This window comes from Dipodomys spectabilis, unplaced genomic scaffold, assembly GCF_019054845.1.
Source record: "Dipodomys spectabilis isolate Male_0828 unplaced genomic scaffold, ASM1905484v1 ptg000030l, whole genome shotgun sequence".
Taxonomy (NCBI): Eukaryota; Metazoa; Chordata; class Mammalia; order Rodentia; family Heteromyidae; genus Dipodomys; species Dipodomys spectabilis.
This window is the reverse complement of record NW_024870707.1, coordinates 7,600,834-7,668,594: the sequence shown is the minus strand read 5'-3', so window position 1 is coordinate 7,668,594 and position 67,761 is coordinate 7,600,834. Positions and strand designations below refer to the sequence as shown.

Genomic DNA, 67,761 nt, shown 5'->3' with positions numbered 1-67,761 from the left:
TACCCTGGCTAGCTTAGAACCATGATCCTCAGATCTCAGCCTCCTGAGTAGCCAGGATTACATACAGTCATGAGTCACTGGCACCCAGCCGTGTTCACTTTCAATTAATTTAATTAAATAGCCACATGTGGCTACAGTATTGGCCAGTGCAGATCTGAGAATTCAAGGTCAACAGGGTTCAGGACCAAATCCTGGTAGACCCAGGAGTCAGGGCTCTCATTCCTTGCTACCCTTGCCAGGTAAAGTGAGACATGGTTTTACCCACAAGTGTAGCCCAATAAAGCCTCGGCCCTCAGTGCCCCCCATCCCCATCAGGCCTGGCTATAGCCCCTGTTCACTGACCTGTCTACAGTCTTCCCATTTGCAAAGCCTAGGTCAGATCAGATCCTTCCTTTGCTAAAAACCACTGATTTCCATTTGCCCTCAAATACCTAAACCTCTTACCCTGACATTTGAAGTTTTGAATGCTCTGCCCCTGCCTGGATCACTAACTCCATCTCCTACTTCCATTTCTTCACTAAAATCATGACCACTGATGATTCCTAGTCATCATCCAAACATACCAAGTCCTCAACCTGCCCCAGGGCCTTGGCACGTGCTATTCTAGCTACAATACTTGTCCTTACATGGCTGGGTTTCTTTGTAAACCCAGGTCTCAGTTCACGTGTGAACAATCTACCTGAAACACCACTCCCAGGCCCCTCTTCCCACCTGGGCCTTTCTCCCCAGACAGATTTTTCTTTAGTAGTTCTTCTTATCCTTTTCAGTCCAGAATGGAAGGTCAGTGAGGGGAAGGGATTCTTCTGTAGGGTCACTGCTGTAGCATCACCACCAAGGAAACACTACGGGACACACAGTTCATGCTCCATTAAACATGTGCTCAAGGAATGGACAATGGTGTCAGCAAACTACAAGAATCCTAGAGTGGGAAAAGTCTGGCGACAGAGACCAGACCCAGCAAATTAACCTATAGCTTCCCAGGACCTTTACACACAGCACATTTCAGGGGCAAAGACTCACTCACGCTACCCCACCGCTGCTAGGAAGATGATAAAATTGAGACCCCAGGGGCTGGGAAGGTGGTTCAGTGGTAGAGCGCTTGCCTTGCATGCCAGAGGCCCTGGGTTCCATTCCTCAGCACCACATAAGCAAAAAAGAAAAAAAAGCCGGAAGTGGCGCTGTGGCTCAAGTGGTAGAGCGCTAGCCTTGAGCTGAAGAGCTGAGGGACAGCGCCCAGGCCCAGAGTTCAGGCCCCACGACCGGACCCCCCAAAAAAATTGAGACCCCAGACAAGTGGGGTGTCCTGGGGATGGATCAAGATGCCAAACTAGCCAGCTTAGAGCTCTCTACTCTGCAGAGGGGAGGTGGGCTGGCTGTACAAGGGGGCTGGGGGGGGCTGCTGCTCCCTCTTCTCCTCTTCCTTTCTCCTCCGTGGTCAGCAGTGGGGGAGGGGCGGCCAGTGCCTGAGCTCCAGATGTGGTCTGGTCAGCAGGCCGGTGGTGGCCCGCTGAGGAGGGTCAATGCCACGACAGTTCTGGGCTTGGGGGAGGGGGCAGCCAGGCCTCCGGGTGCCTCACAATGAGGTTTTGTCCTTCTGGGGGCGTCTCTCGGAGCTGTGGCTCTTAGGTATATAGAATGGGATTTTGCTGGAGGTCCAGCTGTGTGTTGCTGATGGCCGCTCCCCTCCCCCGCATGGGGCAGGGCTGAGGGGGGAACTGGGCCACACTGAGGCGCTCATTCTTTTCCAGCCCAGGCATCCAGAGGTTTGCCCCCTCTGCAGACTTCCCTAAGACAATTGTTATTCTCCACGCTGGCCTCTCCTTCCTCCCTTCCCCCCCCCCCCCCCAGCCTTGCCGCATGGACACTCGCCCACACTCTACAGTTTGGGAAGATACATTTATGTATTTTGCTTTTCATACCAGTACTGAGACTTAAATTCAGGGCCTCCTGTGCTTGCTTGACTTTTTCTGTTCCAGATGGATTTCCACCATTGAACCATGCCTCTGCTTTTGCCTTTTTGGCTCGTTTGATTGGAAATAAGAGTCTCATGGACTTTCCTTCCCCGGGCTGGCTTTGAACAGTGATCTTCAGATCTCAGCCTCCTGAGTAGCTAGGATGACAGGCGTGAGCCACCAGCACCTACCTGGGTAATGAATTTATTTTGAGTTGTCTAGGACAAAAAACCAGCCTCCCTGTGAGACTCCATTTGTTCTTCTTCTTTTTTTTTTTGTCGGTTATGGGGCCTGAACTCAGCCTGGGCGCTGTCCCTGAGCTCTTCAGCTCAAGGCTAGTGCTCTACCACTTGAGCCACAGCACCACTTCCAGCTTTTTCTGCTTATGTGGTGCTGAGGAATCAAACCCAGGGCCTCATGCATGCAAAGCAAGCGCTCTACAACTGAGCTACCGTCCCAGCCCCTGTTCTTCATTTTTATTGGACACCCGGCCTTAAAGTCCCTCATCTGAGGGCTCATGGAGTCAAGCAATGATCAGGGTTGGGGATGAGCAGGAAACATGATTATCTGCCTCATTATTAGGAAAATAATTATTCCATCTGTGGGGGGATGAGGCCCATGGGAGTGGATCTGGTGAGGGGGGTCAGGCCCTGCTGCCCATTCTACCAGGTTACAGGGCAAAGGCTCAGCTGTTCCTAAGCTTCCTGGGCTGAGACTAAAGTGGAGAGGCTAAAATATCTCAAGAAACAGGGCTCAGCCCAGCTGGGCACCATGGCTCACACCTGTAATCCTAGCTACTCAGGAGACTGAGATCTGAAGATGAAGGTTTGAAACCAGCTCGAACAGGAAAGTCCATGAGACTTTGATCTCCAATTAACCAGCAAAAAGTCAGAAGTGGAGGTGTGGCTCAAATGGTAGAATACCAGCCAGCCAACCTTGAGCAAAAAAAGCTAAAGAAGAGGGGGTGGGGTGGGGGGTGTAGCTGTGGAGATGGGAGGGAAGGGATGGGAGAGAAAAACAAAGGAGGAGGCAACAATGCTTGATAAGAAATGTACTCATTACCTTGCCCATGTAACTAACCCCTCTGTACACAATAAAAAACTTATTTTTTAAAAAAAGCTAAGGAACAGCTCTTAGACCCTGAGATCACACCCCAATACTGTGTATACACACTTGTGTGCGCACATACACACACACACCACCACCAACAAATCACCAGAGCCCCAAGTGCAGCTAGACCTAAGGATTCAGCCGCCATTTAGACAGAGACTGGCAGGGTGGCACTGGGGCTGGTTAATGAGCTCCGGGAAGGCTTATATACCAGAACCTTGAGGTAAGGTTCTGGAGATGGGTACCTATCAGTGCTGGGTGACACTGGGCAGGCCACCAAATCTCTGATTCTTTGCTCTGTCTCTGCTCACTAGGGCCAGGGTGGTTTGAAGACCCATGAGATCAATGATGAGAAGCTCAGAAAGCTTTAAGTAAGAGTAGAGCCAGAGTCCTAGACAGGGAAGTCAAGATCCTGACCCATCTCCAGGGTGACTCAGAGCTAGCACCTTTCCCGTTCCAGAGGCTGTGGGAAAGGCATGCTTCAAGGCCAGGAACACTGTGCAATCATTCTACCGGGGTTCACCAAGTGTGGAGGGGTCTTGGGGGACTTGGGAGAGCCCGGCTTGGTGGAGAATGGGGGTGGGCCGGTGTCACAGTCTGCTGAGGTTGGAGGAACAGCGCCCTCTGCTGTACAGAGGAGGCAGCACTGGGCCTGAGGGCTGGCAGGAGGCCCAGCCTGGGTCCCGAGCCACTCAGTCCCCTGCCTCACTGCCTGGGAGCCAGAATGTACTGGGGAGCCAGAATGTACATTCCCCAGGGATGGCCAGGTGTTTTGTGGCTTTTGAGGGACGCTCTCAGCAAAACTTTTAGTAGCCCTGGAATTTCAGTTCTCCAAGCACTGGTTCTGTAGTCTGGGTGGGAGGGGATGGCTTACTTCTCTGAACCCCAGAACCCTCAAGGAAGGAAAAGAGACAAAGCAGGTACATCGTTCAGTGCCGTGATGGGTAGATATCAAGGCTCTGGCATAGCTCACACTAGCAGGACTTAAGGCACACAGGGTTCCCAGAGTTTCTGGCTCCCCCCACCCCTGTGCTCCCAACCCTCTAAACTCACTATGTGGGTACTCTGTGTGTGTGTGTGTGTGTGTGTGTGCACACATGAGCATGCGCCAGTACTGGGACTTAAACTCAGCCAGGGTGCTGTCCTTTCACTTTTCCACTCGAGGCTGGAGCTCTACCCCTTCAGCCAGAGCTCTACTTCCAGCTTTTTTTGCTGAAGAATTGGAGATAAGAGTCTTTATGGATTTTTCTGCCCTGGCTAGCTTCAAACTGCGACCCACACATCACAGCCTCCTGAGTAGCTAGGATTACAGGCGTGAACGACCCACTGGTGCCAGAGGAGTCCCACAATTGTAACTCAACTCTCAGTTCTGGATTGTACATAGCCCAGCCATGCACACGGGTATTAGGGTGGGGGGAGGAGAGGCTGGGTCTCTCCCCCCCCCCTCTGGTGTATCTAGGGAGCAGCTACAGAGGTGTAGTCTCCATCCTGTGACTCTCCTAGAGTGTCCCACCCTGTCATTGTCCCCTGATGAGAGATCACTCAAGAGGGCTGCTATGCTTCTACATCCAGTTTATACACAGTTCTATACAATATACAGAAACCTTTATATACAGATATATTTATAGAATAAGCTATATTAATTTGTCTCTCCTTTGTACAGCAATATTAGTGTGGATCTTTCATACATTAAGTACAAAAAAAAAGGTCATGGGAGAATGGCACGTAGAGAGATCGGGAGGGTATGTGGGGCCTAGCTGCTTGCTACTGATTGCATATGGAGGTCACCCAGGTCCCAGGGAGGACAGGCCAGCGTGTGGCTGCAAGAGCTTGTGCTGTGGGTCTGGGGGACAGTGTGTGTGTGTGTGTGTATGGAGGGGGTCTTAGCTGAGCTGGGCCCAGGGGGGTGGCTCAGACCCCCCCAAAATGCAGCCTGGGCTACAGGGGAGAGACGTGCAGCAGACCCATCCTTCAGGGGCAGGAAGGAGGCAGGTAAGGGAGGGTGGGCTGACCCTGGGGGGTCCAGGGCTGAGTCCAAGCCTGCCCCAACCCCAAGCCTGTCACTGGGTGTGGCTGCAGTCTTGGGGGTGGGAGGTCTGTCCCTGATGGCTCAGTCCCGGGCATGAGGGAGGGAGGGGTAAACCCACCCTAGAGGTCCCCAGAGCTACCCTGGCAGAGGGAAAAGTCAAAGGCCAGACCCAACTCTCGCCCTGCTTACTGGCCCTGAACTTTTCTTTAAGAGTTTTGTCTTGATGTTTGAATCTTTTTCTTTTTTGTCTTGCTCTGTGCTGGGTGGAGGCTCTGCCTCCATAGCACATGTCCAGGCACAGGAAAGCCTGGAGTCCAGGGAGGGTGGGAGAGAGTGAGGGAAGGTCCAGCTTCCAGGTCTCTGTCCCTCCTCTGTTGGAGAGGGCAGCTGTCTAGGCCAGCCTCAGCTATGTGTAGGGTTGGCGTTCAGGCCTAAGACCAGTGATCATTGGATGGGAGGGGGAGTTGTGGCTGGGAAAGCCCCAGCAGCCCATGGAGGCCTGGGGGTGGGGGCGGGGGTGGGACCAGAGTGGGCGGGGCCATGCCTCTGAGTAGACAAAGGCACAAGCAGGCCTTCTGCACACCTCCTGGGCCCACATCCAGCTCCAGGGCTGCTTTCTTGGCAGGCTGGGAGGGGCAGCAGGCAGGAAAGTGGGCAGGCAGGCAGCCCCCAGGAGCCCCTTCCTCAGGAATGGTGCACATTCATGCGCATGCACACACACGCCTGACATTAGCATGCACAACCTCCCCGACCCCTGCCTGGCTGAGAGGGGAGGGGAAGGCCGGTTCCCACAGCCCCATCTCTGCTCCTAGACCCATAGGGAACCCCAGTGGGGGAGGGGGAGGGGGAGGGCTAACTTAGGAACCGCCCCTGAGCCCCTGACCCTCCTGATCCTTCTCCTGGGCACTGGGCAGAGTCTCCAGCCCGGCTGGCCCCATGGGATAACACATGGGGGGCGAGGGGTGGGGCCCAGGTCCCAGGAAGGCACCAGGCCAGTGGGGAGAGGGAAAGGCCGCAGAGTCTTCTTGACCATGGTCAGGTGACACAGAGGGGTCAAGTGGGGCCCTTAGAGGAGGGGGACTGTGGCTGCCTTCTTTCCTCCCGGGGCCGTGACTCTGCAGCCAGGGATGGTCACTCCAGTGCCCACCACCCTTTGAGTGGCCAGGGTCCCTAGGTTCAGAAGGGGAGCCAGGAAGTCAGGGAGCAGTAGGTAGGCAGGGCAAACTGCATGGCCCAGGCTCTGTGAATGGGAGGGACCAACACAAGGGGCACCAGGCAGAGAAGGGATCATCCTCACCCTGACCTCCTCTGGGCCTCTCCCAGCTCCTTGACAGCCTCAGGCCCTGCTCAGATATATAGATAAGCCCAGCATATAACCTGAGCCAAGCCTGACAGTTTCTGTAAACAAATACAACACTGTGGGCCACCTAGGTGTGTGTGTATGTGTGTGTGTGTGTGTGTGTGTGTATGAGGGGTGTCCCCCCCAGGGGGCCGGCCAGCAGGCACCAGATCTGGGGAGGGTGGTCAGGGCATAGAATCATGGGAGAGTTCTGCTCTGTGCTGGGCCCTGGGAGAGCAGCCAGAGAGCAGTGAGGGGGAGCTAGCTTGCTCAGCGCCTGTCCCAGAACAGAGTGCCCGGATGTCCTGTGGGGAAGTCAGGCTGGGGATGGGCTGAGGAGGCTGAGTGTGGGCCTGCCTGCCCTGCCAGCTGCCCTGACCCCTTCCTGATCCTTGCCCTCTCTGTACTTTTGCCCCAGCCACCTTGGCTCTGGGGGTCCTAAGCTGAGGTAGGGATGTGGACCCCCAGCTCAGCAGCGATGCCTCAGGCCTGCGGCTACCTTGGTCCCCAGGGGCCTCTCCTCAAAGCTACCTGGCCTGGGATGGCCATCAGGTGCCCATGGGGCCCTGTGCTTTGGGCCAGGGCCTGGCTAGCGGCGGCTATGGAGTGCTAGCGTGCTGAGATGACCAGGTCATCCTGCTTGGTGGGGCTGGCCCTGTGGCCAGTGGGGGTTGAAGTCCGGATCTTGTCTACCGCCAGGCACTCCTGGCTGCTGAGGCCTGTGGGTGTCAGGTCCATGAGTTCCCCGGAGGAGCTGAGCGGGAAGGAGGGAGAGAGAGAAATGCCAGAGGAGGGATCGGCCGAGCCCGCGAAGAGCCTCGGGGGCTTGGGCACCAGGTTGGGCTCGAACTGGGCCCGGAGCAAGATCTCTTGCTGGCTGGGGGACTTGGGACCCTCGGCATAGTCGCTGGTGGGGCTCTCGGGCACCACCATGCAGTAGAGGTCCTGGAAGGAGCTGCTCTTGCTGTCCAGGTTGAAGAGGCTGTCGATGAACTCGGCGAACTCCAGCACCTGGGGGCTGGGCGAGTCCCCCAGGCGCCCGTTGTGCAGGGTCAGCTCCGCGCCGGCAGGGGGGCGCCGTCCCGACGCCCTCCGCGCCCGCCTCCTCTTGGTCCTCATTGGCCGCGCTCGGGGCCCGCTCGGGAGTGACGGCGCCGCTGCCGCTGCCCGGCGCCGCCTCCAGGGGCTGCGTGTCCTGCGAGTGCTTGGACAGGCTGTCGGCGGCCAGCAGCTCGGTGCGGGAGCTCAGGGACGGGTTCTCCTCGGGGATGGCGGGGTCGATGTAGAAGAGGTGGCCCTCGTCGCGCTCCAGCACGGCGTGCAGGCTGGGCGACCCCCGGATGCTGCGGAAGCCCGAGGAGCGGCGCGAGTCGAAGCTGTACAGGGACTCGGTGTCCGAGAGGCTCTCCATGGTGGCCAGCGGCGCGCGGCGGGCCTGCAGCTCGGCCGCCAGCCGCTCCTGCGTGGACAGCAGCAGCAGCTCCACGGGGTCCGCGCGCGCCGCCGCCGCCGCGCCCGCCGGCGACAGCAGCCGCCCCTCGGAGAAGCCCTCCAGGCTCATCTCGGACTGCGACTTGCTCCTGAGTGGGGGGGTGCAGAGTCAGAGTCAGCCCCCCCCCCGATCCCTCCCCCCCATCCCTCCCCCCGGGACGAGGAAGGGCACCAGCCCCTCAGGGCAGTGTGTGCGCATGCGTGCCCGCCATGGGCCTTCAACTGTGTGTCATGGCTGGTGCTCTACCACTTGACCCACACCTCCACTTCCAACTTTTTGGTGGTTCATTGGAGATATGAATCGTACTGTCTGACCCGCCCGGGCTGTCTCTGAAACACAAGCCTCAGATCTCCGCCTCCTGAGTAGCTAGGATTACAGGTGTGATTTTTTTTTTTTTTTAATTTAACTCCCAAGTATCCAAGATAAAAGACAAAGGTTGGGTGCTGGGTGAACTGGAGTGGGGACCTCAAGAGGCTAAGGCTCCAGAGGGGGCTTTAAGACTCTAAGAAGACCACTTGGGGGCCCAGTCACTGTATTGAGGAGAGAGACTGAAGCCACAGTGAAACATAGAGGGACCCAAGAAAAGTCAGAGGGACAGAGACAGACAGACAGACAGACAGACAGAGAGGGAGGAAGGAAGGCAGGGACAAGAGGTAGCTCCACCCCAGCTCCACTTTCAGACCAGCGCCACTCTGCTGTGTATAAAGCTCCTATTACCAGGTACCGGTGGCTCACATCTGTAATCCTAGCTACTCCAGAAGCTGAGATCTGAGGATCATGGTTCAAAGCCAGCCTAGGCAGAAATGTCCATGACACTCTATTGCCAATTAACCACCAAAAAGCCAGAAGTGGAGGTGTGGCTCAAGTGATAGAGTGTTAGCCTTGAGCAAAAAAGCTCAGGGACAGTGCTAAGACCCTGATTTTAAGTCCCAGTAATAACTCCCACCCTAGAGACTCCTTTCATTTGCTTCTTCATCCTGGGGGGCCCCCCAACTTTCCCAGGGGTGCAGCCCTATGCAGGATGGGGAGCCCTGGGGCACTGGCTCTGCAGACCAGCCTGCAGGGGATAGAGGAGTGGGTGGTAGTGCTTACTGGGGTCAAGCACAGAGCTGCCACAAGAAATGTCTGCATGCAGGAAGAGCTGTTCAAGGGTCCCTACCAAGGACCAGGAAGCAGCGGCCCCTCCCCTCAGCAATCTCTTGGAAGGACCTGTGACCACAGCGCCTCCTGGGGGGTTGGGAGAGGATCCCAGAGGCAGGACAATTCTCCAAACAGTATGTGTGAGCATGAGCAGTGTGTGGGTGATGCCTGCATGCCTGTGTGTCTAGCACAGGTAATTCATGCATTCGCACCCATAATCTGCCTGTCCAAGAGTGTCCTGTAGATCTGTACGTGCATTAGTAATAATCTATACACTCATGGCTAAAAATGGTACATACACATATGTTATGACTGCGCAGGCTCCAATGCAAGTCCATACATACACACACATGTGTGAGTGCAGATGTCCGTCTGTTTGAGTCTAACTGAGATTGGATGAATCTGTATGTCTGCAGTCTGCAGGTCTGCGTGGTTCCTCGAAATCCCCCAGCCCACATGGGGGAAACCTGAGACCCCCTCTGTGATGGCAGGTTGCAGGCTGATTGGAGCAGAGAGGGAAATTCAGCCCAGGACTCACACTGGATGGGCATGCGCACCAATGTGCATTACCCCCCCCCCACACACACACACACCACAGCCCCTGGGGGAGGGAGGGACTGGGTGGTCCTGGGCCCAGGACTTACCGGACACTGCTGTTGCGGTGGTCCGTGGCCGGCAGCTCCAGGGCCAGGCCGGTAGGCAGGGGCGGTCCTGTGGGCAGCGGCTGCTGCTGGAAGATGAGCTCAGGAGTCAGGTCCACCTCGGTGGGGCTCACCATGACCTTGGCAGCAGACAGCAGCGCTGTTTTTCCCTTGTTGTAGTTCTCTAGCACCTGGGGGGCAGGATGAGGGGGGGCTGGCATGGAGGCGCCACAGACATGAAGCTCCCAGAGCGGTGTGGTGGGGGGGGGGGCTCGCTCTTCCTCCTGAGGGGCTCTGCTCCTCAAGGCAAGCCTGGGACTTGGCACAGGATGCCCCGCCCACAAATGGAACAGGTTGGCCTATGGCTGCCCTCAGAGGAGCTGAGGAGGCGGAGCCATCCCTTGGCCTGGTAAATGTCAGGCTTCCTGTTAGCCTGGGCTTCCTGTTAGCCTGGGCCATGGACAGGCCCTGGGTGGGGGAAGGGGTGTCTCCTGGCCTCCCCATCCCTGGGGGAGCAGTCTGCCGCTCACCTTGTTGAGCCCCTCCATGACCACATAGGGCAGGTGCTCATGCAGCATGGCCGGAGAGATGATCACCTCATTGAAGGCCTTGTTGTCTCCCCAGATGGCGAAGTATGTGGGCTCCTCCTGTTCACAGCAGCTGAGGGGGACATAGGGGCCAGAGGGAAGAATGTGTGGGGGTGTCAGGTGTCTCTGCCGCATTTCCTTGCTTCGCAGGGGTTGGAGGATGGTCTGCCCCCCCTACACACACTTTGCCCCCTGCCCCATTTGGCCAGCAGGGCTACAGGCCTCCTGACTCAGGCACTGTTCTGAGCCTGGAAAGTGCTGACCTGGAGCTGCAGCGCCCCTCCTTCCCCTGTCCCCTCCAGCTGCTACAGACCTGCTCCAGCCCCATCAGGGCCTAGTGCCCAGCTCTTGGTCAAGAGAGATAGTGAATACTGCGAAGCAGGCCCAAGCTTTAAGAACATGAAGTTGAGAAAGTCTGTGTCTGGGTCCTGCTCTTCTCTTGCTCTTCACTGAGTGTTGGGCCCACACCTGCCCACAGCTGTCTGCCGACTAATTCTGGGAACACTGAAGTGAGCTGGCCAAGGCCTGACAGATAAGCAGCTGCCAAGATGCCACCCTCCCCTCCCCCGCCAACCTGGGGTTTGAACTCTGGGCCTGATCTCTGTCCCTGAGCTTTTGTGCTCAAGGCTAGCCCTCTCCCACTTGAGCCACAGCTCCACTTCCAGCTTTTTCTATGATTAATTGGAGATAAGAGTCTCATGGATTTTCCTGCCCAAGCTGGATTTGAATGCAAGTCTCAGATCTCAGCCTCCTGAGTAACTAGGATTACAGGCATGAGCCACTGGCACCCAGCTTCCTTTCTTTTCCCCCTTGCATATGTTAGGCAAGTCCTGTAACACTGAGCTACATCCTCAGGCCAACATCCACACTGTGTGTGTGTGGGGTGGTGGTGGTGTGTGTTTGGTGTGTTCATATGCCCCTGTGCTGGGGATTGAACTCCACCTTGCCTACTTATGGCTGGCATTCTACCACTTGAGCCACACCACCACTTGCAGCTTTTTGCTAGTTAATTAGATACTAGTCTCACCAACTTTCCTGCCTAGGTTGGTTTTGACCTGTGATTCTCAGATCTCCTGAACAGCTAGGATTACAGGCGTGAGCCACCACCACCCGGCCCAGTATCCACTCTTCATGGTGGAAGGGCCAGGCGGGCACCACTGGGGAGCAGCAGGGAAGGACTGACACTGAGGCTGAAGCATAGCACTGTGGACTGAGGTGCCCAGATGCTGCCCCCGTCCACACCCTGGGTGGCCATGGATCTGGAGCCCTGGGTGTCACCTACCAGCACTGCTCCGCGGGGTGGTTGTGGACCACGTGGATGATGCGGCCGGGCGGGTAGAGCGGGGTACTGGCCGAGAGGGCGATGGTCAGGTCGCTGGGATGGGTCCAGAGCCGCGTGCTGGCTAGCGTGGTCACCTCCATCTCCTCGGGCAGCTCTGACTTAGGGATGCACTTGGTGGCCCCCACGATGATCCGCCACTGTGGGGGGGGGGCAGGGAGAGGCAGTGGGGGCTGAGCAAGGCTGGCTGGCTGGGCAGGGCTGGGGTGCTCAGGAAGGCTCAACAGGTGGGGGGGGGGGGATGTGAAGGGGCAGAAGGGATTGTGGCCAGGGCATTAAAGGTCGGTGCCCACCTGAAGAGGCAGTGGCTGAAGTGTACGGTGGCCAGATGGCCAATAAGATGCCAAGGACAGATGACATGGAATTGTTGAATTTCATGGCTGGCAAGGGGCTGGGGGACCAGCCAAGCCCTCATCTAGTGGATGGGAGACAGGCCCAGTGAGGGAAGGGACTTGTTCTAGATCATTCCGCAAGTTGGAGGCAGAATTGACCTCAGTTTGATCAGGTTGTACCTGCTAGGCCTGGCCAGGTCTGGGTCAGGTCCCAGATACTTGACTCCAGGTACCATGAATGCCCAGGTCAAGCCCTGGTAGAGACAATGCCTCTTGCCCAGAGCTGGGTCCTCTAGACAGACACAGACCGGTGAAGCTAGGCTCTCCTGCCCACCACCTGGCACCTGGCACTGGACCCCGGGCTCTGCTGCCAGAAGGTCACAGACACCAGGGCTGGGAACAGCACTGACAGGCTGAGGTACTGAGTGGGGCTGAGGGCACTCCTGAAGGGGCCAATGAAGATGGACATTCTGAGTGGGCTCCTGCTTCTGCTGGCCTATGCCAGGGCCACAGCACCCAGCCTCGCTCCACACTCCTGGTGCCAATGGCCTGCTAGGTACAGACTGGGGAGAGCTGGCCCTCTCCTCTTGACTCCAGCAGAAGACGGGAGCAGACTGCATCCTCCCCATAGAGCACCCAGCCTTCTTGGGGCCTAGGCTTTACCTTGCAGGCTTTGAAGAAAGGCTCTTTTTTTTTCTTTTGTGCCAATCCTGGGGCTTGAACTCAGGGCCTGGGTTCTGTCCCTGAGCCTCTCTTGAGCCACAGCACCACTTCCACCTTTTTCTGTGTATGTGGTACTGAGGAATCAAACCAGGGCTTCATGCATGCTAGGCAAGCACTCTACCACTAAGCCACATTCCCAGCCCAGAATAAACGGCTTTTCTTGCCCACTCCAAATATGGCCGCTCAAGGATCAGATGAGTTCAGACAGCTCAGTGTAGTCCATCCTTGCTCTTCCAAGTCTGACACAGTTGAGGCAGGGCCCTCCCACACTGGGCCCGGGCCTCAGTTTCCCCACCTGTCCAAGGACAGGGGCTGGATGGACTGAGCTTAGAGACTGAGGGTTTGAGGTTTCCAGATCCACAGTGGGGCCCTTTGTGCTTTGTCCTGGGGGATCAGCGGGGAACTCCAGGACAGGGACAGCTAGGGCTGCCCCAAGGCCAGAATGCCAGGCAGGAGCTCACTTTGGGCTTGGTGCTGCGTTGTAGGACATCCAGGAGCTGGCGACGAAAACCTTCCAGCTGGGACAGGCCGATCCTGGGGCAGGGGCAGACAGAGAGAGAGAGAGAGAAACAGAGAGAGAGAGAGAGAGGTGTCAGTCTGGCCTGGCCAGGGCTGGGAGGGGAGTGGAGGGAAACAAGGGAGGGGGTGAGGGGGTAGAGTGGGCTGGCCTGTGCCTGGCTACCACTGACAAGGCCAGTCTACCAGGTTGGAGGTAGCATGGAGTCTGTAGCTCGGCGGAGGGGAGCGGAAGAGAGGTGGAGCCAAGCAAGGTACGGGTGCCTGCGATGACATACGTGTGTGTGTGTGTGTGTGTGTGTGTGTGTGTGTGTGTGTGTGCATACAGGTACTAGGGCTTGAACTCACAGTCTAAGTGCTGTCTGTTAGCTTTTTCATTCCAGACTGATGCTCTACCACTTGGCCTAATCCATTTCCAACTTTTTTTTTCTTCTGCTGGTTCATGGGAGATAAAAGTTTCACAGATAAGAGACCTCTGCCTGGGCTGGCTTTGAACTGCAATTTTCAGATCTCAGTCTTTTTTATTGTTGTTGTCGGTCGTGGGGCTTGAACTCTGGGCCTGGGCGCTGTCCCTGAGCTCTTCAGCTCAAGGCCTGCGCTCTACCACTTAAGCCACAGCGCTACTTCTGGTTTTCTGGTGGTTCATTGGAGGTAAGAGTCTCATGGACTTTCCTGCCCCGGCTGGCTTTGAACCGTGATCCTCAGATCTCAGCCTCCTGAATAGTTAGGATTACAGGTGTGAGCCACCAGCGCCTGGCCTGAGTAGCTAGGATGACTGGTGTGAGCCGGTGGTGCTGGGGGTAGGAGGATCCGCAGGGAGATGAAGAGTGGGGTGGGGGGCTTGGGGCTGGGGACGGGGTTGGGGTTCACCTGGGGACGAGGTCTTTGCCCAGTACCACGGCAGTCACAAACTCCTTAGAGTACTCCATGGCGTCCTCGCTGTGGGAGAAGGGGGAGGGAGGGAGGAAGGAAGGTGTTCAGGCATGGATCAGGGGCATGGCGGGAGCCCCAGCATCCCCGGGGTGGGCGGCGACGCCACTGAGCTCCATGTCTTCTGGGGGGCCCACCACACTCCATGCACGGGGCCATTCCCAGCCCCTCCCTGTGACCGGAAGTTGGGCGGCCCCAGTCTAGCCCCACCAGCCCTCGATGGCTCCAGTCATACCAGCCTACTCCAGGGCTGCTCACCTCAGCAGGCCCCCGGGGGGTGAATAGGCGAAGCACTTGAGGGTTGGGTACTGCGGGCGCAGGAGGAAGGAGAGGATGGCGGCTGTGCCCGCGCCCAAGGAGTGGCCCACCACAATCAGGCCGTAGTGTTTGGTTCCGCGGCCCTGGGCACCAAGAGAAGCCTGAGAGCCATGCCCTGCTGCCTGCCAAGCTCAGTGCCCCAGCTGACACCAGGGAGGCAGAGGACTTTCTGCAGAGTCCTGGGATCAAGTCTGTCCTGCATGGATGCTGGTCCCCACAGACTGCTTGCTTAGGGAGACTGTATTCACGAACTCCTACTCATCCTTCAAAACCTTGCTCAGAGGTTCTTCCTTGGGGAAGCCCTCCCTGATTTTCCACACCCTCCTCGGCATTGCATCTCTGAGTGTCTATTACTATAATGATTATCGTCTATGCTAACCATTAGGCTACCCCTCCCCCTCCCTCTTCCTTAAGTTACTAGTGGAGTCTGCAGGGTCAGGGAAGGGGCAGCTGGCAGTGCCTCAGTTGCTGCCTGTGCGGGGTGGGGGGAATGGGGTGGGGGTCCGGGTTCAGATTGCCAAGCAGAGCTGCTGCGTGTCGCTGTCATTCTGCTCTCCATTTTGAGTGCTCCACTAAACTTTCTTTTGGAACAAATGGCTCAGCGCTGAGCAGGCAGGGAGCAGGTACTGGGTACCTGGGTGGGGTGCACGGGACATCTCCAGGAGCTGTCTGCGGGACAGAGCTGGGGGAGGGGCAGCAGGGGCCTCAGGCTGGAGGGGTGGGGGGCACGGAAGACGCCTCACCAGGTCCCGCCCGAAGGCCTGGGACAGGACCATCTCCTGCTCCAGCTTCTTTTTGATGTACTCGGCGGACAGCACCATGCCCTGGCGAGAGGAACAGGTGACCACAGTGACTGAGGCCCATGGACCCTGCCCTACGCCATGCTCCCCTGGGGTCAATCCCAGAGAGGAGGAGACAGAGGCTCAGAGGGCAGCATGCCCAGGACACACTGGTGTGATCTGGGCACCACAGCCTCCCCAGGCCCCCTTGCCCTCCTGGGAAAGGGCACTCCTGTTCTGGGCTGTGTGTTTGTGTGTGTGTGTGTGTGGGCATCCCATGGAGATGGGCCACAGGAACCTTCCAGACTAATGCACAGCTCTCTGACCAGTCTCTCCCAGTGGCCCAGCAAGCAGTAAAGTCCCCTGGTGTGCGCATGCGCAAGTACGCATGTACACACACGCAGGCCAAGGGGCTGGGGAAGAGAAGGTCAGGGGCCCTGAAGGCACACAGAGTGGGTACCTTATGTCCTAGCCAGGTGCCTCGGTGCCCCTCCACGGGGAGACGCTCAGCATCGCCGGTCAGGTCGGTCAGGGCATCCTGGGGGGTGGGGGTGGGGGGGAAGGGGCAGGTGAGAGGAGGCTGAGGAGGATGGGAATGGGGAGGCTCTGAGGGCCCCTGGGGGGAGCCATGGGCAGCATACCTTTGGGGACAGGGTTCCCCTGATACTGATCACCACTTTCTTCTTGTCATGGTCCACTGCCACGTAGAAGGGGGTTTCGTAGACCTAGGAGGTGGCAGCCCATGAGCCCCAGAACCCCGGCATGGGGCTAGACTTAGACGGCATGACACTAGCTGTCTGTCTTCCTGGCTAAGAAATCCTCCGGCTCCTGTGACCTGGGAACCCCTTCAGGTCTGCCAAGACCGGGGTTCCTGGGACCTCTGGGCACCCCAGTTCACGGCCTCCCCGCTTTGTGTTTTTCTTTTCTCATTTCCTTAAGGCTGGGCAGGAAGAGCCCGATGCTACACACAGGGTAGGTAACCCCCTTCCGCAGCCCGGGATGTGGAAGAAGAGGGGCTGCCCCGGCCCAGCCCACGGTGGGCAGGCTGCAGTGCCCCCCCCCAGGCCCCTCACCCCACCCCACCGCACCGCACGGCCCCCGCCTGGCCCTCACCGCGTCGTGGCAGGAGGTGTAGACAATGTCCACCGCTGTCATGTTCTCGTCCAGAAAGTGGCGGCGGATGGCGATGGCATTGCAGCCACAGCAGTTGTCTTCCTCGATGGTGACTCCGGGGGCGAATCGGGGCCGTGCTGGGCACAGGCAGCATCTGGGGAGCGGCGGCCATGAGCTCAGGGCCGGGGACCCCTGATAGGGCTTTTTTTTTCTTTTCTTTCAGTCATAGGGCTTGAACTCTGGGCCTGAGCGTTGTCCCTCAGCGCTTCATCTACCACTTGAGCCACAGCACCACTTCTGGTTTTCTGAGTGGTTAATTGGAGATAAGAGTCTCACAGATTTTCCCACCTGAGCTGGCTTTGAACCGAGATCCTCAGATCTCAGCCTCCTGAGTAGCGAGCATTACAGGAGTGAGCCACCAGCACCTGGCTTGATGGGGCATTTTTCTCCTCCATCTTCTCTGGATGGGGCTCTAGTTTCTCTCTCTCTCTCTCTTTCTCTCTCTCTCTCTCTCTCTCTCTCTCTCTCTGTGCTGATCCTGGGGTCTTGAATTCAGGACCTGGGTGTTGTCCCTGGGCTTTTTGGTGCAAGGTTGGAGCTCTGCCACTTGAGCCACAATTCCACTTTCAGCTTTTTTGGTGCTTAATTGGAAATAATAGTCTCATGGACTTTCCTTCCCCAAGCTGGCTTTGAATTGCAATCCTCAGATCTCTCAGCTTCCTGAGTAGCTAGGATCATAGACGTGAACCACCGGCGCACAGTTTCCAGTTGGATTTCCAGTCCCATCTGGTCTCCAGAGTCATCTTTGCCTTGTCCCCGGTGACCATCATGCTCTCATACTCACCAGTCACCTCTGGCTCCCAGCACATGATCTCTGAGAAGGCCCTGGCCCACAGGTCCATCTCCAGTTGGCTGAAAACGCCTCCTCTTCCAGTCCCTTCCTGGACTGGCCCTCCTCCCTGGCTTGTTCTCTGTCACCAAGGGTTCCAAGTCTAGCTTGAGCCTCCTCTTCTCTCTAGCTATGCATCCTGTCTGCAACGGTTCCAAGTCCAGGCCCTGGGACCAGCTTTCCCACTCCTCCCCCTCAGATCCCCCATATCCTCAGGAGCTGGGCTTTGTCTCCAGGTACAGCACCAGCTCCTGCCTGTGCTTTCTCCCCTCTCTCTTTGCCTGGGTGTCCCTCCCTGTCTGGCCTCCCTCATCCACAGCTGCCCAGGGTTCTCCACTCAGCAGCACCGTGACCCTTTATAAAGAAGGTCAAACCAGACCCCATAATGGTGCCCTCCTTACCTAGCTTAAGAACCTTGGTCCTACTGAGGCCTGAGGCTCTGCCTACCTGGCTATGTTCTGATGGGGCTTCCCCATCTCCCCCATCTACTCTGACACACAATAGACTTTCTTTCTGCATATTGCCTCAGCTGGGGCTCCGCGGGGCAGGGGCTCTCCCCTGTGCTCATCACAGCTGTGTCCCCAGTACAAATCTGCCAGGCACAGGGGAGGCTGGCTGGCTGAGCCAGCTCTGAGCCCCTAGTTTGGACTGCAGTTCCAACACAGGCCACCAGAGGGAGCCTGTATCCAACGGATCAGCCCAGCCCGGGAGTGACCCGGGTTGTCAGTTGACTTAAGCTGCCAGCGGAGTGAGATTTTATCAACACCACCAGGATTTTGGTGAGACTGAGACATTTTTCTTCTCTCAAGGGTCATGGAACTGTTGCTTCTCAATGGAGAAACTCTGGAGTTAATCCAAAGTCTGGAAGCCAACCAGAATGCTCACCAGAGAGCGGGGCCAGTCACCCACTAGCAGCTTCCACACCACCAGGGCAAGTGCTGGTGGTGGTGGGCCCCGAACTCCTGCCCTCTGTCCCCTGCGTGGAGCCTGGCTCTGTAGTGATACGGCCTTGCACTTAGGACTGTACTTGAAACTCTTCCTGACAACGTCACTTCTTGATTTTATAGGCCTGGAGGGCACTGCCCCACCAGCCCCTTGGCCTCCCCTGCTGTATGAGTGGAGGGCTGGCAGCTGCTTCCCAGGGGGATGCTGGGAAACCAAAGGTCCAGCACATGCAGGTGCTTCGTAAGGGTGAAGCCCTGCCCTAACTGAACCCTCTCAGGGCCAAGGACTCTGTTCTCTCTCTCCCATTCAGTATGGAGAAGGCTGATAGAGCCAGGTGCTAGTGATCGCCCTGTAATCCTAGCTACTCAGGAGGTGAGATCTGAGAATCCTAGTTCAAAGCCAGCCTGAGCAGGAAAGTCTGTGATGTGAAAAAAAAGCCAAGGGAGAGTGTGAAGCTCTGAGTTCAAGCCTCAGTACCAGCACAAGAAAAGAAAAAGAAGCCCGTTGCTGGCTGGTGGCTCACACCTGTCATCCTAGCTACTCAGGTCTGAGGATTGCAGTTCAAAGCACAGCCTCATCTGCAGGACTCTTGTCTCCAATTAAACGCCAGAAAACCGGAAGTGGAGCTGTGGCTCAAAGTGGTAGAGTGCTAGCCATGAGCAAAAGCGCTGAGAGAGCCCAGGTCCTGAGTTCAAGCCCCACAACTGACCACACAAAGCAAAAGAAAAAGGGGAAAAAAAGAAAAAGAACCAAGTCCCAAGAGCCAGTAGCTTTCCCAGGAAAGAGCAGGCGTGACTCTGGTGGTCCCTGGGGTGGGGTGAGGGGAAGCAGCTGACCTAGAGGCCAGCCTTTCTGGAACACGAGTCCAGGGAGCTGTCCTGCTTCTCCCTGGCATGGACTGAGGGCGGAGCCGTCATGAGAGAGGGTCCTTCCTGGAGCCCTTCTCTGGCCCACTTAGGAATGCAGAGCCCTCCCCCCTAGCCCCCACGCCCTGAGCCAGGCTGCAGCCAGATCTGTGGCTGAGGCCTTCCCCAGGAGGGGAAAAGAAATTGGGGCTTCTTGCTAAAGGGCCTTCTGGATGCCTTTCTAGAACCTTCCATAGAGTAGGCCTCCCTTCCAGGACAATTTAATTCTAGAAAAGCAGTGCCCAGGAGAAGAGCCAGAGATGGAGAGAGGTGAATAGAAGGGAAATGGATGGCGTGTGTGTGTGTGTGTGTGTGTGTGTGTACAGAGAGAGCCAGAGGGGCAGGGAATGAACAAAACCAGCAGGGTCTCAATCACCCATTTCACAGGTCCCTGTGAGGTGTACCGACTTCCCCCAGGCTGCAAGGGATGGTCTGGATTCCAAGCCAGGCCCCAGTGGGGTACTCACGAGCAGGAGCGAGCCAGCTGGCACAGGCCGCAGGCGGGCTTCCGCATCAGGTACATGGGCCAGCCGTAGGCCGCCAGGGCGAACAGCATGTAGTAACAGACTTCCTTGTAGCGCAGCATCTCGTGCTGGAAGACAGGACGCAGGGGAAGGTGGCCCCCAGACCTTCTGTCTGTGGCCTCTGCTCAGCTGGTCCCGGAGGTGGGACAGCAGGGAAGGGGCGTGGAGGAGGCAGGGTACCTCCACATACACATGTGCCCAGGGCATGTATTCTCCTGAGTCCCGTCCTGGTAGCTCCAATCTCTGAATTAATGATTGGGAGACAGAAAATTCACTTGGAGCATGAGATCGATTACCTGGCTTTTTTTCCCCCCTCCAGGAAAGGCGGGGGGGGGGGTGAGGGGAAGGGAGCATGCGTAGCTCACAACCCCATTCTAGCAATGGAGTCCCAGGAAAGGGCTTTGCTGTCAGGGAATTAACTTCTCTCTGTTCTGACTCATGAAGTCTCAGCCTCGAGGCTGGGGTGTGGGGGTGTGGAAGGGAGGGGTCAGGGAGATTGGGGTCATTCTAGAGAAAAAGGCACAGGTTGGAAACTTGGAGAGCCTAAAGTGTGGTGGCTGGAAAACCTGTGTTATCAGCATCCTGGGCTGGAGAGAAAGAGAGAGAGAGGAGAGAGAGAGAGAGAGAGCATAGAACTGGGAACCACAGGGTCCTGGCCAGTCAGTTCCACGTGCCCCTGGGCACCGGAGGACGGTGGCACTTACAGGGAATTAGTCACCTTGTCAGAGTGAACGAGGACGATTAGTCATCTCGAGAAGTCAGGCCGGCAGGCCTTCCTCAGTGCCCCAGGGGTAATTATGCCATGCCTGAGCTCCCTGGTGGGCGGGGCTCTGGCAGCCTCTGCCCTGCCCCGCCCCTCCCCTAGCGGGGCACGCCAGGCCCCTGGCCTGGAGACTGGCAGGAACACCTGTTACACCGGCTTTGGTGAATGGAGCAGAAGGAAACCTAGGCTTTTCTGAAGGACAGATGGAGATCACCCAAGGGTGGCGCTGGGCCCGGTGCTCCTGGGGCTGGGCTTAGGACTCCCTCACGCCCTCACTGTCCCCTGGAGCTCTGGGTGGGGTGTGTGCTCAGGGCAGGGACCGGCTCAGAAGGACGAGGACTTGCTCTGTGGTTCGGCCACAAGGCCATTCTTCCTGTTGCCAGCTATGGTTTGAGGCTGCACCACAGTGCCCTGGGCTGGGCACGGTGCCATGGGCCCAGCTCTTCTTTAAGCCCTGGGATTTCAACCCAAGGCACTTGAGAGAAGGTTCTAGAAAGTCCGCTTTGCCCCAGTGCACTTCTCGCTAGCAGTGGTTTTCCCAGCTCACGGTGCAATAGCTTGGTGCCCAGTGTCGGGTGGGGTGGGGGGGCACTTGGGGGTGATGTGAGGAGGGGCTTCTGGGAGGGCTGATGGCAGTGGGGGAAGAGGATGGAGGAGCTGGGGCCTTGTGACTCACCGAGTTCTTGAGGTCCAGGTACTTGGTGTTTCTGGTCACTGGCATCCCGGATAGGAAGGCCAAGATATCATTGTTTGCCTGACAAATCCAGACACAGGGCTAAGAAAGAGGTTGCAGCCCTGGGCACCGCCTGTTTCCCAAAGATCCCAGGGCCCCAGAGAGTGAGTGGGTGGTATGCAACAGGCAGCAATTCCCTTGTATTTCTAGTTGTTCCCTGTCAACCCAAAGCCCCAGGCCCCAAGGGGACTCCTGGCCCACACCCAGGGGAAAGGGATTTGGGACAGACTGGCAGAGCCGGAACTGGTGTGCTGGCAGAGATAGAGCAGTAAAGCCAGAGGTCAAAAGCACCAGGCTGGCAATGGTCACCAGGGGTCCCTGTGATTAGAAATCCTTGGAAGGTGGGGCATGGTGGTACATGCCTGAAATGCCCGCTGCTTGGAAAGCAGAAATTAGGAGGATCGTGGTTTAATAGCCAGCTGAGACAAAAAAATAAAAAACGACTCCATCTCAAAGAACAAGCTGCATATCATAACATAAACCTATAGTAATTCCAGCCACGTGGAAGGCATTGTTAGGAGGATCCCAGATTGAGGCTGGCTACAGGCAAAGAACTGGAGAAAATAAAGAAAAAAGTAGGTCAGGCACCAGTGGCTGGTACCTGTAATCCTGCTACTCAGGAGGCTGAGCTCTGAAGATCAAAGAGTTCAAAGCCAGCCCAGGCGGGAAAGTCCGTGAGACTCTAATCTCCCAAGAAGGCGGGAAGGGAGCTCTGGCTCCAGTGGTAGAGCACTGGTTTTAAGCAAATGAGATAAAGGACAGTGCCCTGGCCCCAAGTTCAAGCCCCAGAAGGGCTTGGCCCCAAAGGGACAGTCCAGACGGGGAGTCACTCAAACAGGAGGCACCCGGGCGTTTCTTTAGCAGTGATGGAGGGCAGCCAGTGGAGAGACTTGATCCCAGGAGGCTGGAGGCGGGCGGAGCGACCACAGGGAGGGGCCGGGGGCGGGGCGACCACAGGGAGGGGCAGGAGGCGGGGCGGCCACAGGGAGGGGCAGGAGGCGGGGCGGCCACAGGGAGGGGCAGGAGGCGGGGCGGCCACAGGGAGGGGCCGGGGGGCGGGGCGGCCACAGGGAGGGGCCGGGGGGCGGGGCGGCCACAGGGAGGGGCAGGAGGCGGGCGGCCACAGGGAGGGGCGGGAGGCGGGCGGGGCTACGTGAAGGGGCAGAGGCGGGGCCGGGGGCGGGGCCACAGGGAGGGGCGGAGGCGGGGCCGGAGGCGGGGCGGCCACAGGGAGGGGCGGAGGCGGGGCCGGAGGCGGGGCGGGGCCACAGGGAGGGGCGGGAGGCGGGGCAGGGGCCATAGGGGGCGGGGGCGGGGCTGGAAGCGGGGCGGGGCCACAGGGCGGGGCGGGGCCACAGGGAGGGGCGGAGGCGGCCCCAGCGCCCTCACCTCGTCCAGCACCGCGTTGCGCTTGGCTCGCTGCCGCTGCCGGAGCAGCACCAGGCCAGCAATGATGTCAGACGGCACAATGTCCAGGTCCCGGAAAAACTCAGCGAAGAGGTAGGCGATTTCCGAGTAGGCATCCTGTGAGATTCAGGAAGGCAGGGGGCAGGGGCAGAGGGACAGAAGAGGCCGAGAGACCAGGAGTGAATCCCCCAGGGCAGGTGTCCTGTGGCACCTGCGCAGCCCGGCCCAGGCGCGCCCAGCTGGCTCTGGGCAGCTGTGACCTTGAGCGCCCCGGTTCTGCAGGCCTGGCGGGAGTCAGCCACACTGAGCCTCTTCCACGGCCCAGGCCTCTGCTCTAGATGCCAGCACGCGGCTCAAGCATCCACCCAGCCTGGGAGCCAGCCGGAGCCACTGCCCCTTAAACAAACTAGGAACCAAGGTGCCATGGCTCAGCTTGTTCTACGGGCTGTGTCGAGCAGAGAAGCCATAGGAAGCATTCAGCAATCACCCCACCATCTAGGATCCTGGAAGCCCCCCCTCCCCAGCCCCTGCCAAGGACTCTGGAGCCCCACACACAATGTTCAGTGGTGCCCATGATGTGGTTGAGAAGGGGTGTGATTGCTGGACCAGTAGCCTCTCTGCTTCCTCCAGGCCCTGTCCTCAGCAGGGACATAGGTAAAGACGAGTCCCACTGGTCAGTGGCTCTAAGACTCCCTGCCTCTCACTACCCTGGGGCCTGAAGCCCCGGAAGATGCCAAAGGGGAACAAACTCAGCAACTGGCCATGCTTCTCTGGTCTCCTGCTGGGATGTCTAGCATGTGGAAGAGAGAGAAAGAGAGAGAGAGAAAAAAAAGAAATCTAAAGTTGAAGACTCAAAGGCCCAAGAAGGCCACACACAGTGTGGGCCACTGCCCACAGCTCCAGCTGGCGGCCCAGAGGGACTGAGGCGCTAGACTTGGAAGTATGGTTTATGTAAATGACAGATTTTTAAATCGATGGGACAGCTCTCAGAAGCTGGGAGCCGGTGGCTCACACCTGTAACCCTAGCTACTTAAAAGGCTGAAACCCCTGGGGGTCCCAGTTTGGAGCCAGCCCAGGCAGGAAAGTCCATGAGACTCTTATCTCCAATTAAGCACCAAAAAGCCAGAGGTAGAGTGTGGCTTGAGAAACAGAGTACCAGACTTGAACAGAAAAAGCCAAGAGACAATGCTCAGGCCTTGAGTTCAAGCCCTAGTATCTAAAACCAATATGATCCCCCTCCCCAAAATAAACCAAAAAACAAATCCCCAAACTAACAACAAACAAAAATTACTCAGAGCCAAGCGTGGTAGTATATCCCTATAATCCCAGCTGCTTGAGAGGAAGAAGTAAGTCTACTGTTGAAGGCCTGCCTAGGCAAAAGCTTATAGATCCTATTAAAAAAAAAACAAACAAAAAACAAAGGAAAAGCAAAGGGACTGGTCAATGTTCAAATGGTAGAGTGCTTGCTTAGCAAGCATGAGTTCAGTCCCTAGCCCTGCCATCCCCAAAGTTTGTTGTTGTTGTTGTTTATTTTTTAAAAACACTTGGACTGGACCTGTTCCTAGGGCAGTCCCTGGCTATAGTCCATTTCTACCTGGATTGATACTCAGAAACTCCCCTGAGACATGTGTCCTTGGTTTCAAGCTCTAACAACAACCCCATCTCTACACGTGGGTCCAGGAGGGGCATGAGTGCCTTCCATCAGCCTTGACAAACCTAGCCTCCATCTATCAGGGGACCACTCCTTGCATGACTGCCTGTGACCCCTCAGACCTCTCCGGACAGACCCCAGACATGCTCCCCACCTGCCCAGCGTGCCTCGGGTCTTCCTCTATGGCCTCCCTGACCACGTGGCTCACCAGGAGTTGCTGGCGGCAAGGTTTCCAGTGGCTTCTGAGGAGCGCACTTTGCTCTCTGCCTCGGGCACAAGGGGGTCTTCTGACCTCACTAGCTCTGTTACTCACTTGCTGGGGGGAAACTGAGCAAATCACACCCCTATCTGGGCCCCCAGCTGCCTAATCTGCAAAACTGAATGATAGGCTAAGTCATCTCTAAGGTTCCTGTCTCTTTTTCTATCCTCGGGGCCGTCTGTGGCTGACTGTGCTTTCCTTCCACAGTACTCATGTGTCTGGATCTCCGTTTGCATCAACCGAACTGATGTCCAGCCCCATGCAGAGCACTTGACAGTGAGTCCAGACTTTCCAGATCATTTGCTGCTGACAAATGGACCCACTGTTCTTGTCTGGAGGTTGCCTGACCCGTGAGCATTTGTCCGAAACTAAAGGCATTGTGTCTTTCTGTTCCTCTGACAAAGCAAGTGGACAGCTGCTTTCCCGGCTGGGGGAGCTGGTCAATGGAGAACAGACCGTCGTACAAGCAGGCTGTCACCTGCTCACACGCAAAGCCCAGTACCTCTTGCCCAATCCTGTCCACCCTGCTTTGCCAAAGGGGCAAAAGGGTCTGCATCGCCGGGCATGGGCCTGCAGGGAGCCACCTCCCAGTACTTACTGACTGGGAGTCCTTGGTCCGGGTGCAACAGAGGAACACTTTGAGCCGCCGGGACCAGCTGGTGGCCTGACCCTCCTCCAAGCGGTGCCTGTGGAGACAGAGAGAGACCGGATATGCCAGGTCAAAGGCTGGAGCACACGAGCTGGGCCCAGATGCAGCCTGTTCCTAAAGGGCTGCCGCAGAGAAGCTTGGGGAGGGAACAGGGTCCAGGCCTAGCCAAGGCTGGGTGGTCAGTGACCCAGGTTTCAGCCATCCAAGGCACTCCTGGAGGGGGCTCCTGTTGGCTTAAAATCATGAGCTGGCCAGGCACTGGTTACGCCTGTAATCCTAGCTACTAAGGAGGCCGAGATCTGAGAGTTTTGGTTTGAAGCCAGTGCAGGCAGGAAAGTCCATGAGACTCTTATCTCCAGTGAACCACCAGAAAACCGGAAGTGGAGCTGTGGCTCAAGTAGTAGAATGCTAGCCTCATGCAGAGAAATAAAAAATAAAATAAATAAAGTTCAGGGACAGTGCCAAGGCCCAGAGTTCAAGTCCTAGGACCAGAAAAAGTAAAAAGAAAATTCATGGGCCATTGGTTTGGGGGTACGGGAGGGGGGGGCTCCCTGACTTTTGGAAGACTGACTCAAAGCTGTGCCTGGGGAGGGGCTTCAGAATTATGATGCCAAAGTAAAAGATGGCTCTGCTGTCCCAAGGCTCCAACCAGGAGCTCTGGGAGAGGTGACCAGGCTTGGGTCTCTCTGTCCTTCTGTTCCAAGGGCTGGGACAGACCTGTCACACAGATCTGCGTTTCCCCCCTTCTCCCCCCACAAACGAATGCAGAAGCTCATTATATTCCACTTAGAAGAACTTAACAATGGCAGCAACATCAAATATACATAGCAGTCTCCAACTGAACAAGGGGCTGGCTGGCTTCCCTGCTGCCCTGCTGCTGGGGCTGTCAAGGGGGCCGGAGAGGTTGGCCCTCCAGTGCATTCACGGCACTTAGCAGTGATCAGGAGTGACGGGTCTGGCTGTCCTGGAGCAGCCAGGGTCTGCTCAGCACTCTTTAACCCTGGCTCCACAAGGCAGCTTTCCAGAAGGAGGAGAAAACGGGGTCGTCCAGAGCTACAGGAGGTGCTTAGGAACTGGTCCTAGGACCAGCTGCCCCTGGGGACTCAGGCAGCCTTGTATCCTGAGCCAATGTCTTCTCTTCCAGGGGCTTGATGAGGCGACAGTATACTGGCCAAACTAGGGTCCCAGTGCATTCAGATCTTTAACGTTTTCTAACCCAACGGGACTTGCAAATGTAATAACAAGGAGGATTTGCTGCCTGGCTTGTGGCCAGATGGAAGCACTCTACCGTCACAGCAGTACCCTTGATAGACACCAGGGGCAGCTGATCTTAGCGTGTGAGGCCGGTGACAGGTTTAGTTAAGCAGGGGGCCACATACCAAGTCTGGACAGATAGTCATGGTTTCCAACAGTCCACTAAAGAGGAAGGACAGACATTCCTTCTGCAAAAACCCAAAGCTGGGGCTCTGGGAGCAGTGCTGGGGAAAGTTCCCCTTCTCCCCAGCCTCCACCAATTTGCTGGAAAGAGTCAGGGCCAAGGCCTCTAACAATACACCCAACATCCAACCCAAACCAAAATAGGTGTGGGGTGAGCATGTCTCTACACTGGGAAGTTGCTGGATTGAAAATGTCCTGGCTTGGAATAAAACGACACAAAACGTGGTAGCTTCATAGCCAGTGGGGGAGACCCCAGGGAGAATCTGAAGGAGCTCCCACAGGTAGAGGGGCCTGGAGGCTCTGGCCTCTTACCCACCTTCACACGGTTTAGAAACCATGGAAAGCTTTCTTTCTTTCTTTCTTTTTTTGGAGGTGGGGGGGTGGTACCTGGGCTTGAACTCGGGGCCCAGGTGCTGTCACTTATATAGCTTTTTTGTTGTTGTTGCACAAGGTTAGCACCCTACTCTTTGAGCCACAGCTCCATGTCTGGCATTTATTTTGCTAATTAGCTAAGACTCACAGATTTTCCTGCCTCCTGACTTTGCGCCATGAACCTCAGATCTCAGCCTCCTGAGTAGCTGGGAGTCAACAGGCCAGGTGGGCGCCATAGAAAGTTTTCTACTTAAAGTTATAGCAACTGTTAATGCCACTAGCAGGGGGCTGTGTGCCCTGGGCTTTAAAGGCAGCATCTTAAGAGCCAGAAACCAGGTCGGGTGGGGGCAGGCCCAAGCAGAGTGGCATCCGGGTGGGGGAGGGGGAGGGTGTTGGCCAGTTCAGCTGGGAGGGGAAATGGGCTGTAGGGCCTTGGCTTTGAGACTTGACATTTGGGACTGGGTGGTGACAAGCCCAGGCCTGGGTGTGTCTCTGATGAGCTGACGTGGAAGAAAGTCCATGGGGAGCCCAGTATGGAGGCGTGGGGGTGGGGAGAAGGCCTGAGGGGCGGGGCCTGGGCTGCTGGGCCTGATGCTGAGCGGGCTGCACTGAGCTGGGGATCCGGACCCACTTCAACCACCCCGGTACCACTGCGACCTTTCTTGGTGGATCACGACTGTCCTGGGGCTGGCAGAAGGGATTAACGGGTCCCCCTCTGCCGAGCTCAGTGCTGGGGGCCTGTGCCACAGTAGGAGTTTAATTCTCAGGGGTTATGGTGACCACCCCACCCTCTTCTTTAAGTAACAGGAGTCAAACCCTCCCTCTCCAAGTCGGCCCAGGCACAGCCTTCCCCTTCCTAAAAAACACCACACAAGGGCTGGGAAGGTGGCTCAGTGGTAGAGTGCTTGCCTTGCATGCATGAGGCCCTGGGTTCGATTCCTCAGCACCACATATACAGAAAAAGCCGCAAGTGGCGCTGTGGCTCAAGTGGTAGAGTGCTAGCCTTGAGCTGAAGAGCTGAGGGACAGCGCCCAGGCCCAGAGTTCAGGCCCCACAACCGGCAAAAAAACAAACAAACAACAAAAAAAAAACACCACACAAAACTCACCCCCTCCAGGAAGTCCTCCTGGATTAACTTCCTCCAAGTCTCTGAAACCCAGGCAGTCCACAAGCCTACTGGACAAGGGAGGGCCCTGAAGGCTTAGTTCCCAGTCTCATCACAGATGTGCTGCATAGCTTCAAAAAGGTCACATGACCCATCTGTGCCTCGGTTTCTCCATCCTTGTTATGAACAAGCCAGTGACAACTACCTCATGGGCAGCCGTCACTTACCCTGTCCGTGTTTGGTTAGATTTCTAATGTCTCCTACTATAATGACAGTGCTGGGGCTTGAACTCAGGGCCTTCCATTCTTGCTTAGCTTTTTTTTTTTTGATCCAAGCCCTCTTCCACTTGACCCACAGCTCTACTTCTGGCTTTTTTTTGGTTGTCATTGGTTACTTAGAGATAAAGAGTGTCATGGACTATCCTGCCTGGGCTGGCTTCGAATCGAGCTCCTCAGATCTCAGCCCTCTGAGTAGCCAGGATTACAGGCGTGAGCTACAGACTCCTGATGATGCCACTGTTGCCATTTCCTAAGCTGTTCCAGGCATGCGCCTCTTACGATGTTGACCACACTGCTTTGTATGTGTTATCTCATATAAGTCTCCAGACAACCCCGTGGGGGCAGGAACTGCGATTCACAGACAAAGAAACGGAGGCAGGCAGAGGGGAAGTCTCTCACACACCCACAGCCTGGCTAGGCCTCAGCTCTGCCTGCTGATCAGCAGAGGGAATTGCCCATGACTCCGCAGTCAGCTGACTGACCGCAGGTTGTAGGTCCTCAGGTTCCGCTGCCTCCTCTTGGTGGCCCTCAGCTTGACGAAGGTGCGGCCCGTGGGGTCGAAGACGCAGAGGACGGTGATGCAGACGCTGAGGATGACCACCCAGTTGCAGACAACCATCCCTGCGGGGCGACAGGAAGTGACAAGAGGTGGAGATATTGGGGACATGTCCCTGGGCCATCAGCCGTGTTTACGAAAGGGGCCCTACGGGCTGGGAGGGTGGCTCAGTGGTAGAGTGCATGTCTTGCATGCATGAGGCCCTGGGTTCGATTCCTCAGCACCACATAAACAGAAAAAGCCAGAAGTGGCGCCGTGGTTCAAGTGGTAGAGCGCTAGCCTTGAGCTGAAGAGCTGAGGGACAGTGCTCAGGCCCAGAGTTCAGGCCCCACGACCCATGAAAAAAGAAAAAGAAAAAAAAAAAAAAAAAAGAAAGGGGCCCTGGTGACTTCTGGCCTCCAAATAGCTTCCAGCTCAGAAGCCTCGGGCCCAACTTTCCTCAAACATAGACCCCAAGACACACCTTGATACGGGGAGCAGGCAGCTCTGTGGGCGATGAAGAAAACGCTGAGCTCAAGTACTGCCCACTTAAGGCCAGGGTCCCCAAGGGGATGGTGGAGCACAGTCCCATCACGGCCACTGGAGGCCCCACCCCCAGAGGCCCCGCCCCAGAGGCCCCACCCCCAGAGCTGGCTGGGAAACAGAATGACACACACATACCCAGGGTGACGTTCTTGGCAGTGAGGTCATTGCAGGAGGTGTAGTACTGGGTGAGCCACACGATGCCCACGATGGCGTAGATGAACTCGATCACCAGGATGGCTGCGGGGAGAGCAGGCCCTGGCTGAAGTGTGGCCACCAGGGAAGCACCCAGAGACCTTGGCCTGAGCCCTCTGGCCAGCTCTGCTGCTGGGGTGGGAAGTGGGGGGGGGTCCCCTGTGGGCCCCAAGGACATTCCTCCTCTATTCTGTGCTAGGCCCCCGGCCTTGTGCCCTCAGGTCCCCCTGTCTGCTCTGTGAAGGTGACTACAAAGGTGGATGAGGAAGATGCACAGCTCTATTTAATTTAATTGATTAATTTGATGTGTTTATGTGCCCTTACTGGGGCTTTAACTCAGGGCTTAGGTGCTATCCCTGAGTTTTTTCACTCAAGGCTGATGCTCTACCACTTGAGCCACAGATCCACTTCTGGATTTTTCTGTGATTTTCATTGGAGATAAGAGTCTATGAGACTTTCCTTCCTGGGCTGGCTTTGAACGTGATCCTTAGATCTCAGCCTCTGGAGTAGCTAGGATGACAGGTGTGAGCCACCGGTGCCCAGTGTTTCTCTTGTCTTGTCAGGATTTTGGGACCTGTGTGGGATGCGCGTGCATCTCAGGCTAAGCTTCCTCGTCTACAGGACGGGAGTAACAACCCTGTCCCAGGACCACCTGAGATTAAATCAGTGTCTATCCCATGAAAAGGGCAAGAAACCTTGGAACTGAAAGGGGATGCATAAGGAGCAACCAGGCTGCTTATGTCTGCACCACCAAGCCCAGGGCCTGGACCAGGGATTGGGAAGAAAATGTGGAAACATTTCCATCCTTCCCTAGCTGGGTGACCTTGAGAGAGCTCATGAATACCCAGGAACCCAGTGACCTCATCTACCAAATGATGCTGCCACTACTTGCTCCTGGGTTTAACACACAGAGTGGGAGAGGCAACTGGGACTGGGCAGGGGTAGAGGGTAGGAGGGGGAGCTTCCCAAGAAAGGGCGGGGCTGTTTGGAAAGGATCATAAAACCAGTGAGCTTCGCAGAGATGCTCTGGTTTTAAGATAGAAGGGAGGCTGGCCCGGGTGGCTCACGCCTGTGATCCTAGCTATTTAGGAGACTGAGATCTGAGGATCGTGGTTTGAAGCCAGCTAGCTGGGTGGAGCATAGATTCTTATCTCTAATTAACCAACAAAAAGCCAGAAATGGAGCTGTGGCTCAAGTGGTAGAGCATTAGCCTTAAGAGAGAGAGAGAGAAAAAAAAAAAGCTCAGGGATAACACCCAGGCCCGGAATTGAAGCCCCCCCAAAAGCAAATATTTTAGACTTTGAGGTGCTACAGTCTTAGAAGCAAATGCTCAGTTCTGCCACAGGAGAATCAGAGCAGCCTGAGAGGATACATGTATGCAAGGGTGTGTTTCAATAAAACTTTATTTACAAAACATACAGTGGGAGGGTTTCTACCTGCCCCCAGGTCTAACCTGCCCCTGTGCTAGCTCAGGGTCTGCACTTGAACCCACGCCCAGTGACTCTGGGCTGAAGGGATGAATGAGCACGGGAGGACCTGGACGTAGAGGGAGGTCTGGAGCAGCCCTTACCCAGGCGCACGTAGAGCACGTACTGCATGGAGTCGCGGGGCTCCGTGTACAGGATGCCCCCGCGCATGCTCAGCCAGATGATGGCCATCTCGGCGATCATGCAGCTCAGCAGGATGCCCAGGTAGCCGCGGCCGTGGTCCACCAGGTTCAGGGAGCAGGCCTCGTGCGGGTTGTAGACCAGGCCAAAGAGCACCACGGACAGGATCACAAACCTGCGGAGGGCCCAGGTCAGCGAGGCCCGAAGCCTGGGCACTTGCCTTATGCCAGCCCTGGCTGGCAGGACAGCCCTGCCCAGCCTAGGCTTGGCAGAAGGATGGGGCAACAGGCATCTTCCCCCCGCACAAGACCAGGAGAAATAAGAACAGGGAGCTCCATGGCAGCATGGGGACACAGCTGTGGTGGTCATGTTCAGTACAGGGGTGGCAACAGCCAGGAAAGGGGTGTCTCCATGTGGGTACTGCCCCCCAAGGGTCCAGGGAACCCCAAGGGTTTCTCCAGGGAGTGGGACAGGATCAGGCAGGGAGGAGCAGATGGTCAAAAAGTTTCCCTCCAGGCCTGTGGCCCCAGCCAGGGACTCACCAGGTAGTATGCAGGAGGAAGAGGAAGATGGCTGGCAGGACAAGGTCATCGCTGCCCACAGACCAGCGCCGCCGGAACACCACGATCCCGGGCATGGCTGGCAGCTCGGGGAGGCTCAGCGGGCCTGGCGCTCACCTCCTGAAAACAAGCACACACACACACACACACATACACACACGCAAAGACTCTGAAAGCTGGACACTGGGGTCTCATGCCTGTAATCTTAGCTACTCAGGAGGCTGAGATCTGAGGATGGAGGTTTGAAGCTAGCCAGAGCAGGAAAGTCCATGAGACTCTGATCACCAATGAACCAGTAAAAAGCCAGAAGTGGAGCTGTGGTTCAAGGCTAGCCTTGAATGAAAAAGTTAAGGGATAGTACCCAGGCACTGAGTTCAAGCCCCAGTAGCAGCATACACGCACACACACACACACACATACACACACACACACACACACACACACACGCACACGCACACGCACACGCACACGCTCACACGCACATGTGCATGCATGCATGCACACATGCACACAAGACCCTGTAGCTGCCTCGGAGGGCCGGGGCAAGCAACACCACTAGTCAGGAGCCCCTGTACCAGTTCCAGCTATGGTCCAGGACTCAGGCCCCCAAGTCCCCACCCACCACCAGGGGACTTCTAGGCACTGGCCATCTCCAGGGAGGAGCTGCCTCCGGCCCTGTCAACACCCAAAGCCAACACCCAGGCCCTTAGCAGCGGGACACACAAACTTCAGCTGTGTTAGCGTCTCTCCTGTCCCCCACCCTGGCCATGCCTGAAGACATCCCCACGGAAGCCGAGCACACCTCCTCCTTCTGCATGGCATCGGTGGGACCCTCAGCCCTCCCACCCCTTATTTCCTTTCTACATCTAGCCCAGGCTAGGGTCAGGCTTCTAAGGCCAAGAACAAACACCATGGGGCCTGAGAGGGTGGGAAAGGGGCCCAAGGCCTTGGGGACGGACAGTAGGATGTGATGGTTATGGCTGGGGCTTGGCACACAGTAGGTGCTCAGTAAGTCTTGGCTCAATGAGGTCTTTGTTTTATGTTTTTTGTTTTGTTTTCTTTTTTGTCAGTCATGGGGCTTGAACTCTGGGCCTGGATGCTGTCCCTCACCTCTTCAGCTCAAGGCAAGCGCTCTGCCACTTGAGCCACAGCGCCACTTACGGTTTTCTGCTGGTTTATTAGAGATAAGAGTTTCACAGACTTTCCTGACCAGGCTGGCTTTGAACCGTGATCCTCAGATCTCAGCCTCCTGAGTAGCTAGGATTACAGGTGTGAGCCACCGGTGCCCGGCGCCCTGTAAACTGTTCTCTGACTTGGACACGCGACACAGCATCCTCAGCCACAGTTGCCACTTCTCTGGGGCAGGAAGGACCGGATGGCAACTTGGTCAGGAGTGCTTGGGGGCATCTTCTGCCCCTTCATTGAGGAAAAGCAATCCATCTGCACGCTCACCCAGAACCCAGAATCTTTCACTGCCCCGTGCCCAACTCTCTGAAGTAGTTGGATCCAAAGTAGCTAGGAGCCAGCTTAGTGCCCAAGACCCCAGGGCCCCCCTTGAGAGCCCTCAGATGGACAGCATCATGGAGGAGAGTCGGGGTCACCTGTACTGAGTGCTCTAGAGGGGCCCCTGGTGTGGACAGCTGCATGCCCCCCAAGCTGCCAGAGCCTTACATACATGACACCCAGTCCAGGGGTGGCGGGTGGCCGATCCTTCTCTCCCAGCTGATGGCTCCGGGGAAAACGTGTGTCCTCGGAGGCGGGCATCACTAGGGAAGGATGTAGGCAAGTCTTCCCTGGGCTGGGAGCGCAGCCTCGGGGTGGGCGAGGGGGCATGGGGTGGGGTGGTAGGCCGGTATGCCCTGCCCGGCCGGCCGCCCTCTCCCAGGTGCGGCCGCTGCATGCAGCCGCTCCCAGCCGCTCCCGGGCTGCTCGGGGAGCTGGCGGCCTGGCGGGCTGGCCCGCTGGGGTCGTGCGTGCCTACTCCTCCCCCCTCAGGAAGTGACATCATCCCACTCTCGAGGAGGAGTCGAGTGATTCTGGGAAAGCCGGGAGAAGGATGCAGGGCGATGGGAGCCGCGGTGCTGGGGTGGTCAGGGGTGGGTGTGTGTCGGGGGGGATGGGATCTGGGGTCTGCAGGGGGCTTCAGGGCTGCTGCCGGCTGCAGCTTGTGACTTCATGGCGTGGGGCTGGACGTGATGGGCCAGGAAGGGGCTGGGGTCCCCGTGGGTGGCAGTAAGGTTGGGGCAGGACAATGCTGCCAACAGCTGGCGTTCCCGCCTGCACCCAGCCTGCAGGTGGCTCTCCGAGGCTGAGTGGGGGGGGGGGGGGGTTGGGCTGCGGGGAGGGGCCGGGAGCCCCCACCCCCTACACAAGTGAAACGTGTTCAGAGAGGGCAGGCCGAGCTCTGCGCTGTGCCCAATGCAGACACCAAAGAGGGGGGACCCCAGGACTGCTGCCTCAAGGGGCTGGGAGGGGAGGGTCCCGCCCACCCCGGCTGCCACCTACCCTGTCTCTGCTAGCAGCCCAGGGCACTTCCTGTCAAGAAGACCCCAAGGATGGCCCGCGTGCTTGCTCTTTCTCTTTCTTTTACTTCCTTCCTTCCTTTCCTTCTTTCTTCTTCTTTTTTCTTTCTGCCTCTCTCCCTCTTTCTCTCTCTCCTCTATCTCTCTCTCTCCCTCTTTCCCTCTCTCTGTCTCTATCTGTCTCCCTCCCTCTCTTTTTTCTTTCTTTCTCTTTCTTTCTTTCCTTCTTTCTCTCTCCCTCTCTCTCTCTCCTCTCTCTATCTGTCTGTCTGTCTCTTTCTCCCCCCCCTCTCTCTGTCATGGGTCTTGAACTCAGGGTCTGGGTGTTGTCCCTGAGCTCTTTTGCTCAAGGCTAGTAACTCTACCACTTTGAGCCACAGCTCCACTTCCAGTTTTCTGGTGGTTCATTGGAACTGAGAGTGGCCTAGACCTTCCTGCCCAGGTTGGCTTTGAGCCTTGATCCTCGGATCTCAGCCTCCTGAGTAGCTAGGGTGACAGTGTGAGCCACCGGTGCCCTGCAAGGATGGGCCTTTCTAGTCACTCTGGGGGCCCTCCTCTAGTCTCCCTTCCCTTCGCAAAGTCTAGAAGGGCTACCTACTCCTTCAGCTCACAGACACCCTGGGAATGCCCACTCTTGAGCCCCCCTGCCCTTCCCTGCAGTGGCCTCCTGGCTCTCAAGGCTGGGAAAGCAAGGCACAGCTCTACAGGAGTAAGACACCGGAGTGATCTGGTCAAGAGCAGCAGTCATCAGCCTGGGACTGACAGGCATGGTCAGTGGTGGGACTGACCCACTACGACCCCGTTGCTGGCACCCGGCCCCGCCCCTTTCAGCCCACACCAGGCCTCGGCAGAAGGGAGGGACCCCCGAGGGCTGCATGGTTTGTAATCCAGGCTGTATCACCTGCACGATGGTGTGAGTTCCTATTCGTGCCTCTCCTGAAATGCCTAGCTCCTGCAATTCTGGCGTGGGTCACAGAACTCTTCAGAGTCCTGGGCCTGGCCACGAGGGGGTAGAGGGAGGGTGTGGAAGCCACTGGCCAGCCAGAGCCCTCCCCCACCCCGCGACTGGAGTCTCTGGCTGGTCACCCACAGGCCACGGTCTGGGGTTGGCCGACGGAGTCTGCAAGGCATGGGGGGCAGGGGATGCAGATTCGTCAATCTCAGGGCTGCTATTTTTAAGAGCCTGAAAGGCCCTTTTCTCTGAAGACCCCCAGCCCATCACAATGGGGGCCTGTTCCTGGCTCAGGCTGTGATTTCATCGCAGGGAAATGTCCCCAAGGGCGGGGGGGGGGGGCAGAGGCTACTTCCTGGCCTGGGGCTGTGCATCACCTCCAGTTCCCCTCCTCCACCTCAAAATTGCCTCCATACCCCAAGAGCCTGGGGTGCATAGGGACCCTCTAACAGGGGGGTCCCATGGGCACTGAGGGGGGACTCCTCAGTCCTCTGGCTGCCCCTCCATCAGGCAGACATGAGTAGGGGGTACCAAGAGCACTCCTCATGTGGCTGGAATGACTAACTTTGCCTTAAGGGGCCTCTTTGTCTCCTTAGACCCTCAGCTGTAATGACTCAGGCCCCTGGGTTAAGTCTTAACCATTCTGGAAATTCCTCCTTCTATCCATGCACACTCCTTTTTTAAAATGCACATCCCCCTCCCTCCTCCACTACCCCAATATACTTTAAAACTTGCTATAACACCCCAAGACCTACAGGATAAAGTCCAGCCATGCAGGTGGGCTACTAAGGGGTTCAGTCCCTGGAAGGCTGTGCAGCCTTGGGCAGGTACCCTGCCCTCTCTGAATCCAGGTATTCCTTACCCACTGATACTCCCCAATCCTCAAGGATCAGGGCACGCACAGTCTGCCACTCAAGCTACATGAAGTGACTTAGGGTGGCTCTCCCGCCCCTCCTCACACTCACCCTTCCTCCCAGAAATATCCTCCCAAAGCTGATCAGCCAACAAAGACACGTCATTGGTTTGTGGGTCACCCTTGAGCTCACTCTTCTACCCATCTTTCTAGGCCAGCCAAAAGTCACCTCTTCTTGGAAGCCCTCCTTGATGGCTCCCTCCCATCCCCAGGTTGTTCTCTTCTAAGGTGGTCTGCAGGCCCCTCATCTCAATGCAGCCCTGGACACACACGGTCCCACCATTCACTTGCTGGACTTTGGTGTTCCACCTCAGAAAGTCTGGGGCTCTGAAGGTCTCCCATCCCTCAGTGCCCGGCAGCGGGAGTGGCTTCAGGAAGGGACTTTGCACAGGTCCTAGCAAAGCTGGGGGGTGAGCAGAACTGTGTGAACAGTGCCGAGAGACTCCTGGGGGACTGTGGCTGGAACTACAGGATGCATCTACATTCATTGGCCCCAGATTACTGTGTGACATTGCACGTGCTACTTCTCTTCTTTGTGCCTCCGTCTCCTCACTTCCCACGTGGGGTTCAGAAAAGTAGCCACCTCAGAGCCGTCACGAGGACCAGCCCAGTTCCCCGTGTAAAAATAAACAAGCACTTCTTCCGTGATTAACTAATCTAAGGATGAGGAGCTGGGCACCAGTGGCTCACGCCGGTCATCCTAGCTACTCAGGAGGCTGAGATCTGAGGATCACAGTTTGAAGCCAGCTGGGGCTGGAAAGTCTGTGAGACTCTTATCTCTATTAAACTACTCAGAAAAAGCTGGAAGTGGAACTGTGGCTCAAGTGGTTGAGCGCTAACCTTGAACAAAAGAAGCTCAGGGACAGAGCCCAGGCCCTGTGTTCAAGTCCCAGGACCAGCAAAAAAACAGATCACAGCTCCAAGATTTTCCCCTGATACTTTCAAAAAAAAAAAAAAAAAAAAGCAGGGGGCTGAGCAGACAGTGGGCACTGGAATCCTGTGCCACCCAGAGCCCCTGTCCAGGCAGGAACATTGTCAAGTTAGAAGGCCTCAGGCTTGTTCCATGGGCTCCTTTTACAGGTGAGGACACTGAGGCTCAGGAAGAAAGGAAGTGGCCCGAGGCTCTTCCCAAAATGTCCATCTTGTGTCCCCCCTGGTGTCCCTGAGCCAGCCCACCGCCTCAGAGTCCTGAGTGTCACGCAAAGCTATTCCTGGATGCAAAAGGGCCACTGGCCAGGGGCCGAGAGAGCAGGGGTCCCTGGTACCCTGGCCGGGGAGGGGGGTGAGCCCAGGATCCCATTTCCACAATGAGGCCTCCTCTGCCTGGTGCTGAGGGCTTATGTTGGGTCTGAGGGCTTGGTGAGTCTTGGTGGGGCATCTGGTGGGGATGGGTAGGGGGCAGGTGGTGGCCCACAGAGAGGCTCCATCCCCAAAGGGGCGGGGCTTGCTAACATCCCCTGGCCAAGTGGGGCCAGGGCTTCGGTGGTGGGTGAATCGCAGTTCCTCCACTTCCCAGGCCTTCTCTGATTTAGAGCAGAAGGAGATCAAGAGTGCAGTGTTAGTGACTGTGGAGCTGCTCTGGGTGATGGGGTGAGGGAGAACTCGCCCAGCTAGCTTCTTCTAACACTCAGGACATGCCTGCCATGGCTCAGCTTCTTTCCAAACATGAGCTCATTTAATCTTCCTAACACCATTGAGATCAAGGTACCTCTGCTACCTATATTTTAACCAAAGGGTAACAAGACTTGCCCCAGGTCACACTGCCTAGTTCAGAGACCTCATCTCAACTTCTCCATGCAGCTCGAGGCAGTGGGTTCAGCCAACTGCCTGCTTCTAGACTCAGGAGTTGGCCTCTGACCTTGTCTACTGAGTGGGTGGCGGGGCCTCAGGACCTATAAAGAGCTCCCCTGTCTTTACCTGACCCCAGACGCATAATTAGACCCAGAGGATGCCTGCAGTGCAGCAGCAGCTGAGCCCAGGGCATCCTGGGAAGCTGGGAGAAAACAGCAGTAGAAACAGCTTGTGCCATCACGTTCTCCATTCATAGGCTGTACGGGGACATCACCTCTACTCTGTAGGTGAAGAAACGGAGGCCAGGAGAAGAAATGATCTGCCCGTTGGGCTTTCAAATGGCCTTCCTGAGTTCCCTGCGGCTGTCAGTCAGTCAGTCTCCTGGTTCTCCAGCACCCATAGACATCAGGCTCCATCTTCCTGGGTGCCTTCCCTTCTTCCTAGGTCTGCAGCCAATGGGGGCTGGCTTCCGAGAGCACAGGAAGGGAGCAGGCGGCAGAAGAGGCAACAGGACAGAGAAAGCCGCGTGGGCTGGGGGCCGCATGCGCCACCAGCCTGTGCCCGGGCGTGTGCAACCCAACTTAGGGGCCTGAAAGCTGTTGCGTTTCACACATCAGCTGTGCTGGCACAGAAGGCAGAGCCGAGCCTGCCTGGGGCCGGGGCAGGAACTCAGCACAGGAGGGGTCCTTACACACCCTGGCCCCTGGGGCGGGCATGGGAGCTGCTGCTGCCCTTTCCCCTACCTACCTGCACCCCAAGGTCAGAAGACCGGGACACCCCCTCCCGCCCACCTCTAGCATCGCCTTTGAAGGTCCAGGCTGCACTTTTGCTGCCCCTCACCACTTAGAGATGACCATCCCCTGTCATGGATGGGGAAACTGATGCCCCACGAAGGGAATAGCCTTCTGAGCCAGCGGCAGAGTCTGGCTTTGTATTTGTTGCGGTCTGCATATTCGAAGTGGGTTGTGGCCGGAGAGACCCTCCCAAAGAGCCATCTCAGGGCCAGAACTGGTCACTGACCCATTGGGGTGGTGCCTATGGCCACCTGGGCTGCATGAGAAACAGTTCCAACAATTATTGGGCTTCATCTTTATTATTATTATTATTAATAAACAAAACTGCATATCATGGCCAGGTGTAGGTAGCTCACATCTATAATCCTAGCAACTCAGGAGGCTGAGATTTGAGGATTGATGTTCAAAGTTGCCCTGGGAAGCAAAGTCCAGGCAACTCTTATCTTCAATAAACAAACAAACAAAAAGCAGAAATGGATCTGTGGGTCAAGAGCCACAGCCTTGATCAACAAAAGCTAAGGGACAGTGTCTAGGCCCTGAGTTCAAGTCCTAGTAATGGCACAAAACAAATACCTTCTCCCCTCCCCCTAGAATAAAAACCAAATCACTTACTACATGCTAGACATAGTAGCAAGCAGTTCCCAGACTCCCTCTTTGGATACTTTGAATGGACCCGGAAAACCACATTGTCCCTATTCTATGGATGAGGACACTGAAGCTCATGGAACTTAACTTGCCCAGGGTGAGCCACAGCGCCAGGCATGAGGCTCCACAGCCCCAGAGCTCGGCCCCTCCCCTCGAGCCCTCCCCAGGCTCATTTATCACCAGGCTCCAAGCTTCTCTTTCTCACACTAATTATTTTCCAGTCCTCTACAATGAGCAGAATTTGCCATCTGCCACCGGCCCTGCCACTGCCACTAGCCAACTCCCCAGGAATCAATTGGGGCCTTTCGTTTCCTGCTGGCTGTTCTGGAAGGGCGGCTGGCTGCTGGGGAATGCGGAGGGAGGCAGGGGGAGAGGAGCAGGGCCATCCCCTGGGCTAGGCCCTCCTCTTACCCTAGCCTCCTCAGCCTCTCCTCTGGGCACTCAAGGCCCGAGTGCACAGGTTTCCTAGTGAAGGCCCTCTGAGCAATGACCAGGCCTGGCTTTGTCTCTTCCCTTCAAGGAGAGAAACATTTATTGCAGAGAGACCATTGATTTTCCTGGGTGGCCTAGAGGGGCCCAGACAGCCCAGGTGAGCAGGGTGGCAGCCCAGATCCTGAGCCTTCCTCCCACCTCCCAGCAGGTACTTCCGGGCTGCCTACTCCTGCCAGTCTGCTCCTTGGGGGAGAGAAGCAAGCAGGCAGGCACATGTCCTGGCCGGGGTCTTTCCTATCTTACTCAGGGGTCTTCTCACCTTCCTCAGGCTCTAGCATACCTCTGCTGGTTCCTGACCGCATGCCTTCCTCTCCCAAGTGCATAGAAGGTGGCTGCTAGTTCAGCCCCCCAGCAGAGGAACTCTTGGGTTCTATCACTTCTCTGTGTCGGTGACCCCTCACTTCTCCAAGGCTCTGTTTCCTCAAAGTGGGATGAAGGAGAACCATGAGGAGCAAATACAATCATGCACAGAGAGAACCCGGCCCAGGGAACTTGGGACTGGGGCAGGGTTCCCGTTGGGACTTATCCATCAGATCTCCCCAGTTTGCTTCATGCCACCAAGCCCCTTGCCCTGTGGTATGGCCAGGGCGCTGCCTCTCCTCCATCTAGGTCAGCTCTCCCAAGCAGAAGCCCTGGCCCGACTCCTGGTGACCCCTGTGGCTCTGAACCTGCCCTTACCTGCACCTGCCCTACCTTCTGCCATGTCCAAGGAACAAACACTCTGAGGGCTCTGCTTTCTTGAACCCACAAATCAAGGAGGTGAGAAACAACTCTTATGGGACAGATCTTTCACCCACAATATTATAAGGCCTGTGTTTCCACAGAGATGTGTGTGTGTGTGTGTGTGTGAGAGAGAGAGAGAGAGAGAGAGAGAGTGTTTCAAGGTGTCCCACTGCAGACCCCTTCCCTGCCCAAACTCATGACCCACCCCTCAAGCCCCCTGTCCAGTCTAGCTTCACCTCCAGCCTGTCCTGCTTGGATCTGCTTTGCTCCCCAGATTTTCATCCCCTTCCCTTTAAGGCAGCTCCCAGCTGGATCCAGAGCTCCACCACTGCCATCCTCTGGTGACACCTCCAAGAGGGATTAGCACCTTCCACTTCATTAGGGGCCCCCTAATGAGGCTGTTAATGAGGTGCTAAGTGGGCACACCTAGCACGACTCCTCCCCTTTGGGATCCACCCCCCCATCCCCTCCCCCAACGTACCCTGAGTGATATCCTGGCTGCATCTCCTCAGGCTGAGGCTGCTCCTGGGAGCTGGCCTGTTGGGGTGCATGCTGCTCAAAGATGGGGACTGGCCTCCAGACCATGGAGGTGGTGTGGGCCCCAGGTCCTCAGATCAGGCGCCTTGGGGGAAATGCAGCCATCTAGGGCACGAGCTGGCCACTCGGGCTATTGGGTTTCCAGTTAACCACTCCCTGGGCATCTCCAAAGCAAGCAGAGATCGAGTGACGGCGAAACACAAGCTCGTTCCCAGGGGAGGAGGTCTGCAGAGCCACGGCAGGCCACACCAGGGGCCAGCAGTTCCTGGCCACCGTGGAGCTCAGCGGTGGCGGTAACAGCTGCTGCCACCAAGAGCACCCAGGCCATGGCCAGTCTTCTCCCGTTGGTGGCCCTCCTTGCTCTGATGCCCAGAGAGGGGGCCCTGGAGGAAGGGGGATGGTCAGGGCAGACAAGGCTCCCTGGGGCTTGAAGGCCATGTCATTTGGAACTGCTTTTAGCTCCTGGTCACTCGGTCTGGAAATCAACAGCCTCGTGGCCAAAAGCAACTGTCAGGATGAACCCTCAGGCCCTTTTGGCCTTGTGGTTTACAGGTGAGGGTTTTGGGGCTCTGCACAGGGACCTGGATGTCTCCTCTTCTCGACTGAACCAGGAAGCACAAATGGGGGTCACAGATTAAAAACCACTGACCCTGAGCCACGCCTCTCTCAGCAGTCCTAAGACCTCCCATTCCCACCCGTGAGCAGGACAAAGCCGGACCCAAACACAAGTAACAGGGGCCTCGTAGCAGGGGCTGGGCATGAAGGGCAGGGCTGAGCCTGGACACCGGTCGGGGGGGGGGGGGGTCTCTGTTTCCTCAGCCTGCACTGGGCTGTGGCTTCAAAGCACAAGGCAGGAGGTAGCCACTTCCCCGATGAGTCAACTACTGTTTCCTCGTTCTGTAAGCGGGATGATGATGATGACGACGACGACGACGACGATGATGATGATGATAACAGGGGCTCCCTGGTGGGCTGCGGTGAGGACGAAGCAAGTGAAAAGGACCCCTGCGTGTCGAGAACAGGTTCTGCTACGCAGAGGGTGCTTGGGAGCGTGCGCTACAAGGACACAATCTTGATTAAATTAGTCCCCTTTTCAAAAGTGTATTATGGCTCCTAAATGCCTCTTAAGTAAAATTAAAGCTCTCAACCACTAGCCATAAAGCTCTTCACCAACCAGCCTCCCCCATGAGTCCGGCCACGAGCATCAGCACCCCTCCACGCACACCCGGCTCAGCTCTGCCAGCTGGAAAACCCAGCCCCCAGTACTGTCTAGGTGTTTGCGCATTTCTTCCTCTGCTTCAAGAGTTCTCCCTGCTCAGGTGACTGTCCCCAGAGGTCCCCAAGCTCCAGCCTCCATGGATCAGCCTGTGGTCCACCTCTCCAGCCCCAGTGTCACTCTGCTGGCACTTAGCAAGGCCACAGCAGGACGGAGGCAGGTGTTGAGGGCTGGTGCCCTCGGCCCCTCCACCACGCACAGTGGGAAGAGGCGGCCTCTGTGCTGACCCCTCTGGACCCGGGGAGGTCAGCCAGGCTGCCGTAACTCCAGGGGACAAACCTTGCAAAGAAGGGGCCTGCGTGCCAGCCGTGGGAGGAGGCAGGGCAGACGCTCAGTGCTAATGGGAAGCCCACCTGGGGCTTGCAAGCCAGACAAGGTCCTGGCGAGACCGACGGAGGCCGAGTCTCCTGCCAGGCTGAAAGTGGCACCTCATCTCCTCCGGGGCTCGGGGCAGCAATGTGACAATGCCTGCTGCCTCAGCAGGCACAGCCCTCCCTCCGCCTCCCAGGAGTGGGGGATGGTGGTGGGGAGGGGAGGCCTGGCCTGCGTCATAGCCCGTGCTGACTTCTCCGCCCTCAGTGGCCGCTGGCAGCTATAAATACCACTCCTGTCTCTGGATGGTGCAGGAGATGACCTAGAATCGTGGGCTCTGAGGCCTCCTGGGGGCCCCTCCCTCCCTGTTTCCAATGGATCCTGCCTGACTAGGGCATCCTTAAAGTTGGTCAGTTGGCCCCAACCAGAGCAGGGCCTTGGCCCAGAAGTAAAAAGAAACTCCAGTCCTGGGGGACAGTGCTGTGGTTCTCTAATAGTTTCCAATAGGGATTCCTACCCACTTCACAGACAGAAGACTCGGGGCACTAGGCCAGCCTGAGAGGCCTGGAAGGAGACATGGCTGACTGACCATTGGGACCCCCCCTGCCCCCCGCTGGTCCACCACCCACCAGAGCCCCCATCTCTGGCTCTCACCAGAGCCCTGCTCAGGGGCGAAGGCCCTAAAGTCGCTGGACCCTAAACCCTCACTGCCTTCTCCGTCTCAAGATTCCTCTGGGATTCTTGTTTCAACCTGGTTTCCATACTTGCCACCACTGTGGGAGCCTTACTGGGCCACGTTCTATGTTGACAGGGGCCATGAGAAGGCTCGGCCTGCTTCTGAGAGCCTAAGACAACCCAGGCCCCGAGCCCTGGGCCTGGCTGGCCTGGGAACACCAGGCAGGGGTGGTCCCCAGATCTGGTGGGTGTAAGGACACTTGGGGTATAAGGAACCGGCTGGGAGAGGAAAGAGCTCCAGGGGCAGGCCCCGAGTGATCTGAACACTGATGCAATCTGGCTAAAGGCAGCTATCCTGTACCCATTGGACAATCAGCAGGCCTATTCTGTGCCAGGAACCTGGGAGGTAGCAATACAGAAAGCCCCACACCAGCCTCCAAAGGCCCCATGGAGCCTACAGATTTCCACCTAATCTCCATTCACAAGGAAATTTCCTGATGCATTCTATGGTCATGGAAGCTCCCATCAGAGTCTGAAGAAGGAGGTGAAGACAGATGTCTTGGGGCTGGAGCTGAGCCAGAGCACAGGGGCCACAGGAGTGGATGACAGGGACAAGATGAACCTCCACAGGTGCCTGTTCACAGGACATGGCTGGCAGAGGCAAGCCCAGGCCAGTGGCCAGGAGCAGAGAAAGGGAATTGGAAGCCTCGTAGGGCAGCCTGGGCAGGTCCTTGTGGGCCAGGTCTTGGACCTGAGCTTGGAGGGATGTGGAAGGCCCCAGAGTGAGATTCATCTGAACAAACAGTGGCAGAGGAGGGTAGTGTCAAGGGCAACCCTGGCTTTCTGGCCTGTGTGATGGGTAGCAGAATGACGGAGGGGACCCGATTCTGGTGGGACATCTTTGGAACAGACGCCTGGGGCTGCCTGCTCTACCTCCCAAGCAACATGTTTCCCCCAAGAGTTCCAGTTCAGCTGAGTCTTGACGTAGGTTAGCCTGTGCACAAGCAGCCAGGACACCATTCAAGTACCCATTCAGGGTTAGGCACTGAGCTCAGTTCCCACAGCTGAGGGTTCTCCTGACATGCTTGGGGGTGGAGATGTTTCTCCTGAAAGTCGATTCCTTGCTCTTCAGGAACCCACACCTGACCATGGGAATGACCTCAGGCAAAGGACAATCTGAGCAAATGGAAGCCCCCATAGGGAGGTGACTAGAGAATGGATCTGTTGGCTAGTCAACCAACCAACCATCCATCTGTCCACTCATCTACCTACCTCTACCTACCTACCTATTTATCCATCCATCCATCCATCCATCCACCCATCTATCCATCCATTCACCCATTCAAACATCCATCCATCCATCCATCCATCCACCTAACTATCCACTTACCCATCCATCCATTCAGTCACTCAAGCTCTGTCCATTCATCCGTCAATCCACCCATACATCCACCCCCCCATACACACACCATTTCCACTCATCCACAATGTCCATCACAAAGCAATTTCCCTCTTAAGCTTGCTTAAGAGGGTCCCTACGCTGCCTTCCCTCACCTCCTTCCATTCTGCCCTTGCTCACCTCTTTCCCAAGCACACAGCCTGCTCCCTCGCCTCAATAAGCCAAGTGTGTCTTTCTTAATGTCTCTACCTTCACCCCACATCCACTTCATCCCTAGAGGTCTGAGTCCGGCTCCCAGCTGTCATTCAGTTCCTAGCTCCGCCTGTTTCACACAGCCAGGGCCTCTCTTTGGTGAGACTCGTTTCATTTTCCTCTCAGCACTTTGCACCATCTAACTAGCTCTGCTTTGTTAATTTTGTGGTTCCCCCTCCATCAGGGTGTAGCTCCACAGGGCAGAGGTCTCTTTTGTTGTCTTCCCTTTTGTGTCCCCAGAGCCTAGCCAACGACCTGGCAGGTGGCAGTAGTTCACCAAGTCTCTGCAGCTGGAGGGGCAACCATTTCTGAACACAGTCCCAAGGGGTAGAGTCAGATCACATGTAGGAGCCAGTACAGAGCAGAGCCTAGAGCCCAAGGCTCCGGCCTGCCAGCCTCCAGCTCTTTCCCCATCACCCAATGCGATGCTGAGATCCAAAGCCCAACTCCGCCCTGCCCTGCAGCAGCTATGCAGTAAAGGCACTGGTGCTCAGCCAGCACCCTGTGCCAGGGAGGGAATAAACAGTGTCTTCATCTTTGGGAGGAGGCAATGTTGGCAGAAAGGGGTATTGGGGGATTGGTCTGTGGTGACACTGGGAATCAGGTCCTGTGACCTGAGGTCTCCCCAGAAGTGGCCAGCCAGGCTCCCCTCTACCTCCCTGTCCTAGGCATTTGAGCAAGTTTGACTGCAGCCACCTCTGGAAGCAAGGAAGAAGAGGACTGTCTCTGAGAGCCTGGGTTCTTCCCATGGAGAGTGATGGGTGGACCAGATGGTCTTCCTAGGATTTGCTTGTTCCTCCTGCTTCTAGAAAATATGGAGGCTGAGCAAACTACTGGCTTTCTCAGAGACTCTGCCATGTTTTCTTTGGGGGGGGGGGGGGGAATAGATGGCCAGAAATCACCAAAGTGGCCCAGCCTTATCAGGATCTCGTGTGTGTGTGTGTGTGTGTGTGTGTGTGTGTGTGTGTGTGTGTGTGTGTGTGTGTGTGTGTGTGTTCCTCAGGCTTGAACAGAACTTTTTTGGCTCAGTGTTCATACTCTACCACTTTGAGCCACAGCTCCACTTCTGGCTTTTTCCGGTGTTTAATTGGAGATAAGAGTCTCACCAACTTTCCTTCCCAGATCTGGCCTCAGATCTCAGTTTTCTGAGTAGCTAGGATTACAGGCGTGAGCCACTTGCACCTGGCAAGGAGCTCTGTTTTTTGCAGATCCTTGGACCTATCCCCTCAGCAATTCCATGGAACCTGGGTGAGGTTCTAAGCCCTGATCCTTTCTCCATATAATGACCAGGAAAGAGAAGCACCTGCTGCCTCCTTGACCCCTAGGGAAGGGAGGAAGTTTTGTGGGGGCTGATTTCTGGGTGCTCACTCTATCTCCTTCCCCACTATCCCAATCTCCTGTCTTCCAGCTGCCCCCCACCCCATGTGAGGCCCAGCAGCTGTCAGGCGGGTTCTTAACAAGAGGCTTGAAAGCCTCAGCCACTTCCTGCTGATCCTGAGCTCCCCATTGGCCCCCAGCTTCTCCACCTCCCACTCCCACCTGCACAATCCTGAGGAGGCCAGGGGAGGAGAGCAGGGGAGTTTTTGCTCAAGCACCGCCTACCCAGAGGCAGAGGGCCAAAGGAGGGAGGGCAGTAGGCAGGTGTCCGGGCTGAGCCTGGGTGGGGGGAGGCTGGTCTTAAGTCCCTGCGGCCTGTTCAGTGCCAGTCCGGCACTGAACAAGCCCTCCTTGCAGCTCTCCTGGGGTCCTGGCAGGATGCATGAAATCACGTCTGGGAAGTGCTCAGGGCGCCTCAGAGAGAAAAGGCCAGAGGGATGGAGGTGGGATTCATTATGCATTAAGTGCTTATTTATTAGCATTGACTGCGGGAGCTGAGTGGGAAAGGCGTGGGGCTTGGGGGTCAGAGGATGCAAGCTGGCCGGCCACTTCACAGGTAGGGGCTCTCTGCACCCCAGTTCCTACAAGAGAGGGGGATAAACAACATGTGCGTGATGCTGGTAGAAGCATTCAGGCTGGGTTTCCTCTTACCTGCCACGGATGGCAAGGACACCAGCTACACGGGAGAGGCACATGGGGGAGGGGGTGGGGGCAGCATTCGCGCTGCCAGAGGAAGAAAGGCCTGAAGAGGCTTTTGCAATGGCTGACCCTCTATCTATGTGCAAGTCTGTGTCCCGATTCAGCTCTCCCCCATACTTGAAGAAGGGAGACCAGAACGCTCTTTCATCCAAGTCCTCCTGTTCTGCTCCGGGGTGGTTTTGGGGCACCTGGCGTCTCCTCCCAGGCACAAGGCCCGGCTGCCTCCTCAATCCCAGCCCATGCAGCTGGGCCAGCTTGGGAGTGACCGTGCGGCCTCCTGCCACAGTGCCCATCAGGGAAAGCTGTCACCATGTTCTCTCCCTCTGTTTATAGAACTCTTCATCCATGGAGGGTACGGCCCTGGCTCTTGGGGAAGGGGACACTGGCCACAGACCTGGGTTTGCCGAATGTCAATGTGCAAGGCAGGGTGTCACTCCAATGTGGTACTGAAGAGTTCCCTCCTTCTGGGTGCTGGTGGCTCATGGCTGTAATCCTAGCTACTCAGGAGGCTGAGATCTCAGGATGGTGGTTCAAGTCCAGCCCAGGCAGGAAAGTTGGTTAGACACATCTCCACTACACTACCAACCCCCTCCCCCGCAACCCCCCAAAACAAACAAAGCCACCCAAGTGGTAGAGTGCTAGCCTTGCTTGAAAGAAAGCCCAGGGACAATGCCCAGGCCTTGAGTTCAAGCCCCAGGACTAGCACAATTAAAAAAAAAAAAAAGATTCCTTTCTAATAGGACCAGAGCCACCCATGAGGCTGATTACAGGCAGGATGGCTTCAGGGAGAAATGGCTTCAGCTCCTTGTCTGCTTAATGCAAGCCACACCTTGGATCCCAGCTGTGAGAGAAACAGTCCCTCACCCCCCCCCCCCCACCCCACCCTTGGCCCTGGGCTTCCAGATCTCTCCAGGTGCTATTGCCTAATCTGTTGCCTTCAACCAGAGATCTCAAGGAGTCACCAGCGATGAGCTGCCAGCCATGGGAGAGGTACTGGAAGGCCAGGCTTTCAGAGGCAGGTTTGGCACTGGAGGAATTCAAGTGTTAAGTTCTTGGGGCTAATTCATCTGAAAAGGGGTGAAAAGGAGGTCAGGGCTGGGGTGCGCTGAATCAAGGCAGGATCTCCTGCTGGGAGAAAGGACCAGGGCCTGTACACAGGCTGCTCTGGGAAAGCCAGGAGCAGATGTGTGTGTTCGGGCTCCTGGTTTGGGCCATGTGGTCCTCAGCCCTGGCCATACAAAAGTCCCATTGATGCCGCCTCTCACCCCCATGGGCTGGGGCTCTGGGGGCCTCTCCTGCTCCTAACTGACAGTCCAGCTGTTGCTGCTGCTGCCGCTCAAGCATGAAAGGCATGCCAGGCCCGGGCATTGCAAGGTCACATGCTCTATGTGGGCGAGGGCAGGCCCTACTGGCCATGAAGGGGGTGGGGTGGGGTGGGGAGTAGGGGGTGGGCATAGTACTAATGGGGCAGTAGGTATGGAGCCTGCAGAAATGTTGGGTGCCCAGAAGCAATGGGGCACCTGCTTACTATCCTCACTCAGCTCCACCCGTCTTCCAGAAGGGCAAGTCATTGGCAAATAGTCAGGCAGGGGTGAGAAACACAGCAGATGTAGGGCTGGGAAAAGCAAACACTGGGACCTCTGCTCTGCCAGCTGAGGTAGCACAGGGCATGTGCCCAGGCGGTCCTGCATGCAGCCACCACTGGAACCCATCACATCTGGCCACTGTCTTTTGGGGGATGGGATTTGCTGGGGAAGAATGTGCTGGTCTTTCCCATCACGCTGCCCAAAGAGGGGCCAGATAGTGACTAGGAGAGAAGAAGCCCAGGGCCCGGGCTCCAGGCCATGCCCCTCCCTCACCAATCACACCCTTGCTTAGAGGAAGATGACAGATCCAGGGACCCAACAAGGAGTTGGGCTGGCTGGTCGGCTTGGGCTTAGTGCTCTGAGCAAGGCCTGGGTCTTTGGGGCTGGGCTTGTGGAAATGACACCTGTGTGGGGCCCAAGGCACAGGGTTTGGCAGACAAGCACCCGCTATGTGGATGCTGGCAGAACCGGGACAGGATGTGGGGCCAAGAGTGGCCCTCCAAGGCATACTTCTCCTCTTCCCCACCCCTGCAAGACCCAGCCAGGAGGAAAAGGAGAGCTGGCAGGGCTGCTCCAAAACCCAGGCCAGAGCTCTTCTAGCTGAGAAAAACCTGGGCTGCCATGGGACCTGTCTGGGTCTTCGTTGTTTAGATGACCCTCACCCGGGCTTGTCCTGAAGGGAACGTGAATGGCATGTCCACAGCTGAGTACTCTGCGGGCAGAGTGCTTTCATGCCTCCGTACCTTTGCACGGGCTGTTCTTGGCCCAAGATGCCCTTTTCAATGGGAACGCTTCAGCATTTCCAGGCTTAACCCAAATACACCAGTTCCCCAGCCCCGCCCCTACTCCAGATGGACCAATCAGTGTCTTCTATTCCAGGCTACCCCCACACACACACTAGAAGGCATGGCTGCATACATTGCATCTCCCTGTCCCTGGCACCTCACACAGCACCTGGTGCGTGGCAGCTGTATGAGAAACATCAATCGAGGCCCAGCCCAGCCTCCTTGCCTGGCTCATATCATAGGTCATAGAGCCTCAGAGTCGGCCAGTGGGTAAACTAAGCACCCTTGAAGAAGCTGGTCCAAGTACCAGGGTCCCACTCCTTTAGAAACTGTCCACCCAACGTACACCACGCTTGACCACAACCAGACTAGGCTCTGGGGCTTGCAGGCTGCCTCCTTGTCTCCCAAACACAGAAGGCAAAGTTAACCAGGGGGTGAGCAAGAGAAGGGAAGTGCACCGGAACTGCAGGGAGAAAGGCAGTTGTGGCTGCCATCTGCTGTGAGCAAGATGCTTGGAGAACACGCGCTCCTCACTTGAGGTCTCCCAGCCAACGGCGCCGCCCCTCTGCAGATGGGAGTGGGAGGTTCAACCAAACCGGCAGAGGCCACGGAGGGGGACCAGGGCCTGTCCTACCCACCCAGACCCACTGGCTGCCCCTGCCTGACCTGTTTCTACCAGAGGGGGACCAGGGAATCAGCTGGGACACGCAAGTCCACAGTAACGATGCTAACTTAAACATGAAAACAATAAGGATAATAATATTGGTTATTGTCTATTTGTTTATTGTGTGTTTGTGTATTCCCAGTCGTGGGAAGTTCTGGCCATTATCAGGCATCATCTGATCATTCCCAGAGGCAAAAGAAATGCAGGTCCAGAGAAAGCCACAGCCACTTGATTCTCCTCTTGTCCTCGGTGCCATTCAGCCCTACTGAGTGCCTCCATATATTTCCTTTGAAAACAGTGCCCTTCCCAGTGGGAAGGATCTTGGAAAGTTCATCAGACATCTCCCCACCCCCCCAACCGTGTTGTGGCACACACATGCTGCTGGCTTGGTGCTCCCGATACAGTGTGCCAAGCTTGGAACCAGGCAGGGCTCAGAGGGCTGAGCAGGGCCTTCCAGCCCTGCTCCCTTCCCGGGACACCCTTCCCTACGCCCGCCTGCAGCAGAGGAATGAGCACAATCGGCTGGCCAGATGTGCTGGCGGGCATTTAGACACCCTGCTGTCACGGTCACAGCAGCTGCCCCCTGGCACTGGGCCAAGAGAAACAGCAGCGTTTCTCACCAGGCCAGGCTGGTGGGGTAGAAGCTGAGAAGCTAGCCTGCCACATCCAAACCGTGCCAGGGTTGCAAATGTCACCCGGGGAGGCTTGCCATCCAACCCAGTGGACCAGGGGGCCACCCTCCCTTCTCACTGGCAACAGGGAGGAGGCAGAGACTCTGGGGCCAGGCACCCAGAACTACACATCCCACCCCACCCCCAGCTTGTCCCAGCAGTGCTGCTGCCACCCCCACAGGCCTGCTAGGGAGCCACCAAGCACTCCAGTTCTGTCTGCTCGTCCTCCCCCGCCCCCCCCCCACGCCATGATTGCGACACCTCCGTCCTACGTCCTACTGACTGCGCCTGCATGCCCCCAGTGCACACAGACCTGGGTGGATTTGCTGGGGAAGGGGAACGGGGGAGAGGGGGAGGGAAGGGAAGGGGGAGCTTCCAGTTTCCGCTTCCTCTCAGGGGTCCTTGGCCCTGGCCAGGTCGCCATGCTGACCCCACTTCCTGCCTCTCACAGGGGCCTGGCTTGGGCCACCAGTCTGTGACGTGCCTCTTCCTCCAGGGGCCCATCCATGGTTTCCCTATTCCCCTCAGCCTCTTGGCTGGAGCCAAAGAAGGAAGGCATTTGGCCCAGGGGGTCTGTGGGAGCAGCGCGCCATGCTGGGGACCCTGGCCCTCACTCCTGGGCTGGGATGTGGGGGTGGCGGGCTCAGTGGAGTGAGAGGTACTGGGAGCTCTGTGGAGGGACTGCCCACAGCCTGCCAGGGAAGTGGAGCCCAACACCCCGCTCGCCCCGCTCCCGGGACTCTGTGTGAGTCGCTGTCACCACAGACACCTTCACAAATAACTCCTGCCTCGGCTGAGGCACAGCCAGGCCGAGGGTGACTCAGCCAGGGAAATCCCAGCACCCGCACCCACCGCTGACACCTACGAGGGGGCGTCCAGCCCCTCCCGCAGGGGGCGAGAGGAACACCCGGGCTCCCCCACCCCCATTTCCTGCTCCTTGACAGGGGAGCCAGGCGGGTGAGGGCTCACAGAAGTCACAGTGGAGCTGGGACCGTGAGCTCACCAGCCAGAGCCCCTACCAGCTCCCTGCACCCCATGGTGCCTGGCACCCTGGCCTCCAGGGCTTTGGTACCCTAATGGTCTCAGAAGATGAGGGTACAGACACCCCAAACCCTCCCTGGCCAGGACTTATGTGCTGCCTGCACCCAACACCCCACTGTACATTGTCTTGGACCCAGAGAAGGACAGGATGGAGAGGGGTCCGAAGCCCAGGCCAGGACCAACAAAGTGGCAAGAAAGGCTCTAGAGAGACAGGCATGAGGCCTCATAGCAAGACATCCTGGCCCTGGAGAAATAGGAGAAATAGCCAGGTCTGCAAACCAGCCAGACCGGTTGGTGCTAGCGGCCACTTGGCCAGCTCCCTGCGCCCTGCCTGAGGTGTACAGAAGAGACACTGCTGTCCTTGGTGGCTGTGGCTGGATTGGCCTAGAAATGGTTTTGCCCTCCTCCTTCCCATGACTCCATATTCCTCCTATCGTATATGTGAGGAGAGTGAGGTTAATGGGGTGCTCCAAAGTCAAAGACCAGGGTGGGAAAGCAGAACTGGGAGCACCATTGCCTGAGACCAATGCCAGAGATCCAATGCCAGGGTGGGACCCACTGGCTGCTCAGCTACACTGTCGGAGAAGATCTACAACAGAGCTGACCATGGTGTGTAGCAAGTGGAAGGCAAGGATGGCTCGTCCCTCTCACCTCCTTCCACCCCAGCTATAACCCCCTTCCTGCCCCAGTGTCAGGTGGGCAGTGAGGGTCCTATGTAAAGGGCCCTTGGCCAACAAAAGCCTGCCTCATGCCGCAGCCCTGGACCTGGGTGCTGAGTACCACTACAGCTCCCCACTTCTGCTCTGGGCTGCCTCTGATGGTAACAGGTTAGGGTGCACAGAGGTCCGTGGGGTGCTTTTCTGGCATTGCAGGTACACACTCTTGGTGCTGTCTGGGCAGCCAGAGCTCATGCTCACGTTTCTCCAGCTCCTCACCAGCTTTGATCTTCAGGATTGGGCTGGGCTCTTCCCCTCCCTGTGATTCTTCCTGAAGCCCAGGCCTCTTGCACTTCTCAGGCAAGGAAGTGGGTGGTGGGAGAGATCCAGAAACCCATCCGCTCTATTGAAAGAAGACTGAAAACATGTGACCACACAAATCTCCTGGGTTTACTTAAATGTCTTTCAAACAAATGCTTGAATGGATTTCTCCCATCCTCCCTCCCTCGCTCGCTCCCTCCTCACAGAGGCACTCAATGGAAAACATTAGCGCAAAGGGCTGAGACTCCAGGCTGCTGGGGCTGATGGAATGGGGTCTCAGACACAAAGGCTGGCGGGAGCTCACAAGGCAGCTTGGGCCAGGAAAGAACGAAAGGCGGACACCTGACCAGGAGGCCGCAGAGGGGTGCGGGTGGGAGAATGGAGTGGGGGTGGGGGAGAGCAACCTCAGGCCCAGGATGGCTCAGGTGCCCAGCCCTCTGCTGTCAGGGTCATACATACGTCCCAAAATCACTGTCTCCATCCTGCCATAAGCCTGGAAGTCTGGCTGTCCCTGCTGCTCAAGCCTTTGCCAGGAGGGCCTGGCCACAGTGGCCACTCAGAGGAGAGAGGAGCGGTGGTCTCAGTGAGTAGAAGTTACTCTGAAAACCAGGCAGGGTAGCAGGTATCTGAAGGTGAGCGACTCCCCAGAAGGTCAGAGCCAGAAAGACCAGGGAAGACCAGAGTCCAGGCCTCCCAGATCCCCCAGCATTTATAGATAAGGACCCCAAGCCCCAAACAGTGTACTGACCAGCTCAAGGTCACAAAGCTTTGGGGCTTTGTGCTGTTCTTTGACAGCCTCATTCATCCACCATTACCTCCTAAACACATCCTACAAGCCTAGACTCTGGAGTTTAGGTTTGGATATCGGAGTGACACCATAATGAAATGAGCACTCTGCCTCCAAGAGTCTTGCTAGCTTGCTTTGATTTTTCCCCCCTTGTCATCTGCACAGAGGAAAAGGCAGAAGAGACAGTATGTCGTAGGACCGCCTGGAGGTGAGAGACAGAGTTGAAGGTCAGCTCTGAGTGCAGCGGGCTAGGAGGCTGGCCTGACTCAGGCTGCAAGAGGCCTCAGGCCGTGACGTCACAATGCCGGACCAGACATACTCATGCTTACATTTTCCTCCCTTCTTACTACAAAATGAGGTTCTAGCTAGAAAATAGAAACCAAAAGAAAAAAGAGCAACACAGACATCACCTGAGATCTCTCTAGGAAAACCATTCACATTTTTCTAGGTCTTTCTTCTTTCTCTGTCCAAGCCATTTTTACCACTTCCCTCCCTCCCCCCAGAACTGGAAAAATGCCTTCCTTGTTTAAAATTAACCCCCCCCCCATCACCATCTTTATGCCTCATAGTAGAATCACTATAATTTATTCATTCAACTCCCTGGTTTTTTCCCTCTTCCCTGCAGGTAGGCCTGGGCTCTGGAATTCAATGTCAGAACCAAGCCAAAGTCTGGGTATTTCTTGGCAGTGGTCAAACTTTATGCACAAGGTTGGGGAGCAGGGAGTAGGGGTTCTGCTCTTCACCACAGCTCTCAGGAAGGAAGTGATTCCCAGTGACACTCACACTTGAACTTGAATGCGACACTAAGCCGATCAACAGGTAACAGATAACTTAAGAAGACTTTGCAAAGTACGCTTCAGGTCCCAGAAGGCAAAGCTTCAGACAATAGCCTCTAAATGCTTAACCTTCAACAGAAGACTCAACTGTCCAGGCAGAAGCCCAGGGACAGGGCCTAGGCTTTGACTTCAAGCCCAATGCCTGGTTTAAAAAACAAAACAAAAAACAACTATCCTGTTCCAGAGGTGAACCTGGCCATGGCTCCCACCTGCGCTCGCAGAAAGCCTGGCTCCCAGGGCTGGGCACATTGTGAACTCAGGGCTCCTTCTCAGAGCCAACAGGATGGGGAATGAGGGAGAGTTTGCATCTCTTGTCTGTTCCTGGGCAATGCTGTAAGTTGAGTAGCACCCAGGTGTGTACCTGGGCCGGTGCTGGTACTGAGCAGATGCAGTCAATGGGCACGGTTTATCACTGCAAGCATGTGCTAAGCATCAAATACTATACACTTGCCTCTCAGGGTATGGTCCATGGGTCAGCAGCAGCCCACTGCCTTTCAGAAATGCAGGCACAAGCCTGGCTAATAGCTCCTGCTACTACTAGCTACTTAGGAGGCTAAGAGCTGAAGACTGTAGTTTGAAGCCAGACTGGGTGGGAAAGTCTGTGAGACTGTCCTCTCCATTAACCAGCAAAAAGCCAGAAGTGGAGGTGTGGCTCAAGTGGTAGAGCACCAGCCTTGAGTGAAAAAGCTTAGGGACCACATCCAGGCTCTGAGTTCAAACCCCAGTACTAGCATGAGGAAGGAAGGAAGGAAGGAAGGGAAGAAAGGAAGGAAAGAATGAAGAAAGAAGGAAGGAAAAGGAAGAAAGAAAGAATGAAAGAAAGAAAGAAAGAAAGAAAGAAAAAGAGGAAGAAAGACAGGAAGGAAAGAAGGAAGGAAGAAAGAAAGATGGAAGGAAGAAATAAGGAAAGAAAGGAAGGAAGAGGGGCTGGGAAGGTGGCTCAGTGGTAGAGCACTTGCCTTGCATGCCTGAGGTCCTGGGTTCGATTCCTCAGCACCACATAAGCAAAAAGAAAAAAGCCAGAAGTGGCACTGTGGCTCAAGTGGTAGAGCACTAGCCTTGAGCTGAAGAGCTGAGGGACAGTGCCCAGGCCCAGAGTTCAGGCCCCACGACCGGACCCCCGAAAAAAAAAAGAAAAAAGAAAGGAAGGAAGAAAGAATGAAAGGAAGGAAGAAAGAACGAAAGGAAAAAAAAGAAAGAAAGAAAGAAAAAGGAAGAAAGACAGGAAGGAAGGAAGAAGGAAGGAAAGGAAGAAAGAAGGAAGGAAAGAGAAAGAAAGAAAGAGGAAAAGAAAGAAGGAAAGGAAGAAAGGAAGGAAAGAAGGAAGGAAGGAAGCAAGCAAGGAAGGGAGGGAGGGAGGAAGGGAAGGAGGGAGAAAGGGAGGGAGGAAGGAAGCAAGGAAGGGAGGGAGGGCAGACCAAGTGCCGGTGGCTCATACCATAATCCTAGCTATTCAGGGGGCTGTGATCTAAGGATCGTGGTTTGAAGCCAGCCAGGGCAGAAAAAGTCTCCTTAAGACGCTTATCTCCAATTAACCACTCAAAAACTGGAAGTGGAGCTGTGGTTCAAGTGGTAGAGCGCTGGCCTTGAGCACAGAGAGGCTCAGGGACAGCACCCAGGCCCTGAGTTCAAGCCTCATGACTGAGAAGAGAAAGGAAGGAAGGAAGGAAGGAAGGAAGGAAAGAGGGAAGAGAAGGGAAGGAGAGAGAAAGAAAGAGGAAGAAAGAAGGAAAGAGAAAGGAAGAAAGGGAGAGAGAAAGAAAGAGGAAGGAAGGAAGGAAGGAAAGAAGGAAACAAACTAACCCGGCACATGTTAGAAGTACAGACTGAAGTCCGTGTGACCTCAGCTGTAGCTTCCTTTGTAATATGCCAGAGTCGAAACAGCGCCACGCGGAGTGCTGGCCAAGTGACTGTACAGTGTCCCCATTGTGCAGGTGGGGACAGCAGCTGAACTGAAATGACTCGCTCAGGGACTCACCACCACCAACAGCAGGAGCTGTGACAGGAAGCCAGACTGGCCTAATGCCCCATCAGCGCGCATGCCCCTGGCCAGTGTCTGTTCTACCTCCCTCCCCTCCCTGGCAGGCCGCCTTCTCCACCTGGAGATCAGGCTGCAGACAACTGTGCTGCGCGGTTCTCCCCGGGACAGCAGGCTGGAGCTGACCTCATTGGCTGTGCAAAGCCAAGTTCATTCCCAGCGGCCTCCGCTCTGTCTGCAGTCTGCAGCCCGGGTTGGGGGTCCGCCGCCTCCAAAGCCCAACGGCACAGTGGGGGGCAGGAAGTGGGATCTGGGGCGGAGGAACCAGGAGCTCAGTTTAGTCCAGGACATTCTTTCTTCACAGCCAGCCCCAGTTCTGTGTGCCTTTTTGAAAGGAAGTAGAGAATAGCTGTGCTCAGCCCAGTGAGGCCGGCCTCTTTCAACGTTCCAGTTGCTGCCATTTCCAATTACAACTTCAGAGGGCTCCTATAATTTATACATCCCAGGATGCACTGCTCCAGCTGCTTTATGATGGGAGTTCATTACACCATTAAGGTTAAACTTTTATAAAGTACTGAGCAGGTGGTGGGCCAGGCGCCTGGCTTAGTTACCGCTCCCAGAAGCCTGCTGAATGGGGTTCACCTGGGGAAGGGAGGGGAGGGTGGAAGGCTCTCTAAAGGGGCCAAGAAACAGAGAAGGCGGCTCCTGAGGTGCCCAGGGCTTCCATCAGCCTGTTTATTAAACTGCACAGTATAACAGGCAGGCTTCAAGGAGAACAATCTGGAACAGCTCCGTGGCACTGGCAGGGGGCATGCGGGGTAAGGAACTATCCTGTGTGAGTCTGAAAGGCACCTGCCAGGGCCAGGGAGGGGTGGGGTCTGAGGAGGGCTGGGCTTGCAAGGCAAATGCTGGAGTGGCCTCTGGGTGGGCGGGGGGGTGGGGTGGGGGGGGAAGGCAGTGGACATGGGGCTTCCAGGGAATGAAGGAAGCTGGGTAACCAAAGAGGGCCTTCCTTTTGTGGGGACCTGTCCTCCCCAATGGCTCATAGGCTCCCCACTGTGAGATAAGGGAGGGTGAGAAGGAATAACCTTGAAAGCAGGGGCCAGAGGGACACCAGCTGTAAATCCAAGGCTTCTAGAACATTCCCTCCCCCCCATTTTCCAGGAAAGCTGAGGTCCTGCCCAGTGTCCCATGTGGCACACATGTACCCCTTGGGGGAGGGGGCGGGGCGGGAAGCGGCAGCCTGGGACTGTCCTGAGCCAAGGGCCCAGGGAAAGTGTCACTGCTCTTTGTGTCAAGTGTTGAAACTCTAGAAGCAGGGTGGACACTCCAGGAAGTGTTGCTATCGTGGCTATAACATCCGTTCACGGTCCAGTCGCTAACTGAAGTTGGAAGTGACAGAACTAGTCTGGGCTCCTCAGCGCCTGGCCCCGTCCCCGGGCCGTGACAGAGGAAGGCCAAGTGATTTTCCAAAGTACAAAAGTGAAAGGACCCACGAGAAGAGTTCCTTGACCCGGCCAGAGGAAGCGTCTCAACCTGGCTGGTGTTTGGCCTCCCCAGAACACACCGCCTTCCCGGGCCTCTCCCCGGTGTCCTTGAGCTAGGAGGCCTTGCTGTACGTCTAGAGCTTCAAGGCTCAGTTGCCTGTGCCACGGTGGCCCACCAGCGGGCGGGGTTCACATCCTTCCTCGGTCATGAGAGACGGACTTTGGTTTGCCAAGGCTGATTGTGTTCTTGGCTGTGACGGGTCAGCTCAGGACCCCCTGCCCCCCAGTCTCTAGGACGCACAATCTGACCCCTGGGCAATCGTCTCCCAGCCCTCAGGACAGCCGAGGAGGGCCGAGCAGCTTTGCCCAGGGAAGCTCACTGGGGGCTCTGGGAAGAAACTGACTTCCCGCAGTAGGCCTCAGGAGAGGAAAAGTTAGACAAAGGAAAAGAGCCAGATGGAAAAGGCGCCAAAGGGAAGGAACCAAAAAAGAGCTGGGGGAGGGGAGGACCGGCTGGGAAGGCCAGCCTCGAGAGGGCTGGGCGTGAGCCGGGGAGATGCCAGAGGGCGGCAGGCAGCTGCCAGCTTTTCCAAGTGGAATGGATGCTGCAGGGGAGGGATGCCTAAGGGGCCTGGCCTGGCAGGAGTGGCGGGGGGGGGGGGGGGTGTGTGTGTGCAGGCTGGCCTGGCTGGGGAGGAGCCCTGGTGCCTTGAAAGGGAGAGTCTCTCCACCCTGGCACCCACCTGGTCTGCGAGAACAATCAAGCCAAGTCCTGACAATGAGTTGACAGCGCTTAGCATGTACTGAGGACCAAGGCGAGACCCCCATGTGGGAGATGAGAACACAGACAGCAGTCAGGAGCCTGCCCCAATAATGAAAAGACTCACAGGAAGCTGTGTCCTTGTGGGGAGCCCCTGTCCCCAGGCCTCTGCGGGGAGAGGACAAACCAGAAGCCTCTGATTGAGCACCCCAAGGGGGCAGTGGGTTCTTGGAGACACTGCGGGTTGCAGATCTCAGCCTGCAGCTGAGACCTGGGGGGAGGAAGGCCTCCAGAGTCGCCCCAGAAGCTGCAGCAGGGCGTGTGGCGCAGGGGCAGTGGGGAGCTGGATGGAGTGGTGACTGGCTGCAGGGTGTGCCAGAGGAGTCTGATGTAATCCCAGTCTGCAGCAGGAAGAAACTTGGGAAGTGAAACAAACCGTCACCTAACGGCCGCCCGGCCGCCGGACCACAGATTTCCAATGGCAGCGCCAGACCTGCCCCACCTCCACCCTGAGTCAGGGGTGAGCCCTCTTCGGGGATCAGGAGGAGTCAGGCAGCCTTGCAGCATGTGTGGCTACCCTGAGCCCTAGCCAGGCACTCGATGGTGCTCCCTGGTGCTCCCTGGCTCCCGGGCCCTGGCGCTGGGGTTGGGTGGAGCTCTGAGGAGCAGGCAGTAGATTCCTAGCGGCTGCCCTGGGCATCCTGCCACGCACACGGAGGCTGGCAGTTGTCTCGCTTTCTGAATGGACGCTGGACTCACCTCTTCACCAGGCTTCCGCATGCTTGGAGGGGTGGAGAGCTGCTGCTTGCTCCGTGAGCTATCCGTCTTCCTTCCTCTCCAAACCCAGCCTGCATCAACCTAGTTAAGAGGAGCATGGGAGACGAGGGGAAGTAGGGCTCAGAACCCCCAGAGGGCCCTCTGTGCTTCTAGAGAGGGAGGGGACTGTCCCCTGGCATCTAGACATGGCTCAGGCAAGGAGAATACCAGCCAGGGCCTGGCACCCACTCTAGGGGCCTCCCGCCCCTCTCCTGGTCCTATACAGGGTGCTGGGGCATGTTGTCGGCAGCTGGCGAACCACAGAATTCTCTTGCAACCTGTCCAGGGTGAATGGGAGGGTGGGTGGGTATAAAATGCCTTGGCCTGGGTTTGTGCGCCCGGCCTCAACGCATTCCTGGCCTGCATGCCACGAAGTCTGAACCCTTGGCCAACGCGTCTTCCCCAAGTCCCTTCCAGCCAGCCTTGAACATGAGGCAGCCAGCAAGAATAAACATCACGGCTGCTGTTATACAAACAGCACAACCGAGGCTTTGAAAGGATAAACCACACATCCAGCAGTGCCCGGCAGAATCCAGCCCCCACATTCCCCACATTCCACACCCTCTCCCTAAAATCACCCACCCTATGGGAGTGGGCACATCTAACCCACCCCCCTAATCCCCCCTCACTCCCAAAGAAGGGAGCCTGACACGGGCCAGACAGGAGACAGGGAATGCATGCTTGGTAAACAGCAAGATTGGACACATAAACACATAAGCAGGAGAGGGGGGGGGGGGAGAGGCAAAATCCCAGGGGAGCGGGTGGGTGTAGCCCTGCCGCACCTCACTCAGCTGGGCACGGTTCTAAACGTCATCTATAAAATGGGTTAGTGCCACCTGCTCCCCTGGGGTGCTTAAGAGAGTGAGAGAAGCCGAGGGGAGCTGAGAAGGCACGAGTTTAGCACAGCACTGGCATCTGTGTTCAGCAAGCGCTGTTACCCCGGTCCTTGCTCTTCAGGGAGGAAGGGAGCCACACACGCACTCTCATGGTGACCCCAGGACTCTGGCACGCTACAGCCCAGCAGGACACAAAGGAAGGCTCCCTGGAGGAGGCTTGAGCAGGGCCCAGCGGAGCAGCAAGGTGTGATTGCCACACTGGACCAAATGCAGCCTACTCAGACCCTGGCTCTCCACCAGACTTCTGTGTGTCCCTGAGCAGGTGTTGACTCAACCTCTCCAAGACTTCTACAAGATGAGGTCAGAGAGAGAGGAGGCTGTGCAGAGGGCGTCCATTCTCCTTCATCTGGATTCACAGATGGAAACTACCTTAAGCATTCACAGATGGAAACTACCGTTTCGATGATTGTTATCATCATTATTGTGTGGCTAAGCAAAGACTCCCATGGATAAACTCCTGCTGTCCTCTTAAACCTCAAGCTTGAAAGGATTGACAAAAACCAAGCATGGGGCTCCTGGGCCAGGGGCAAAGAGGTCTGTCCCCACCAAGTCCACCCTCCAGGAGGTCTGTCCACCAGGGCAGCCCTGAGGGGGAGGGGCAGGGGACATCATGAAGGCGTATCAATAATGAATTAACCTTAAGTAAGAGTCCGGGAACATCAATCATAAATTAATTAAATGGCTCCATAAGAGACAAAAACAATGAGCCTACTGGGGAGGACTTAGAAGCTGGTGTCTGGCCTCAGAAGCTACACTCTCTGGCCCCAAGCAAGGCCCCAAGAGCTCCTCTGCCAGGAAGGCCTCCAGGTGCAGCTCCCTCTGGGAATGAGTCTTCCCTTCCCGTCAAGGTCTTCCCTTCCCAAACGAAAGGGGGTTGGGGGGAGGCGGGGGTCCTGTTCTCCCTCTTACCCAGCCCCCAGCTCAGAGAACTCCACCGTTGAAAGGGTTTTGATGAAACTTCCCAGAATAGTAACCTCCTGGGCTGAACTCAGGCAGGCAAAATTTCAAGGGGGTAATTTGGTGAGAAAATGATCAGACGACTGGAAATCAGTGCTAGGAAGATCAGAACCCCTCTGTGGCCCTCAGGGATGAACAGCCTTGTAGGGAATCTTTGAAAGATACCCTCCTTCCTTCCCCCCCCCCCCCCCCCCCCGCCCCCAGCTCACATTCTGGCCTGGTATCACAGAAGTCACTAGCTGAAGGTCAGAGTACCTTGGCCAGGCGGACCAGTGCAGGATCTAGGCCCTGCCTCCTACCCTTCCCATGCCCACCTCTTGCTGACCCTTCTAACTTCTCTCCTCTGCAGCTTGCCATGCTTTGCATATTGCTTCCTCAGCGAAGCCCTCTGCCATCCCCTCTCCCGTCCCCTCCACCAGTAGCCCTGGCACCTGCTGCCAGATGCCTCTTGCTGGGGCCGGCATCCGATCCCACCCCCTTGCTCAGGACAGTTCAGGTCCTACCACTGCGACCCTGGGGACCCGGCTCTGCCCACCTTTCCAACGTGAACTCCCACTGCGGCTGGCCTTCCCAGTCACGTGGTTCCCCCTTGGCCTCCACCCCCCACCTCCTCTAGGACCATCTTTTCTGGTGTTTGTTCTTGTTGGTCCTGAGGGAACTGGGTCAAAGGCCATGCATGGTCACCTAAGTCTCTCCAGATGACCCGGGTTCAACTTTCTCTTGTCTGACCTCTGGTAGCATCCGCTTCTAGAAATACTGTGTCTTCCCTTGAGGGCAGAATCTATGCCTTCTAGCTCCAGGCTTGTAGGCAGGTGTTCCAGAAATAACCGCCTCTGGATCTCGTGGAGGCTCAGCGAGAGGAACTGGTTATCCTTTTGCAACCCTACCTGACAGATAAGCGGCATTCTACTTCCAGGCCAGGGTGGAGTCCAGGACGCATCACACCTCTGAGCTAAACTATGCTGATCCTGTTGTAACCCTTTTCTGTGAAAAAGGCTTCTGGCTGCCAGAGCCCAAAGCACTCTTCTGAGTGCTTGCTTTGATCAGAACGTCTGTTTGCCAGACTTCAGTGGTGGAATTCTTACAATGCCTGATGGAATTCTTACAAGTCTGCTGGGGTGTGGTGAGGCAGTGACTGTCCCCATTTGACAGATAAGGAAACTGAGGTGTGGAAAGGGACGGGGGACTCAGATCTGGGTCCTTGCTATCCGTCTGATCTTCAGCTGTCTGCGGGAGGTGGGCGTGTGGGAGTTGCCCCTGGGTAGTTCATAGATGGCTGTTTCAGAGCCACGCTTCCAGCCTGGGCTTCCTTCTAAGAAATACAGAGAAGGCTGGGCGCTGGTAACACATGCCTATAATCCTAACTACTCAGGAGGCTGAGATCTGAGGATCAACGTTCAAAGCCAGCCAAGGCAGAAAAGTCTGTGAGACTTATCACTCATTAACCACCAGAAGTAGAGCTGTGGCTCAAAGTGGTAGAGTACTAGCCTTGAGCAAAAGAGCTCAGGGACAGAACCCCTGAGTTCAAGCCCCATGACCATCATCATCCTCATCAACAACCACAAAAAGAAATACAGACAATCTCAGGAGCTATGATCCCCCCCCCCCCCCCCCGCCAACTGTATCCCTATCCCACCAATGACAAGGCCACCCCCTCCTTGGGCTCTGCTGTTCCCTCCAGTGGCTGCTGGGAGCCCAGCAACACCCCATTCCACATACACCCACTGACACCAGGCCAGCCAGACACTGGAGCCCACAAATTCCCACGGCAGCAGCCGCTCACACCCCCTCAGCCCTCACACCCCATGGACATGCGTGGCTTCACACACATGCACCCTTGTGGAGGAACAGCCCATGTCTGGGCTTCTCACATCCTCACCCACAGGTCAACCAGCTTCCGTCTACATCCTTCTCCCTAGGACTTCTGAGTAACTTTCTGGGTCTTCCAGACCCGATCCAACTCCACCCCCTACTCTTTACATTTCCCCACCCACCTCTCAACGATGAAGCGTAACCCATGTCTGTCTCAGAAAGGAAGAGAGACAATCAAGATGAAGAGTTTTCAGCCCTGCGTTCAGGGGAAGAAACCACATCCTCCCCTGTCCTGGGCTCCGTGGTTGCAAGAGATTTATCTTTCTCTGACCACAGACTCATTGATATTTCCCCCAGCGCTCCTTGCCTGCTTGGCTGGAGGGTAATGGAAAGCCATTCTGGTGAGGAATTGCCCTAGATGGAGGCTAGACCAACAGGTGATTAACCGCTGAGGTTTCCCTCTGGCCTGGGGACACACCTTCAACCACAGCCAGCTGACCTGGTGCCCCCAGTTCTAATCAGCATCCGCTGGCCGGCTTTGCCTGATTCCCTGGCACCCCTCAAGCAGAACAGCCTGGCATAATGATTTATGGGGCAGCTGAGGAAGAAAAGGTTGCCAGAAGCTGAGTAAAGCAACTTTTGGAGAAACATGGACCCAAAAGAAAAAAAAGAGGAATAGAATTGAAAGGAAAAGAAAAGAACATCTCAGCTTGGGAGGGCAACATGACCTCGATGTCCACTCCATGTCACTAGCCCCTTGAATCTGTCCACATTAACATCTGGATACATCTGGCTGGGTTCTCTACTGCCTCAGACCCCTCTCACCATCACGATTAGGTCAGGAAGCTTCTCTGCTTTGGGGGAACTGAGGCCAACTCCTCCTCCCCACATCTTTCGATCAGCCCCGCCTGCCGAGCTGGGCAGAATCCCAATACCCCAAGCAGATGGCAAGGGGTGGCTGCAAAGGGTTCCTGGAGCCTCAGACCATAAGGATGAGCCACAAATCAGAACACACAGGCGGAGGTGTGGAGGGTGAGCTGAGAAGACCTGAACACTGAATGTTCACGGCAGGGAGGCTGGAGGTTTCTTCCTTTGTGGACTCCTCCTTTCTGGCGCTTTCCAGGAGGAGCTGAAATGCCAAATCATTCCCCCAAGACATATAAAGGCACCTCAAGAGCACGAAGAGGGCTTCCAAAACACCCTTTGCACCCGCCCGGGCGTGACCATCAAAACACTTGCCATGCCAGGCTGTGTCTGTCCTACTGGCAGCCCTTGGGACAGGGCGAGTCTCCCGTGCAGGGGAAACAAGTCGGTGGCACACCACCCTGGGCCTGGCAGGGCCCACGTCCTCCTTCTACTCATGGGGTGTCGACACTGCAGCCTGGACACAAGGCGAGTACGTTCTGCCTCAGGGAATAAGCTTGTGAAATGGGCCGCTGTCTACAGCCGACAATCACATGGAACATTTGAGAAATGAGCCTGGTTTAGCAGAAATAGATTGCCCAGCACCAAAGCTACCATGGATGGGGGTGATTCTGACTCGGCAGGCCCGTCTTCCCCTCCTGGGAAGGGCCCTCAGCCAGATGTTGGACCACATCAGGGGAGGTGTCATGAGAATGCCCACTGCACCTGTTGGATTAACCTTCTGAAGGAGGCTCATCACCCCCCACCCCCCCACCCCCAGCCCCCGTGTGTCTGGGCCCCTCAACCTCCCTCACAGGACCACCAAGCCCTGAGCTCACTGGGTAGATGCTCTGACCCACTTCACTTTCCTCAGGGCTGCAGCCTCCCCCCCCCCCCCAATTGCTGATATGACTATTCCCACCCCCACCATTCTTAGAACTAGGAGCCAAGGGAAATTCTCATGAGAAAACACACACACTTCCCAAGTCTCCCTCCCACACAGGTACCCTAGATCTGTCAGCCGCAGACACCTCCCAGACCTTCCCAGATGATGAAGCCTGTCTGCAGCCCAGGGGCCAAGGGCTCCCTCCTGCTCGGGCCACTCCTGCAGGACTCCACAGTTAACGATGGCCATGCTCGAACCGTCCTCGGGAGACCCAGGGCCTGGCTCCAGCTCAGTAGCTGACTCACAGTGTCAACAGATCCCACTTTTCCATCCAGAAGCAAGACCGCTCAGGGCCTCTAATTCCTCCCGACAGGCCCTTGACCTTCGGCTCTCTTCTTCCCCAGTCATATTCCACGCTGCCACGTGTTACAGCCTCCTGGTCTCTACCTGAGGTGAATCCCTGACCTTTGCACACTGCCTCTGTTTACAGAGGGTTCCCACGTGTACCCTCCCCTTTGATTCTCAGTGACCACCGACAGCCAGGTGAAGTGGCTGGGAGAGGTCAAGTCAACCGCTCAAGGTCACACAGGCAAGACTGGAATTCAAGTCATCTGGATCCAAATGCCTAGGACCATGCGCCAGCTTGAGGAAATCTGGTAGGATCACTTTGGCAAAAGAGCAACCACACCACCCTCTCCAAAAACCCGCTGCCTTCTTAGGCATTGCTAAATGCCTTTCCCAGACCCACCCAATACCACTTTTCTAAGAGATCCACAAAGACTGGAAGATCTCCTCCACACCCTAAAATGTCTCTGGGGGGCTCTGGAAATGGCCCTTCTGTGAAGTAGGTCACCATGTGACATCTCAGCCAAACCTTCCCAGAGGACTGGTGAGGATGGACAAAATCCCAGCATGCTCCTGGCCACTGCAGCTTCTTTTTCTAAACATCCTGACCCCCCCCCCTCCCCAAGCGGACTTATGGACCCAAAGGTTTTCCAAGCATCAAAAGAAGACCCAACTTCCTGATATGAAGAAGTGAACCCCATCGACCCAACGAGTAGGCAGAGCCCAGGGGCCCACGGACAGACTGGATGTGCCACACGGTCCCCTAAACTGCTGACTCAATGTCACTTCTCAGTACCTTTTTGGTTCTGACATCTCTGCGGACCAGGACCACCAATGAGAGCCATTCACCCCTCCCGTCTTCTCTAAAGTGGAATGGATTCGTGAGACCCCCAAACAACACACACTACCTTGGCTAGGTCTCTGTGCTGGGTCACCATGATCTCCCAGTATTCCTCTTTCACGTCCATGTATAGGGACACCAACCTTCTCCAGCCTTCTTGCAATCTGGTGTGCCCAAGCTGGGCTCCGTGGCAGTAGCAATGGCCCTCGCCATCTGGGGGTGGAGGGTGGTGGCAGGCGGGCCGTCCATCCCTTCTTCCACCAGGGTCTGTGGACCATCAGTTCTGCCCCACGCACCGCGCCAGGCGGCCCCTGGCATTGCACAAAGTCTAAGCCATTCCTCCTAGTGACTCTCAGGACTCCAATCACGCCGTGCACACGGGTCCTTCGAGCCCCCTCCCCGGAGCTGTGACTCCAGACCGGGTCAAGACCCAAGGCCACAACCACCCCGACACCCAAGCAATGGCAGCACTTTTCCACACGCGGGTACCCACGGCAGGCCCTCCCCCCGACGCCTCCCCCCCCCCCCACACTGGGCACTGGCTCCGACCCAGCCCCAGCGCCGTGCGCATCACCGACCTGCACAGGGGGCTGCGCCCGCTTCACGCCCAGGCGGGGGTGAGTCTCCTGACACGCCTGCCCGGAAAACCACGCTGCCCGGGCCGGATCCACGTTGCCCACACCCGTGCCACCGTGTCACCATCCCCAGCCCGCTGCCAGGGGCTCTGCGGACCTCACACCTGTCACGGGCGCGCGTGGCAGCTGCACCTCCGCCCGCGGACCCGTCGGGCCGGGCACCGCGCGCCCCGGGCGCTGCCCAGCCTGCCGCGCCGCTCGCACCGCGCCCGCGCCCGCGCCCCGGGCTCAGGGCCCGCCGCGCCCAAGGTCTCCCTTACCTCCCGCCCGCCGCAGGGTTCGGCCCGCCGCCGCCGCCGCCGCCGCGACCGCCACCTCCATCCTGGGCTCCCCAAGGCCCCGATTCACTAACGCCGCTTCCGCAGGGCGCCGGCGCCGGCGCGAAGGCCGCCTCCGCCCCCCGGGGGACGCTGCGTCCTTTACGTAAAACCCACTCCGCTGCCAGCGGTGACCATGGCGACGGCCGCGGCGCGGCAGCGCCCCCTGGCGTCGGGGAGGGGAGCGGCGCCGAGGCCCGGGTGAGCCCCGAGCCTTGGGGCTGCGCGCGGGGCCCCGGTGCGTGGGGGCAGTGGGCGCAGGGCCCCGGCCTAGGCGGGGGGGCTCCGTGGGCAGATGGGAGGAGTTGGACCCACCACACTGCATGCGGGAATGAGAGCTGCCTGAGTCTCCCCCTCCTCCTTCAGGCCCCTCGTGACCGGGTTTAGCGTGGGAGAAGAAAAATAGCAAGTAGAAGCCCTGCAGAACTGGTTCATTTGGGGGAAGGAGGGAAGAGAGATGGGTTCCACCTCCGGGGTGGGGGTGAGGGCGCTCCCTGAGGAGTCGGGGCGCATCCTCGCCTCGGCGCCCTCCCCTCCACCGCCCCTCGCGCAGGGGCTCGCGCCTGGATCCGGAGGGGCGCTGGGCTTGGTCGATTTTGAAATCTGGGGTAAAAGAAGAAAACCGCCCCTCCCGTTCTGCACACACGCCCATTCATTCACGCTGCAAGTTACTTAACACGCCTTCCTGAAAGCTGCTCTCTGGCGAGGCCCGCCGCTGCGTCCAG

General features: G+C 56.8%; 1 protein-coding gene across 1 annotated transcript; it reads right to left on the bottom strand.

Annotated features, from left to right (window-relative positions):
* Positions 1–7,018: 7,018 nt before the first annotated feature.
* Positions 7,019–33,402, bottom strand: Dagla (diacylglycerol lipase alpha). The gene is given in 21 exon segments (XM_042676136.1): positions 7,019–7,501; positions 7,503–8,010; positions 9,707–9,894; positions 10,234–10,363; positions 11,573–11,769; positions 13,146–13,218; positions 14,071–14,139; positions 14,389–14,531; positions 15,192–15,272; positions 15,688–15,765; positions 15,869–15,952; positions 16,341–16,494; positions 19,547–19,671; positions 21,043–21,120; positions 22,489–22,623; positions 25,015–25,102; positions 28,740–28,878; positions 29,474–29,575; positions 31,101–31,312; positions 31,680–31,817; positions 33,373–33,402. Coding segments are annotated over 20 exon segments (3,141 nt in total). The 5' UTR covers positions 31,775–31,817; positions 33,373–33,402; the 3' UTR covers positions 7,019–7,039.
* Positions 33,403–67,761: the final 34,359 nt, after the last annotated feature.